Raw genomic sequence first — 58,437 nt, 5'->3', positions numbered from 1 at the left:
TCTGCTGTAGAGCACGTGGAGAGAGGACACCAAAAGCAAGCAGAGGAATCAGGAAGATGTTAGTGAACACAACCTCATGCCAATCAGGAAGTTATTGTGAGCTGTGTAATATGAGGTAATGCATGTTCTTGGTAATTTTGTCCATTGACTGCATTTATTTTTTCCGATTTGAACTATAAAGTGGTGATTTTCTTGAGTTAAACTGAGAGTACCCCTAAACATTTTTTTTAGAAAAAAAGCACTGGCCGTATGGGCAGTTTTTCTATCATCGTGTGTATGAAGGTATGCCTCACGGCTCCATGAGGAGAGAGCTGTGTGTGCATCTTGCTGCTTTGAGAGCCAGGACACTTTCACAACCCACCCTCAGCCGCACACGTTGCCCGTATGTAATCACTGGGCCCAAGGTGGCTGATGGCAAACAACAAATAAAAGCAGAAACTGGGAGGGGGTCCCCTTTGGTGCAAGGCCGGACAGGAGGCTCACTTCCAAAGGCCTGGCAGAACATCTGTCTTGCAGGCCCAGTACAATGATAGTAAATCCCGCAGGCCCAGGTTGTCTCAGACAGAGAGTTCCACCAGGTTGGGGCCAGGACTGAAAAGGTCTGGGCCTTGGTCGAAGCAAGACGAACCTCCTTGGGGCCAGGGACCACCAGCAGATTTTGTCCTACTGAGTGGAATGCTCTACAGGGAATATAAGGTGAGAGGCGGTATGCTGGTCACAGTCCGCTAAGTGCTTTAAAGATCAGAACCAAAACCTTGAACCTGATCTGGAACTCCACTGGAAGGCAGTGCAGCTGGTGCAGAACAGGTGTTACATGTGACTGGAATGGAGTCCCGGTCAAAAGACACGCTGCTGCATTCTGGACCATTTGTAACTTCCTGGGGTAAGTTGCAGTAGTCCAGCCTGGAGGTGACCATTGCGTGGATCACTGTCACTAGGTTGTGGGACAAAAGGTAGGGAGCAAGCTGCCTGACCTGATGAAGATAGTAAAACACCAATCTGGCAACTGATGTGATCTGGGCCAACATTGATAAGGAGGCATCCAGGACCACACCCAGACTTCCCTTACTGATGAAGCAGGCACTAGTGGCAACCCATCAAGGGATGGGAGCCAGATCCCTATACCTGACAGCCCATGAGCCAGATACAGGACCTCTGTCTTCTTTGGATTCAGTTTCAGTCTGCTCTGCTTTAATCATCCAGTCATAGCCTCCAAAACCCTGGCCAAGCTGGTATCTGGCTTCCCGTCCATCAACAGATAAAGTTGGGTGTCATCCACACATTGATGACAACCCAAACTAAAACTCCACATCAGCTGGGCAAGGGGATGCATGTTGATGTTAAATAAAATTGGGAAGAGTATCACCCCCTGAGGTGTGGCTGACGTGACAAAAACTGCTGCCCTAGTTCCACCGCCTGTCCCTAACCATGGAGAAAGGAGACTAGCCACTATAACACCGTAAGAAGTAAAATCATAAATATGCATGAAAGTAACTTTTTGTCATCTAAAAAAGAGCCAGTTTGGTGTAGTGGTTAAGAGCGGCAGAACTCTAATCTGGAGAGCCAGGTTTGATTCCCCACTCCCTCTCATGAAGCCAGCTGGGTGACCTTGGATCAGTCACAGCTTCTCAGAGTTCTCTCAGCCGTACCCAACTCACAGGGTGATTGTCATGAGGATAATAACACACTTAGTAAACTGCTCTGAGTAGGCATTAAGTTGTCCTGAAGGGCAGTATATAAACTGAATGTTATTATTATATTGGTCTCAGGGCTGCAGTGGAATGCCTAAAGCCTAATGGCATGCCTCCTTTGAACCTACTCTCTTGATCCAGTGGTTAGGATGCTAGTCTTGGTTATGGACACTGTGGTTTCCCCCCTCCTGCCTCTGTCTTTTCTTACCTATTTTTTACTTTTTCTGTGGAATGGGGTGTGAGGTTCAGAGGAGGGATGGCTGCATGTGGGTAGCACTTTTGCTACCAGTGAGACCCTTGTTTCAGAAGAGGTGCCCTTTCCCTATATGCTGGGGGAAGAACTCAAGCCATCTGCCTCTGTTGGAGGTGCACTGTTTCTGGACCTTCCACCCCTGTCCACTGGGCTCTCCAGGGGTGTGTGAACAGGTTGTACAAGGACAAGTTCCTCATACCCTGTCAGAGTTTTACCAAAGAGTGGCACCTGCCTTGTAATTCAAGGAGAAGGTGCTTTGCTTTTTCTGTGAGACAACTGAAAAGAGACTCATATGTGTGGATTACTGTTGTTTGGGGAACCCAAGAAATCTGAGCCTATCGACTTCTATAACTATTCTGCCCTGATCAAAATTCAAATTGCCTACCTATCCAGTAATTATGTTAATAGAACCACACAGTGTTAATTTTTCACTATATACCTGGATTTTTGGTGCACCTGTTGGCCTCTAATGGGTCTTATGTGCCAGTTGTATCTATTTTGGCTTGTTTGCTTGCTTGTTGGTTTATACACTATGTTCTTTCCCAGTGGAGACCCAAAGCAGCTTACATTGTTCACCTCTCCTCAATATTATCCTCACAACAACCCTATGAAATAGGTTAGGTTGTGTTTTTGTGAGTGGCTGAAGATCACCCAACAAGCTTTCTTGGCAGAGTGGGGATTGGAACCTGGGTCTCACAGGTCCTAGTCAAACACTCTGACCTCTGCACCACAGTCACACTACTTGCCTTGCTATTGTGTATTTTTCAGAATCTGGACTTTAACAACTCTGTACAGCAAAAAATAAATTACTGGACTGATTAATAGAATTATACATATTTAAGGATGATAATACGAGTGATCTTCTTATGACTACGTATCTGGAAGAGTGTTGTTACCTGACTTGTATATGAACAGGCACTGACAAGTGGTTATATATTCTTTTGGTTTGTTTAAAAGGTTGAACTGGAAGAATGCAAGCAGTTAGATTGTTACGGTGGTGTTTTTCCTTTTTTCACTAAAACATCTAAATGTGGCATATTCATTTTGGCTAGTATGGAATTGTAGCCTGGAGGTAATAGTTCAATTTTTTTTTGAAAGCCTTATAGAAATGAAACCTTATAGAAATGATCAACTCATTGAATTTGCTAAATGCAAACCAGTATAAAGTGGTTCTGTTTAAAGAATACATGTTTACCTCCACAAAATTAAAGGATATATTTGTTGCTTTGGCCCTTTTTAAAATATATATATATATCAGGAAATCCAGTACCATCTAATAGAAATCAAAGTCACAAATACACAAGATTCTTGTGTATAAAGGGAATCGTGTATCACACTGAAATCTCTGATCTTTGGCTCCCCCTTGTGGCTGATTCAAATTTTGCACGAGATTATTTTTATAGGCCCCTCGTCTATGGGCGAAGCTACAAGTGACGAATGACACTTGAACGGGGAAGTGTATTTCTCCCTGTTCACTTGCGCTCCACTCAATCCACTTGCTGTTCAAGTGTCATTTGTCACTTGTAGCTTGGCCCTGAGTTTTTTGTTATCGGGCACTGGATCATACTTTCTACACGTTCTAAGAACTACTCTAGTTCTTTGGGATATGGATTAACTTGCCAGCTGCCTGCAACCATGTTCATGTATCAGATCACAATCTTGTAAACCACATTAATGATCATCCATGATTATGTTAGAACCTCCATTTTTTACCTGTATGTGCCTTTAAAAACTTGTTATAGCATGCTAGATAAAGGAACATAAATAACGAGTAGCTTGATTCCTTATTAAAATAATGTTAACTATTTGATATTTATTTAGATTTATCCCTGTGGTTCAGATTAACATTTCCTTTTGTCATTCATGCTCTCAAGAATACATCATTAATTCCATTGTACAGATGTGGAAGTATGTTCTGTTGTGATTAAATCCAACATTCTGTCCTCTACGGCAGCAGCCACACAAAGCTGCATGTTGTGCTATCATTTCATCTTTTGCAAATGGATTTTTAATGAAAAAAAGACAATTAAGTTGTGAATACTGCCTTAGTGCAGCAATAATGCAATATCCAGTCATGGATGCAACTGGGATTTAGATGTGTTTGTTCCCCCCATTCTGTCATCCTACATTGCCTTGATTTGAAAAGCACCTTGATTTGAAAAGTAGGGTCTCCTGTGATACAAAATTTCTCATAGCAAATTTGGTTATGCTGGATCTGATTTGTCCTACAGGAATCTCATTTGAGGGACTCTCCCATCACTGAAGCGGACAAGTCCTGGATTTGGTCCATTGCACATTCTCTGTACATCAAGCAAGTTCCAATGGAATCTATGGGTTGAACTTAATGATGTTTATCATCATTGTGTGTGCTTTATTCTTTTCAATTAAATACAAGGTGTTCTGTAACTGCTCTGTTTACAATAGCCTTAAAAAGCAACAGAACAAATCCATCTGCTCATAAAATTGCTGTTCACTCACTCGTATCAGGCAAGGAAGCCACATAATCAGTACCACCTGAGACACATGTAGGCATTTTTGAGTGAGTCCTGCTTATTTCTATGGGAAAGTGCATTTATTTATTCATTTATTTAACTGAAGAGTTATGTCCTGCTTTTCAGCCCAGTCATGGCCACCAAGGCATCTAACAACTAAAAACAGTGTTGAATAAAAACACATCATAAAACAAATTTATTTATTTACATTATTTATTTTATTTATTTATATCGTATTTGTATTCCACCCTCCCCGCGAGCAGGCTCAGGGTGGATTAAGAACATTAAGAACATTTAAAACATTCCATATTAAAACATTTAAAAGCATCATACAAAAATATCATAAAAATAGCAACACTCTTTTTCCTGATGGCGGCAATACAATCAATAACAAATAATACAACAGGACAATTGAATATAGCAGCAGCTTAAGAACAGCTTAAGATCTGTGGTAGGCAGATCTGACGGGGGGGGCAGGGTAGATGTTGTATCCTCCAGCCAGCGGAGGCCCAGCCTCAGCCATAAGCCTGGCAGAACAACTCTGTCTTACATGCCCGGCGGAAAGATAGTAGATCTTGCCGGGCCCTGGTCTCGGTAGACAGAGAGTTCCACCAGGTAGGAGCCAGGACTGAGAAAGCTCTGGCTCTAGTCGAAGCCAGGCAGGCCTCCTTGGAGCCAGGGACTGATAACAATTGCTTTCCTCCCAATCAGATGGTCCTCTGGGGAATATACAGGGAGAGATGGTCCCTCAGGTACGCTGGCTTCAGTCCACACAGGGCCTTATAGGCCAATACCAAGACCTTGAACGTGATCCGATACTCCACTGGCAACCAATGCAGCTCACGTAATATTGGTGTAATATGCGCCCTATTTGGTGCTTTCTTAATGATGTGCGCCGCTGCATTTTGCACCAGCTGTAATCTTCGGGTCAGGCTCAAGGGTAGGCCTGCTTACAGCGAGTTACAGTAATCTAACCTAGAGATGACCGTTGCCTGGATCACTGTAGTTAAGTCACAGGTAGACAGGTAAGGGACAAGTTGCCTGATCTGCTGCAGGTGGAAAAAAGAAGACCTGACAACTGCTGTGACCTGTGCCTCCATTTTCAGGGAGGCATCTAGGATCACCCCCAAGCTCTTAACCCTTGGAACTGGCACAAGCTGTGCCCCAACGAGGGCCAGGAGCCCCACCATTGCAAACAACTTTGACAACGCCCGGATCATCCCTGGGGTCTGCATAGTCTTCAGCGGGATGACCTCTGGGAACCGCGTGGCATAGTCCATGATCACCAGGGCAAATCAGTGGCCCCAGGGTGTGCACGGCAGCGGGCCGATAAAGTCCATAGCGATTCGCTGGAAGGGCATCTCCATGATGGGCAGCAGGGAGAGGGGGGCCTTCGGCGGGCGTTGCGCTGCCACCCGCTGGCAAGTGGGGCACAAGCAGCAGTGGGCCTTCATGTCTGCATTCACTGAGGGCCAGAAGAACTGCTCGAGGACCTTCTTCAGGGTCTTGTGGTGCCCCAGGTGCCTGGCCCAAGCATGCTCATGGGCCGTGCGGAGGACTTCTGTCCAGTAGGCTCCTGGCACTAACAGTTGTCAGACCTCTCCTTGACCACTTGGGGCATGGGCCACACAGACCCATACTCCTCCCTGCTTCTCAATGCGGGGGAGATGCTGGGCCCTTCGTTCATTGCACACCTGCTCCTCTTCCTGTGCAGTGGATTCTCGCAAGCGCTGTAGGGACTCATCCGATCCTTGGGCGGTGCGGAACGTGTGGCCTGGAGGGGGTCCCGCTGGGTCCTCAGCCAGGGGCTGTCGCCAGCCCGGCACTGGGCCCTTCACCCGGGTTGGCCTCCTCTTCAACTTGCAGAGCCGTGGTGACTTGTGGGCTTGCCAGCCCCTGCACAGCTTCTCAGAGCAGTCTGGAGAACTCCGGGGCATCCCTTCCCAGCAGCATTGGGTGGGGTAAGTGGTCTACCTTGGCGACTTCCATGCGGTGGGCTACCCCAGGTACTCCACCATGACCCAGACAAGCGGCCACGGCTGGGCGTGGCCTATCACACATACCACTGGGAACCAGAGATGCACTGGGGGGGGGGGGGGGCGGGTGGGACAGGTTGGGCATGGATCATTGAGATTGAGCTTCCCGAGTCCAACAGCACCTGCAGGCTCCACCGGGATACTATCACTGAGGCGCATAGGCTCGGCACCCTGTTGAGAGACGAGGTGGCCAGTGGGTTGACTTCCCATGCCAATGCACACTCCGCCGGCGAGGAGGCTGTGGGTGCCCAGGCTTGCATCCACTGTTCTACCTCCTGCGGCAGCTCCGCCTGAGCCTCTTGGTAGGCAGCCGCCAGCTTCCTCCACATCTTGTCCAGGTGCTCCTCTAGCCACAGTCTGCATTCAGCCTGGCCTGCGGTGCGAGGACACACCCCTACAGCCGGTATCCGCAGCTGAATGAACATCCCCGGAAGGGCCACTAACTTGTCAGAGCTCACCATCGCTGCCGCTGGGCAGGGTGTCGGCCGAGCCAGCCCTGACGTCAGAGGGGTGCCAGGGATGTCACAGGACCCTGTTCCATGGAAGGAGAGGTGGTATACCTCACCCAGACTCCCTCTCAGTCCACTCGCTGGCCTGCTCAACCTGGGCTGCTCGCCCTCTGCGATCTCCACCCTGCCTTCCTCCAAGAACTCTTCTTCAAGCCTCTGCTCTTGCACTGTTCAACTCCACACCATCACTCCTCCTCAAACCCACCACCCCAGAGCTCTTCCCAGCCAACCTTTATAGGGCTTCCTTTCACTGCCCCACCCCCTTTGCAGGCCCTGCCTGCCAGGCCACACCCCTCCTTGGCCTCCCAGCATTGGCCGGGGCTGTCTCAAGCTGCTGCAGCTGGGATAGCTGGCTGGGCTGCCTGGATCAGCAACAGCTGTGTTTTGTTGGCTGGCTGCCAGGCCTCTCTGGCTGAGCTGATTGCTGAAGGCAGGCCCAGCTGTGGCCCCTTGGCTGGCTGCCCAGCCCTTCCCACAGAGTGCCTCCAGCAGCTCCACCTGGAGGGGCTTGGCTCTTAGCATCTCCTGAGCCAGGTTACTGTCCTCTAGCTGGGGCGTGGTTCTGGGCTGCTGTGGCTGCTTCTCCTCCCTGCCAGGTAAGAGCTCTGTTTGGGCTGCTGCTGGGCCCCTATGCCCCCTGCCTTGGCCCTTTTCCTCTGGCCCGCTTATCCCCCTCTCCTCCCCCTGGAGGATGGGACTAGCTGGTCTCTCCTTGCTCCCTCCAGCCCCCTGAGGCTTTGGCCTTTTGCCCCTTCCCCCTGGTGTAGGCAGGTTCTGGCCCTGGTTGCCGGCTGGGGCAGCAGGGCAGCTGTCTCCCGGCTGCCTCTCCTTGCTTCCGGCAAGGCCGGGGGCTGAGGCTCAGACCCTGGACAGTCATTACCATAAAGTTTGGAAGAAATTTGCCAAGAAACTAGCTTATTCTGAGCCTGTTTCTTGGCCAAACTCTTGCTCAGACAAATATGTCTGGTTGGGCCTCAAAGCAGAATTCTGGGAAAGTCGGAGAAAGCAGTTTCCAGAGAAATAAGCTTGGATACGCTTTATGCAGAATCCAGGTGCTAGTGAGATTTTAGGAATATCAAGGCCCAGGGAGGTTCAACCATCTTATTTAGGATCAGAGCTCAGATGAAGGCTAGTTGCTCTAATTGGGAACATATGTCAGCTGCAGAGAACCATGTTCACGTGTCTTAGCAATACCTTGATTGGTTTTTAGAATTGTCCATGTTGCAGGCTGGTATCAGATAAAAATGGAGTTTCCAAGTTAGCTTTTTGTTCTTGGATTAGCAGTTGGATTAGAATACTGAACCTCAGCCACATTTCATTCTGGGACTGGAAAGCTAGCTCTTGGTATTCTGTTCTGTTTGGACTTTGTGATTTGACTTCACACAGTAACATCTGTTTTATCACCAGCCAAATAATTTAGTTTTCAGTTAAGTAGCCTTTATTGTTTTCCTATTCTGTTTTGCACATTTTCTATATATGTAGTCTTTTGCATAATTCTTAATTAGGGATCCCAGATCCCCCAGTGGCGGTGGGGGATCCCCTGCTCTCACCTTCCACCACCACTCGCCTGGCCAGCAAGGGGGGAGGGCAGGGGAACAGGCCTCCTGGGCGCACTCCCAGGGCGGCCCAGTAGGAGGTAAGGGACCAGGCAACCCTGTTCTTAATAAATATATTAATCTTAGTCTTTGTGTGGTGCTTTTGGGTTTGGGGACTTCAATTTGAATCTATTTGGCCTCAGCTACCACAGTAAATTAATTCAATCAATTAATTCTCCCACAGTAAATGAATTCAATAACTATCAGTTAATTACAAAGTCTGTTCCACAAGCGTTCAAAGTGCAAGTACAAACATGTAATAAATACATATATAAATAGTAATAAATAGTTCATACAAATCATTGCAAGTCAATAAATAGATAGTTAAATTCATCACCATTCAAATATACAATTGCTTATTTAAAGATACAGTTCGTATAAATTCCTATGTCTGTTCTTATTGTTCTTCTTAAGCAGGTTCAAGCATACTATTCAGCCAGAGGCTCCCAATGGGTACAAAGGTAAGTAATAGTCTTTTATAAAATGATACACAGCAAATAATTTAAGTCTCTTGTATTTCAGATGTGAAGTCTGCCATTGGAACATCACTGCTTCTTCAGATCATTGGACATCATATGCCTGGCTCAAAAATCTGTTCGCTTGCTCCCTCCGTGTCTCACACTGTCGCCTCAGGCATTAACACCCACCTCGCCTCTGTTGCTTTCCTTCCCCACACCAACATGGAGGTTGCGATGGGCATCATAAGGGAACAGGCAGCGTAGTGTGGGGACGTGAGGGGGGGGCAGCATAAAAATATTACAGATCTGCACAGATTAGACCTTTACTTTTTCCACAAGTGCAAAACCCAACCCAAGCTCATGCTGCTTGGATGCAGAATAGTGTAGTGGTATTAATGTTACCCACTCCGAGTTGGGAAATTCCTAGAGATTTGAGGTTGGAGATTCAGGAGGGCAGAGTTTATTGCGGTGAGAGCAACCCATTGGGGAATAATGCCATAGACGCCCCCTCCAAATATCCCACTGTTGTAAATCAGTCACTAACTCAGGGCATCTTCCCTCAGCCACTCAAACAGGCAATTATCCATCCACTAATTAAAAAACCATCTCTAGACAAAAATGATGAGGCCAATTATCGCCCAGTCTCTAGTCTGCCCTTTCTGGGCAAAGTGATTGAGAGAGCAGTAGCTGACCAACTCCAGATCTTCTTGGAAAACACTAGCGCTCTAGACCCTTTCCAATCTGGGTTCAGACCAGGGCATGGGGCAGAGATAGCAAGTAATAGTAGCCTCCTTACTGCGCCTCCTGGATCTGTCTGCTGCCTTTGACACAGTAGACCATGCTATCCTGTTGAGACGTTTAGAGACAGAAGTGGACATCAAAGGATGTGCCTTGGATTGGTTTAAATAGTTTCTCATGGGACGGACCCAAAGGGGTGCTGTTGGACAGGGCTCATTTTGAGGGGGAACGCGCAGGAACGCAGTTCCGGTAGTTCCCCAAAGAGGTCAAGTGTCAGGTGGCCCCGCCCACCTGACTGTCAGCCAGATTGAGCCTCTGACAGGTGGTGGATCACTCTCCCACTCAGCAGCAACCCAATCCTGACCATTTTGGGCCCGTTTGGGGCCATTTTCAGCCCCTTTTTGCCATTTTGGGCCCAATTTCGGCCCTGAATGGCCAGGATTGGGTCCAAAACAGCCAGGATAGGTGATGTCAGAGTGTGTGGCATATGCAAATCAGTTATGCCAATGACACAGTTCTGGAGATGGCAAGGGGCATGACACATGCTAATGAGTTATGCTAATGAGCTATACAAATTAGTCCCTCCAGCTCTTTTTCTACGAAATGATCCCTGCTGTTGGAGATCAACTGTCTCCAGAATGGGAGCTATCTTGCAGGGTTCCGCAGGGCGCAATCTTATTCCCCATGTTATTCAACCTCTATGTAAAGCCTTTAGGAGAACTCATTTGCAGCTATGGAGTTGGATATCACCAATATGCAGATGACACCCAACTCTGTATCTCACTATCCAGGTCCCTCAGGATACAGTAGAAATCTTGGATTGCTGCCTGACAGCTGTAGTGAAATGGCTAAAAATGAACAAATTGAAATTGAACCCAGACAAAACAGAAGTGATGCTTGCTGCAAGGAAGAGATCTTGAAAGACATTGTACTCCCCACTTTCTACGGAGTTCGTCTGACCCTTGCGATGCGGTTAAGAGCCTAGGGGTTATATGGGATCCAGTGCTACTACTAGAACAACAGCTGCAGCTGCAAAAAGGCAGCTGCAAAAAATGGCAGCTGCAAAAAATGCAGCTGCAAAAAATGCCTTTTGCAACCTCAGCGTAGCCTGGAAGATGGCTTCTTACCTCGATATTGGCTGCCCTGGCCACCTGGACCCATACTATGGTAACATCAAGACTTGACTATTGTAATGCACTATACATAGGTCTCCCATCCAAATCAACTAGGAGACTCCAATGGGTGCAAAACACTGCAGCATGACTGCTATCAGGAGTGAGCAGGAGCATGAACATCACCCCCCTTCTGCAGTCACTCCATTGGCTACCTATCAACTACTGTGCTCAGTTCAAGGTATTGGTTATCACATACAAAGCTCTTCATGGCCTTGGCCCGGCATGCCTATGGGACCACCTCCCTCCCCATGTTCCTCCATGGCAGCTTCACTCATCTGAACAGGGTCTCCTGCAAGTGCCACCCTGCATATGGGCAAAATCAACAGTAGCCCATACACAGGCTTTCTCTGTGGTGACCCCCTACCCTGTGGAACGGCCTGCCTAAGGAGGTCAGGAGAGCCCCCACTCTTCTAGCTTTCCACAAACGATGCAAAACCGAATTATTCAAAAAGGCTTTTGTATTGTAGGGAGGGGCTCTCAGATGTTTCACTAATAAGGACCATAGACTTTACCACTGTGTTACCTTATGTACTACCTGTTGTCTTAAATATGTGGTCCTATGAGCTTCTTGTGCTTCATGTAGTCTAATGTCAGCCCTAGAATTGCTTATGTTGTGTTTCAACATTTCTTCAACTCTGTATTGGATTCTTACTAATGCTATATCTTTGTAAAATTGTGTTTATTTACCCTACAGCATTGTTTATGGAAATGTTCTTGAAATTGCCTGTTCTAATCTCACACTGTGTAATCCACCTTGAGTCTCAGTGAGAAAGGAGGTCTATAAATGACATAAATAAACTTTTTCCAGGGGAATTGTTCTCTGTTGTCTAGAAATCAGTTGTAAATACAAGGAAATCTCCAGGCATCATCTGGTGGTTGGCAATGCTAGCAACAGTGCTGGTCTAGGATCTGGGAGGCCCAAGTTTGAATCTCGCTCCGCCACGGAAGCTTACTGGGTGAACTGAGAGCAATCATGCACTCTGAGTGTAACCAAACACGGGAGAAAGGAAGAATGCTGTAAGCGATTTTGGATCCTTACTATGAAGAACAACGAGCTATAAATGAAGTAAATAAATACGCACTTACTTGGGAGTAAATCCCAAAGAACTCAGGGGGACTTAATTATGGGAAAGATGCAAAGGATCGGGCAGTTACGTTAAAAATAAGACAGCAGTTGCAACGTACAAGTATGCCTTCCCCCGTATTTTCCAGACGAGGGGCTCTACACGCGGGCCGTCAGCTGACTCCGGCAAAAAACAGGCACTCTTGGCTATCGGTAGGCCCGCCTCTAGCGACTCCTCTCCCCGCCGCGTCCTATAGATGCACAATGGGAGACCGAGCCGGAGCCGTAGTCCAGGAAGGCAGGAGGCGGAGCCGGCGCCCGCCCACATTTGCCGGGGCGGCTCTTTCTGCCGCAGCTGGGCTGGTGGGAGGGGAGCGTCTGCCCTGGCGCGGGTCAGCTGAGCGATCGAGCCCACAGGCCGGTCAGGACGTGCGGCGAGGCTGCCAGCGGCGAGCGGGGGGTAAGGCACAAGGAGAAGTGGCTCGGAAGGGGACGGGAGGACGGCGGCGTTTCGGGCCGCCCTTTTCTTCCCGGCTGGTTTGCCTGGCGAGGTTCGGGAGGCCGCCGCCCTGGCGCAGGGTTGCTGCAGCCCCCGGAAGGGCGGGCGCGCGGAGCGCAGGCTCGGGTCGAGGCAGGTGCGGCCCGCGTCCCTTGCAAATCGGGCCGCGAGAGGCGCGGGTTCCCCCCCAGTGCCAAGGTGGTGGCGCCGGCCTGCGGCGATAGTTCCGCATTCCCCAGAGAGGGCGGAATCGCCTTTTGCGCTTGGCATCCTTGCTTCCAGATGGGGCTCCCTCTCCGTCTTGAGCAGGTGGTCCCACGAAGGGAGCGCTGGTTCTCAAAAGCCTACGCCCTGGAAATCTGGCTGGTCTCTGAGGTGCTAGTGGCCCTGAACCTGGCTGCCCACCTGAAACTATGCCCCGTCCTGATACTCTGTCCCTGGCCTTCCTTACTCCGCCTCTTCTTCCCCCCTCTCCTGTTTTCCCTGAGCTCCATTTCCCGACGCCTGGGAATGTGTTCTGCCTTCCTCCCCATGAGGCGGGGGACGAGTAGGCTCGGCCGGGGCGTGTGGTGCAGCAAGCTGGACTCGGGGTGTGCCAGCCGACAGCGTTGTGGGCGGATGCCTGAGACGGTGGAGGCGCATGATAGCGAATGGCAAGCAAGGCGATCAGCATTCCCTGCTCGGCTCCCCTTAGCGCCTCCCTCCTCTGGGTGGAATAATCATGTGAGGGTGATAAGAAGTCAAAGGCTTTCTCGCAACAAAAGTCTTCGGAGGTTTAAGGGGGGAGGGGGGCAACCGGCCTCGATTTAACACCTGCACTTGCAGTACAGTAAAAGCAACGAGGCGCTGTGTGTTGGCAGCTGCAGTTGCACGTTCTTTATGGGACATCTCTGACGGAGACCAAAAGCTGAGTTGCAGTAATGGGCAGGCTTAGTTGCTGTCGCTGCCTTTTGAATAGAGGTGCAAGATTCGAGTCCAGTTGCACATAGAGACCAACCAGTTTTTTTAGGGTATGAGCTTTCCAGGGTCAAAGCTCGATCACTACCTGAGGAAGAGAGTTTTGAGTCTTGAAAGCTGGTACTCCTGAAATCTGGTTGGTCTGTATAAGGTGCAACTGAACTTGAATCTTGCTCTTTTACTGCAGACTAGCACAGCTACCCACCTAAAACTATCTAGATGGGGGTGAGTGTAGCCACCTTCTCGCTAATGCAGAACTAGGCAATATTGGTCAGAGGGAACAAAAAAAAATTCTCACAAACGTTCATATTGAGTCACCTTTTTCCCATTAGGGGGATGGGGTGAGGAGAAGACATTTGGGAGTACTTTGAGCAGAAACATCACAGGAGGGGAAAGGGTTAAGCAGCCTCTCTCTTTAAAGTTATTCTGTTCAAACTTGCAGTCTCCAGATCCTGTCATCTATTTTTTAAAAAATGGGGGAGGGGATTATCTGCATGCATCTCGCCTAGATTTTTTTCACTTACAATTTCATGTGCAGCTTCAGCTTGGGACTGATTTTCATTGTCTGAAGCTACAAACTCTGTGGTCCTTTGGGCTGCATGTGATCAAACAGTTGTCAGAATAAAATGTAAGGGTGGACTTCACACAGTATGTGCCATTGGTGATTATGAGTCTCTAGTGAATAAAAAGGTAAAGGTAGTCCCTGTGCAAGCACCGAGTCACGACGTTTTCTTGGCAGACTTTTTGTTATGGGGTGGTTTGCCATTGCCCTCCCCAGTCATCTACACTTAGTGAATACTAAGGAGTAATTCAAATGTGTTCTGATCAAATTAATTCAACAACTACTTAGCAGGTGCAAGATTCTTGCTAATAAAGAAGTCAGCAGAGTCTACCAATGGATCTGAAACCTGCCAGTTCAGTTATGATCATCTCACTGTTACTTATTATTTAAGAATAAATAAACTGGATCAAACACATCTTGTGACTGTTTTTTTAATTTGAATAATTGGATTCCTGGAGCCAGACATACAATTAATGAAATATTATGACATATACTCTTAAGATGTGTTCTCTAAAACCAGCGTCTGATTTTGTAGCACTTCAGAATGACTGTGTAAGCATGAGATGCCAGAAGCTTTACTCATCTGCCATGTTGTATGATTGCAATTTGGATTAATAGATCCTAAATGTAGTGTAATTAGCTGTATTATAATTGTATTGAAATTCACTTGTTTATCTTGTAGGAGTCGCCCTTGTTTATATGCTGTCCCAGCAAACCTGGAGCCCGGATCAACCAAGTATGGCTGAGCTGGCCCAGAATGCTGTGCTTTGGGCATTAATGCTCATTTTTAGCAGGGCCTATGGGAGAACTTATGTATTCACTGATTTCATTTATAGCCCACTTTTCTCACTAGGACTCAATACAAATTACAAAATGTAAAAACAATTCAAATCTGTCAGACAACATAAGACATCTAGTAAATTGTACCTCTTCCCTGGTTTTGGTGTTGTGTTTGTGTTTACATGTTTCTACTTAATTGTTTTAATTGTTTCTATGTAATCGCTATTTTAATATTCAACTGTTTTCATGTTTGCTGCCTTGGAGACCCAATTTGTGTAGAAAGGTGGCATACAATGTTTTAAATAAATAAAAGTAAACAATGCAATAGGACTGGGCTTACAGAATTATAAAAAATGCAAACAGAAAACTGTCTAAGGCATGACATACCATAATATAGAAAGTAGGTTACAAAAGTTACAATGCAGTAAAAGCAAGGTGATACATATAATAAACATCGCAATAGATTACTGTCCTGTTCCTTTATAAGTGCCCACTTGGTCTGCTCCATTATATTGCAGTTCTCATCCCTTTATAAAAATACCCTCCTGAACGTTTCTGTTTTGCTCTTATCTCTGTTTGAAGTTAGCTGCCTTAGCTCAGCCCTACCCTGATTCTTAAGGTTGCAAACTAGCTCTTGTTTTGAACAGCAGTCTCAAAGTTTGGCACTTCCCATGCTTGCTCATGTCAACAATGGCTGGGTTTTTCACCCTTGAATAGTGAAACGGACTCTACTCTGTAGTTTTGATGACCAAAGCCATTAAAGTAGGGGGACTGGGGTACAATATTCTTGTTTGCCCTGGGGATATCATTATACATGATCGAACTGAGCATATTGTATGCGTTCTCCTGAATGTGAGAGGGGCCACAATGTAGTGTGAGGGAGGAAATCTTCTGAAGAGTCCAATGATGACCACAGTGCATAGCCTCACTGAGCTTTATGTCAAACATCAACTTGCAGAAAATGTTGCAATTGAAAGCATAGAAAGAGGAAGTATCACTAGCTGTCAGAAGGGACTTTTTAGTGAACGGAATTGAAAGAATACTAAAAACAGCATTCAGTTTGCAGCATGAAAACTGCCTTCTGGGAAATGGGACCCTAATTATCATGTATTACCCAGAATGTGATGTTACTTTTGTGACTCTTGCTATAATTTCCTCTAAAGCTGGCTGTCCCTGCATACACAGGTGGAAGACTGCATTGGAAAGACAACCAGGGAGGTCTACCTGTCTTTGTCTAGCTTTGGGATTTGGTTCAATCTTCTTGAGTTTTTTTGGAAAGTGAGGATAGAAGGGGCAACCAGATGAGCATGGTTCCAAAAATGCTGATTACACTCTTGCCTCGGAGCACAAAATTCAGTTACAATGCTGCATATAAGTTCTTGGGAGTAGCTCCCACTTAATTGGTTGGGACTCACTTTGAAGGATTGGGCTGCCTTTGCAGAAGTCCTGTATCCTGAACACTGGAAACTGGCTCTGAGGGCATCCTTCTGGTGTGCAAACCTTTCCTATAAGGAACTGAAGCTATTGCGTAGTAACAGTCTGAATTAATGATACTTCTTCAACTGTGGGTGAAGTGAGAGTCCTCTTCATGCATTTATCGTGTAAAACTGGGGCTGGGGGGTGGGGGGAATGGCACTGTGACATGAAATACTTGTTACTTTTATACTTTGCTGTTTTGCCAGGGAGCCTAAAAAGCTTCAAGGGGTTTTGGAGTCACTCCGTTTTGTTTTGGTGTTTTGTGCAGATTTTAGCCCTAATTCTGAAGTTCAAAACAGTGATGTTGACTCCATGCTGTACAATTATTATTAATAAATTAATAGATATTTTTTAAGTTTTAAAAAACACATACTTATTGATTACACACATCCTCTCATTCCTCCAAGGATCTCAAAGAAATGTCCATTGTTCTCCTTTTATCCTTGCAACAGCCGTGTATGATAGTAACTGGTTCAGCTTAACCATGAGCTGCCATCCTGAATGGGGATTTGGAATCTGGATTTCCTCTCCAACCAATACTACTTACTAAAACTCTTCAAGCACTAGAGCAAATTAAGTTGATAAGAGTCTTGTGACACCTGAGAGACTAACAAGTTTATTATGGTATAAGAATTTGTTAGCCAGAGCCCATCTCATCCGATCTATGAAGTGTTTATGCTCGGGCAATTCCCACATGCCTCTCTGTGCCAACATCCTAATAGAGCCTTCTTGATTTTGTACCCTTATTTATCAGCAATGCTGGTCTAGGTATCCAGTTTCATAAACTCAATTTCCAGAAGCCTTTTGCCATGAGGTGATCGTTGCTGGCCTTACAAACTTGTATTGCTTCTAAGCCTTGTAGAATCAACCAACAAAAACAATGTTAGCTTTTTTTAAAAGATCACATGAATGGTAGTAAAGAGGAAAGATTCTGGAGAATACCTTGCCTTTGAACATAACTGCAGATATCTTTTTTTGCCAATTTCTCGAGAAGAATCAAAGAGTTCCTAGTCACTGAAATTCTTTGACATTTGTTTAACCCTGATAAAATCCAGACTCATATTAGAGATACCTGGGTTGGAGAAAGGACAAAACTGAGTTTTATAGTGTAACTCTTCATACTATGTGTTATTTAAAAAAAACTCTTTTTATATGTATTCAGGTGGTGTTACTGGTGAATCTACTGATCTATGATATATATATATATAGTGAGCATTGTGATCAGCCATGGTGTACAGTGAAGACATCGGTGGGGACCCTGATCAACTAGCACAGCGTATAACTTCCAATATCCAGAAAATCACACAATGCTGTAAGTAACATTTAAACTTAATCCTGAATTTTAAGCTGTAGCACATGTTTCTATACGAGGCTGCAACTGTTATATATCGAGGATCCTTATTTAATTATTTGAGTTCAGTAGCACCTTAAAGACCAACCAGATTTCCAGGGTATGAGAGTTCGAGAGTCAGAGCTTGGCCTTTAAAAGTGTGACTGGACTTGAATCTTGCTCTTCTACTACAGACCACTATGGCTACCTACCTGAAACTATTTTTATTTAAACTTGATTCTTAACATCTTAATATATGCATAGTAGTACAAATTAGGGATGTTGCAAGTTTTGCAGTGAACGTGTTCGACAGCTGAACTTACCATGTTCTGCACTCATGCTTAGATCATGTGCTAGTCCTGACTATGTTCTGCTGGCACTGAACGGCTTGGACAGCTGCTGAGCATGTTTATGGTGCCATACTGTTCAGAAGCCAACTCTCCATTGGTATGGGGATCAGCTGGGAGTTGGCTTCTGATTCTCTCCTACCTTCCCCTACCCCCAACTTTGTGAGAACTTTGCAAGATGCAGAAAAGATTCTTTGTGGGGGAATCAGAAGCTGACTTCCAAGAGATTGGAAGATCAGCTGGGACTGAGCTTCCAATCCGTGTAGATAAGGAAAAGTTGCTGTGTAGGGGGAGGTAAATTAGCTGGGAATGGACTTTTGTCCCCTCCCTTCCCAGTCTTTTCACTATAACTGCGCAAGTCTAGGCAATAGCAAAAACCCTGGGTGGGGAGATCAGATCAGAAGCCCATTCCAGACACAGTGACAGCACTCCTCCCCATGCCAAACATTATCCCTGCCTCCCAGTCTTTTAGGGTCACAGAGAGAAGTTTGAAAGGGCAGAAAGAAGTCTACTTAATGGCATTCTGCTCCCATTTACTGATTTCTCTGTTTACTTAATCTTTTCTCCATCACTGCAAGACTGGAGGAACAGTGGGAAAAGCTGGGGTGGGGGCAGAAATGGCATCTCAGCTGGTCTCCCCTGTCAGCTTCTGTTGTTGGCCCACCCTCCCTTCCTTCTGATTTCCTGTAAGGCTGCGATGTAACAAGAAGTTTCCAGTTCAAGTGAAGCAAGCATGAACAGCATGTCTAATAATCAGTTCTCCGATTGGGGGCTGCTGATCAGAATATGAGCTGAACCAGTGGGCATTTGTGCACCCCTAGTTCTGATGAGAGTGCATCAGTTTTGATTTTAGGCATGTGGAGAGTTTTGGGTACCTTGCCACACTTCATTCCTCCTGGGGTGGGCCAAGAGCAGAAGCTGACAGAGGAGGTCAGCTGAGATATCATTTCTGCTTCCACCCCAGCTTCCCCCAGTGTTCCCACAGCCTTGCAGAAATGTAGAGAAGATTAAGCAAAAGGAGAAATCAGTAACAGGGCGCAGAATAATATATGGAGCCTCTTGTACTTTGGGGGGCAATGAAGGATTGAGTTAATCATAATGGACTCTCCTCACCCAATGTTTTCATACTACTAGGACGGCACTGTGCAAAATTGATTGGAGTGGGAGGATATGCCCTCAAGAATTGGATTTTGTTTCAAACATTATCTTCAAGAGTCCTCTGTCAAGGTTCCCTCTCCTGGAGCACTTTGACAAATGGGCTATGAAAAATGCAATAGTACATTTATGGGGTGGGATCCAAAGTAGCCCTTGTGTGAATGGAAGACACAGTGGAGTCTGCAGTCTGTGGATTCTCCAACCCCCCTCAAACTGAAGCCCATGGTCTTTTCCCAAGAGTCTCCCTAACCCTTGGAATTATTTTTTGCGTGGCATGGAAGGTGGGAGAAAGAAAATGGAGAGTGCAGGAAAGATCCCTTCTGTGAGTGGAGCTCTGGTTGTTGCTGTTTAGATCTAAGTCAGGATACTGATTATTAAAAGAATGGTTGTAAGAAATGTATTCCAAAGAGGTATCCATAATGGTCTGTTGTAGCAAAACCAATGCAATCTTGTGGTACCTATTTAGGACCAGCATTTTAATATGGCATAATATTGTGAGCTAGAGCCAGAAACATTGTGTTGCTCTGTGGAATGCAACCTGCAATATCTGTATTCTAGAAATAAAAAAAACAAGCTAGAGATTATTAGTAGCACACTTTTTGAATGTGCACCTTAAAGCTCAGTTTTGTCATCTGAGCATGTTCTGATTCTGGGTGGCTTTATCAATGCATTACAACTTCTTATCATAGAACTAACAGGATGCCCAAAACTCCATACCTGAAACTCCTTCATAGGTAGTAGGATTGATCGCTGTATGCCTTGAGAAATCTTTTTGGCCTTTCTGTTATATTCCTTTAATACAGCTGAAGTGCAATTAAAAAGCTAATCCGAACTGCATTTTTTAAAATCTAGAGCATCCACTGCCAGTTATCCTGATCTCTAAATAGGCTCCCGTTTGCTGTCCTAGAATTTTCTTTTGGAAGTGGGAATATCTTTGATCCCTGTAGTCAGTAGAGCTAATTCTTCTAGTACTGTTTAATTTGGGGCTTTGAGAGATCAAGCATGAGAAGATGATCGTTTTAGGTACCCACATACTTGTCCTTCCTTTCATTACAGTGTTTAGGCTCACATTCCTCTGCATGTGTGTCTTGTAGTCTTGTGCATTAAGCTACTAATAAAGTGGCATTGACTAAAACTTGGCTTCCTTTCAATGTCCTGTTACAATCGTTTGTTCCTTTAAAATGTTGTGGGGGTCTTCTAATTTAGCCACAGCAGACTTTTAAGAGAGAGAATGGGAAATTCTGCATGATCAACTTTGATCGGACTTTCTGAGCAGTCGTGCTGCAGTGGAGTTGTACGAATCCACCACTCTCCGATTCCACATTAAGGCTTTTGTTTCCCATTGAAATCTCATTTCATCATGCTCAAAGCCCATCATGCTGAATTTGCCAGTATAAAAATCAATTCCTCATTGCTTTTTCCGGGGGAAGTGTTGACAGACGTGCGTCTTCTTCATTTAAATTTTTTTTTCAAAAAAAGTTGCTACGTATAAACGTTGCATCAAACAAACACATCAAATTTTTTCTCAAAACACACGTTGCTACATATAAACATTGCATCAAACAAACACAACAAAAATTTTCTCAAAACACATGTTGCTACGTATAAATGTTGCATCAAATGAACACATCTGATAGGTCAGAGCATTTCCCACCGATATCGTGGAATGAGTATTGGTCATTGACATTTGGAGGGGAAATTGTTACCGATGACCCCGCTTTCCCTCTGCCTCAGAAGCTGTCAGCTGCCAGCAAGCAACAAGTAACAAATTTGGCGCATTGAAAAATGGACCCATTACTGGGCAGCTGTCGTCACGTGACACAGGATATGTTTCTGCATAGACATGTAGAAACGTTGCAATGTTTTTTATAAAAAATTTTTTAAAAAAGAGTGAGAAACGAGGGGAAGGGAAAGAGTAGTGGGTATGGTTTGGAAAACGTGATCAACCAATCGAATTTAGTTGATTCGAAGGGCGGGAGAAAAGGGCAAGGGTGGGGAGAACATCGAATAAAGAATTTCCCATGATTAAAATCCCTAATTTGCAGTGAATGGACAAATAAGTTGGGGGAAAGCAGGAAAGAAAAATACCAGACAAAACCTGCAGTGACTTCGAAGCTGCTGCTAGGATCTCCTTCCCACGCGTGGAAATGCAAAAAAAAATTGAGGTCATTTGGAAGCTGAACCATGGAAAACCACTAGTGGGGAATCACCCAAAGTTTGTTTGGCCATGAGAGTGAAAAGAAGGATATTCTGCCACAGTTGCTGACCAGTTGTTTTACAGTATAAATCATTACCTCGAATGCTCATTTTATGCGTGTTTGTGGCATCTACATGAAAAGTGCTTTAAGATGGTCTGTCACTTTCCCTTTGAAATCACCTGCAGGAAAGGTAGATTGGTACCTGCTGACCTCCCAACTCATCCTTTACTCTTAGAAAGCTATATTCTGACATTGCACACATATGAAAACAGCTGTACATCAGAGCATGGTCCTTGATGTATCACCATTTGGACTGCTGTGTTCTGGTAGAAAGTTGCATCAGAGAGCAGGGCCATTTGTGATATGTTCTGTCACTTTTACCTAAAGTTTTTTGGGGGGTTCTAGGCTTTATACTGAGTTGTATGATTGGAGACAATTTGCAGGAGTTCCATCTGCCATGTACTGAGGACTTGGGCAGTATCTAGAATTGTTGAGGAATGGCAGCCTGGGAAAATGGCGAATTCAGGAATATTTGGTTTCCACATGTTATGTGGCTCAGAGCGTGCCACAGCCTAGATGCATCTAATGCCAAATTTAGATTTGCTGCAGGCTTCTTCTTGTCTTGTATATACGTTTGTATGTATCACAGGAAGCATGCTGGATATGCTAGTCCTTGGAGACAATTCCATTTTTGCCTTTTGGTAGGAGGTGGGGAGAGAGTTTTCCACTTTCTCGCTGATGGTTCAGCTCTTTCTGTAATACCACCTTCGTATGGAGAGTTCTGGGGTCAAGGGACTTGTATGTCTTCTACTGAACTGAGAGATGCAGGCTGCTGGCCTCCTTTGCACAGTCCCTTCTAGAGGGTGTTTGCAGACTCAGACTTACCCCGGAAGTAGTTTTGCAAGGAATTGTAGAAGCAGCAGTCACAGTGATGGCATCTGATCAGCAACGATCCCTCGGAAATGTATTTTTTGACGAATACCTCAGGATGATGATACAGTCTTATGCAATTTGTTGACCTCAATGGAACTTACCTGTCCTATCTGGTCTGTGTGAGGTGCAAATCACCAAGAAAAATCTCTAATATGTATGTAACCCCCAGCCCCCGCAATATGTAGCTAGTTACCCTGATTAAAAGTATTTCTGCTAAGTTCCTGCATTTCAAAGGCTGCCAGGAGGTTGTCATGGGTAACAGCCTCCTGTGTTCTTTGGTACCTATTACCTTTAGATCCTATTTGTTTTAGGCCTGCAGAAAGCATTTTGTAATACGAATACCTGAGAGTAGCGAATTATTTAGAAGAGCACCTGATAGAGCCTTTCTGTGAATATAGAAATGTTCTTCCACCTAAGAATCTTGCATAAAGAAAACAGATTAGGGGCCTTCTTCTTGACAAAATGGCTTTCCCCAAGCATATACCACTTGCATGTTGTGTTCATGCACAGGAGAGATGAACGACAGGTGTAGAAGCCTTGCCACTTAACTAGGCAGGTGTGCGAAGACATACAGGAGCAGGAGCAGCCATGTTGGTGAAAATATAACATAAAGATGGCTCTCAGAGCAGAACCACAAGTGACAAAAGGCACAGATTGGACACTTGTCAGCTTCCCTCAAGTTTTGATGGGAAATGTAGGCAGCTTGGCGGAATGTTGGACAAGTGACAGTTGACAGAGAGCGAAGCTGCGAGACCAAGATGCCTACATTTCCCATCAAAACTTGAGGGAAGCTGACAAGTGTCCAATCTGTGCCTTTTGTCACTTGTGGTTCTGCTCTCAGTGTTCAAGAGCATAGCCTCATAGAATGATGCTGCTGCTGCATCAGAATTTTACCATTCCTGAGTTGATTCTTAATAGTGATGTATTCATCTTCCCACATAAATAAGACTTATAATAGAGCCAACTGTCTAATGGCTAGATTTAGAGACCAAGTGATCCAAACATGAGTAAGTTCAAGGGCTGATGGCAGAGCAAGGAAAGATGGGCTTTTTTAGTTTGGAGCTTGTTACCTGTTTTTCTCACTCCAAACTATTGGAATAGGAGAATTCTCTTGCAGATCTACTCTGTTTTTTTTTTTTTTTGAAAAATTTTTTATTGGGTTAGAACATTATTTTTACATTTACATTCAATTTTCCCCAGTTTTTTCATCTCTAACCCCCTCCCTTTCCCCCCCTTTTTGTTGACTTCCAACAGCTTTCCCACCCTTTGTCCCCTTTCCCTTATTTTTATTAGCTTCCTCTATCTAAAACAAATATATATTCTCCATTATTCTAAGCAGTACATCCTTAACTATTTTTAACATTGTATGCCCAAACTGTAAGTCTTTGCTTCCATCTTAGATAAACAATTTATCCCATTTTTCAATTTCAAATATTTCTATATATCATAAACCATATAAATCATACATTCATTTATCTCAAACAATTTGACTTATTCTCTATATATTACTCATTCTATCTCTTTGTAATGGTTCTATATATCTCTCATCACGTAGTCAATCAATTTGACCCATCTATATCTTCAGACATTCAGTTTGGTACAAAACTTACCAAAAAGAAAAAAAAAATATTGTTAATTAATCAATCCTTATATTTAATCCTTATAGTTAATTATTTTCTCTATTTTCTGTTTATTAACCTATATATATCTATACATATATCAATCTATTAATCTGACTGCTTTGATTCACATTTATCTCTTCTCCTCCCGGTAAAGTCTCCCCCCTCTACTTCAGTGCTTCAGTAGTTCTCAAACTGCCACAGTTTTCCTCCCACCTCCCATTTCTTCTCCAGGTATTGTTTCAGCTTCTCCCAGTCTGTGTTGAACTGCCCTGAGTCCAGATCTCTCAGTTTTCTTGTCATCTTATCCATTTCAGCCATATACAGCAATTTGTAAATCCAATCTTCAATAGTTGGCACTTCTTGTACTTTCCATTTTTGCGCATACAGAAGTCTAGCTGCTGCTGTCATATAAAATATCAACGTCCTGTATTGGGCTGGAATTCCCTCCATTCCCAAGTTCAGTAGCAGGAGTTCTGGGTTCTTATTAATTTGAAATTGTAAAATTTCACTCATTTCTCTTATTATTTCCCCCCAGTACTGCCTAGCTACCTCACACGACCACCACATATGATAGAGGGAGCCCTCATGCTTCTTACATTTCCAGCATTTATTAGAAGTATTCGAATTCCCTAGCGCAATCTTCTTTGGTGTCATGTACCAACGATAGATCATTTTGTAGATGTTCTCTTTGATATTAGTACATGTCGTTGTCTTCATTGTAGTTTTCCACAAGTATTCCCATGCCTCCATTGTTATTTCTTTATTAAAGTTTATAGCCCATTTCACCATTTGTATTTTAACTATCTCATCCTCGGTATACCACTTCAACAGTACTTGGTATACCTTGGATATTCTTTTCTTATCTTCTTTAAGAAGGGTCTGCTCTAGTTCCGAATTCTCTATTCGTATACCTCCCTTTACAGAGTCCGAATTATATAAGTCTCTGATCTGTCTATACTGGAACCAGTCGTAGTTAGGTGATAGTTCCTCTTGTGTCTTTATTCTGAGTTTGGATGCTTCAGTTTTAGTTATTTCTTTGTACGTTAAACATTGTTGTTCATTATCAACAGCTCTCGGGTCTATCACCTCATACGGAACCACCCACAAAGGAGTTCCTTCTTGTAAATAAATTCTGTACTTCTTCCAGATTATGTATAGACTTCTCCGAACAAAGTGATGCAGGAACATCGAGTTGACCTTTACTTTGTCATGCCATAAATATGCGTGCCATCCAAATATTTTTTTATATCCCTCTAGGGCTAGTAGTTTCTTGTTCTTTAATGTCATCCATTCTTTCAACCAAACTAGGCAGATTGCATCATGATAAAGTCTCAGATTGGGCAGTTGCATTCCGCCTCTTTCCTTTGCATCTTGTAAAACTTTCACTTTCACTCGAGGCTTCTTGCCTGCCCAAACAAAATCTGATATTTTCCTCTGCCATTTTTCAAATTGTTTAGAGTCTCTGATGATTGGTATTGTCTGTAGCAAAAACATTACTCTTGGTAACACATTCATCTTAACTGCTGCGATCCTGCCCAACCATGACAAATTCAATCTATTCCATTTAATCAAGTCTCTCTCTATCTGAGTCCATAGTTTTTCATAATTGTTTTTGAATAGATCTATGTTCTTTGCAGTTAATTCAACTCTCAAATATTTCACTTTACTTGTTACTTCACAATCCGTTGTTTCCATTAACAATTGTTGTTTCTGCTTAGTCATGTTTTTGCATAATATCTTTGACTTCTTTTTATTAATGAAGAAACCTGCCAAGTCTCCAAACTCCTTGATCTTATCTATCACTCTTGGCATGTTCTCCAATGGGTCCTCTACAATTAACATTATGTCATCCGCAAATGCTCTAACCTTATATGAATAGTCCTTTATTTTTATTCCACGAATTTCCTCATCTTGACGTATTTGTATCATCAGAATCTCCAATACTAGAATGAACAACAATGGAGATAACGGGCAACCTTGTCTTGTTCCTTTACTTATCGTCAATTTCTTAGTCAATTCATCATTCACCACGATTGCTGCAGTCTGGTCTCTATAAATTTCCTTAATTGCTCTGATGAATCTTTCTCCCAATTGTAGCTTTTCCATAGTGGCAAACATAAAGTCCCAGTTTAAATTATCAAACGCTTTTTCAGCGTCTACAAAGAAGAAACCAACCTCTTTGTCACAACGCTTGTCATAATATTCAATAGCATTGATCACTGTCCTTAAATTGTCTCTTATTTGTCTATCTGGCAAAAAGCCTGCTTGTTCCTCCTCTATGACTTCTGAGAGCCACCCCTTCAATCTCTCCGCCAATATCTTCGCAAAAATTTTATAGTCATTATTAAGTAGCGATATAGGTCTATAATTTTTCACATTAGTCAGGTCTTGGCCCTCTTTTGGGATCAATGATATGTTCGCTTCACTCCAAGTGTCTGGAATCCTTTGATCCCTTAAAACCCCATTTATCACCTCTTTTAGGAATGGTGCCAGTTCATTAGCCATTGTCTTATAAAATTTAGCCGTAAGTCCATCTGGCCCTGGCGCCTTTCCTAGATTTGCAGATTGTATTGCCTTACTTATTTCCTCGTCAGTTACTTCACTGTTCAACTTATTTCTCCAAGCTTCCGAGATTTCTGGAAGTTTGGTTTTCTCCAAATATGACGCTATTGATTCTTTGTTTACTTCTTTTTTATTATACAGCTTAGCGTAGAATTTATAGAAGGCTCTACTAATGGTAGTCTGCTCCAAATACGTTTTGTTGTCTTCACAAATTTTATTTATTATTTTCTTTTCCCTTTTCTTCTTCAATTGCCATGCCAGGTACTTTCCAGGTTTATTAGCACCCTCAAACGCTTTTTGATTCAGTCTTTTAAGATTCCACTCCAATTCTTTATTGCTCATTGCTGTTAGCTGTTCTTGAAGTATTTTAATTTCCTGGTATACCTTCTTTTTCCCTGGTCTCTTTTTTAGCTGTGTTTCTTTGGCTTTTATTTTCTCCTCAATCTCTTGTCTTTTCTCCTCTTTCTTCTTTCTTACTCTACCATTTAAGTCCATTAGTATGCCCCTTACAACCGCCTTGTAAGCATCCCAAACTTTATTGGTTGGTACTTCTTTATTCACGTTGTATTGTATAAAAAACTTTGTCTCTCTTCTCAATATTTCCATATTCTCTCTTTCCTGTAACAAGTCCTCATTTATTCTCCATGCTTTCCTTTTTCTCCTTTTTCCAAATTTCCACATAATTGGGTTGTGATCTGAGCCTACCATCGGCATTATTTCTACCTCCTTAGTCCATAACGCTAAGTCTTTTGAGGCCCAGATCATATCAATTCTTGATAATGTAGAATGCCTTGCAGAATAGAAAGTAAACTGTCTACTTTTAGGATATTCTCTCCTCCATACATCTTCGAGAGTCTCTTGTTGAATCAACTCAAAAAAAAGCTTTGGCAATAGTCCTCTTTTCTTTTGTGCCGTTGTAGTCTTTTTGTCTAGTTCCAAGTCTGTCACTCCATTGAAGTCTCCAGCAAGAATTATCTGGTCATATGCAAGATCGTCTAAATGCTTCCTTAAATCCTCAAAGAAGCTTTCTTTTGCACCGTTAGGTGCGTAAAGTCCGACTACCAACACTCTCTTTAAATTCCAAATGCATTCCACTGCTACAAATCTAGCTTCCACATCTCTCATAACAAGTTTTGGCTGTAGCTCCTCTTTTATGTACAACACCACTCCTCTTTTTTTCTTGTTGGAGGCCGCTACAAATTCTTTGCCCAATTTTCCAGATTTTAAATATTTTACATCCTGTTTTCTAATATGGGTCTCTTGCAAACAAACAATATCACATTTTTGTTTTAGTAGCCAGTGAAAAATATTTTTCCTCTTATTCGGTGAGTTTAGTCCATTTACATTCCAAGATAATACTTTACACTCCATATTCATAGTCTTGATGGTAAGTCTTTTTCATTGTCCTTAATAAATCGCTCCATCTCTCGCTCAGATCTGATGCGTTTTTTTGCCCCTCCAAACTCAAAGGACACACCTTCCGGTAATTCCCATCTGTACCTGATTTTCATGTCCTTCAAAATCTGAATTAGCACTTTATATTTTTTCCGGTCCAATAACACTGATCTGGGCAGTTCCTTCATTATAATAATCGTCTTGCCATCAATCTCCAATGGATCTTGAAACTGTTTTGTCACAATCCTCTCTTTCATATTTCGTGTTGTAAACTGCACAATCACATCTCTTGGTAATTTCCTCTGGGTTGCAATTCTCGAATTCACACGGTATGCCACGTCTAGGATAGCCACAACTTCCTCCTCCTCCTTCCCCAGGTATTCAGCCAACACCTCAGTCATCTGTTCTTGCGCTGACTTCCCTTCCACTTCTGGCAAGCCGCGAAAACGTAGCTGCTTCTCCATATGTTTAGTTTCTGCAACTGACATTCTCCCCTTCACCAATCTCATCTCTGTTTGTTGCGTGTCTGCTAAATTCTCCATCGCGTCTTCTACTGTTTTAACTCTCTGCTGCGTTCCTTGTAATTCACTTCGTATTGTTTCCATGCCTTTTTTCACTTCTGACAGCTCCGATTTTACTGTCTGTGTAACCTCTTTAACCTCTTTTATCAACTCCAATTTCGTGTCCTTAAGTTCTTTAATCATATCTAAAAGTTTTTTATCCAAGTTTTTATCCAGGTTTTCTATTGCCGATTGCCACTCTTTTTTTGACATCGTGGGGCTTGCTTTAGCTCGCTCCCACGAATCCGCTCTCTTCCTTAACTCCGTGGCGTAAAATTTAACGTTTTTCTGTTTTAAATGTCCCAATCTTCTTTTAAAAATTAAATTTTAAAGAGTCCAAAATGTCGGGCGTCTTTTCTCTATGGTTTCTCTATGATTTTGTAATCCAAGATGGCCTACTTCCTCTTCCGCTGAAGCCGCGACCCTTCCCCTTTCAAAAATGGCGATTCCCTACTTCCTGCCCTCCAGCAAGGGCCGCTTCTCTCCAGCCACTCTATTGTTATTACGCACTTCCTGTCTCCCGTCTTCCCACAGCAGATCTCGCGATGGTGTCTTTTTCTCACAGCTCCAAAGCCACAGGTATTCAAAACAATAGTCCGATTTCTTTAATAACTTCTTTAAGCTTAGTCTCTTTTCAAATACAATTCCTGCCGAGTCTTCCCCTCCTTTTCACTAGTCTGTTGCAGTTTAAAAATCTACTTTTTTCCTTCTCTGTTTTTATCAATCTGTCCCGTATCGGAAGATAATGATCTTTACCTTCTCTTCAGTTTTCTCGGGTTGTAATCGCTGTTTCGATTTTAAGTTCTCCTCTCAGCTTCTTCCCCCAATCGAAGCTTGGGTATGTAGGTCTTATGCCAGCCGAATTGGCCCCAAAACTGCCGCAGAGATTATAGCCGACCCGTCGCAAGGTGGGATCTCAAGGATCGGGAGGGGACCCGTTGTGTAGAGCCCCCCCTCGTCCGAGATCTAGCTCACCCTAGGGTCTTGAGCGTTCTTTGCCTGCTCCCCGCCTGAGAGCAGTCGGCCGCGGGCTATTTTCACCCCACCGGCCGATTAAAACGGCAGTCCGGTCAGCTCCGCAAGTGGAGCTGCGTTAGACCTCCATGAATCCCAAACCGGAAGTCCTCTTGCAGATCTACTCTGCATGGGAAAACTCCCCTTTTGTGCATTGCCTCAGAGTCCACTTGCTCTCATGTTGATGTTTGAACTAACTTCATCCACTTCTTCCTCTTTCCTGTGCTTCTCACTCTCCAGCATTCACTGCTCCTTTCACTCTTTCAGACTCTGAGGTTAGCTTCAGAAGGAAAGAAGAGGGCTTTAAATGAAGAGATCAAATGATGACTAGAAATGGAGGTCTGTAGTGGAGATCACTTAGGTCTTAGACTAATCCATGGTCCTCAAACTTCTTCAAGCATAAATTAATTCTAAAGTTACCTTTTAAGGACCAATTTATGAAGTACCTCCATGCTTTCTGTGGACATGTAATCTGTGTATGTAATTACTCTCATGTAATCATGCATTGGTGATAAGATCTTTGGTGATAAACCTTCTATGCACATTGATTTGGATGACTCTGGTCAAGCCAAAGTCAGATATAGGCATACACTCAAGAAGCCCTGGGCATCTAGCTATCTTTCCTATATCATATCATCCATTTCCTGGCAAGAGTTACATCTCAACAACATTTTGAGATGTACACAAGTAATGCTATTAGAGAATCTTTGCTTCCATTTTATCCTTGTATTACGACTTAACTACTTCCATCTTTAACACAGACTAACTCAAAAGAAAATTGTATCATCCGTTATAGCTACATAGATAACCAATGGAGAGCAATTACATGAGTCCGTTAAAATATCTTACACAAGCAAGGAGCCTCTTCTTCAAACTCCTGTATTTATAGGTTTTAAAAATCAACTTCCAACAATAGTTAGCTGTCTCACTTGATAAAGGTCACATTCTTGGCTAACTGATTATCTTATAACCTCAAACTCTGTACAAAGTTATCGATACTTCAATATCTTTAAAGTATATAAAAATGGCTACTTCGTTCTTGCTACTTTTTATAAAGAAGTATATCTAAAAATAGTGATTACAAGTTTCTCATTCACATGTATATCTGGTGGCCCTCAACCAATATTATCTCTGAGCTATATGTTCATTTCAGTGAAGTTAGACATTCTTGCCATTGTCAGACGTTTCTTGCACCTGGGCCCCAGGGCATATTATCCCTTGATATGGGTTGGACTATATCTAATCTGCAAACGGCCATGTCATTGTGTTACTCCTTTGCTTTTTAGCCCTCTCCAAGAATATTCTTTTCCAAGGATAGTCTCTATACTATCCCATTTGGCATGTTTAGCTGAGAGACTAGGTCAACTCTTTTTTGAGCCTGCAGAAACATCCTCCGTGAACATTTTTGTAAAGACTAGCCGTGGTTCTTGACCATGTTCCTGACAATATTTATTGTTGAATGAGTCCCACTGCACACACACTGTAAAACTTATTTCTTGGTAAGACCTGTGCCAAGCAGCCTTATGCTGCTAGAGGGAGCTTGGAGTCAGGTGAAGTGATTCAGACACTTCCAGTACCTAAGTGGCTTGGGGAATGTATCCCCTCCCATATATACATGTGGCATTCTCTTTGGGGGACACTATTTCATATTTCACCAACATCTCCAGTACAGAGGAAGACTCTGATTTGTATTTGAGCAGGATGTGGCGATTACAGTAAACAGCTGTTGCCTGGACAGGTAAAAAGGAAGGAAACTGGCTAAGGCTTCAGATGAGAGAAGAGTGCCATCGCTGTTCAGTTTAAGACCTTTTCTTTTGACAATATATTTGGGTAAGGCAAAAGTGTTTTTTCAAGGAAAAGCCCCCCCCCCCCAACCCCATAGTGCTAGAAACACTCTAGCTATTTCTCCATAGCCATTTTCTCATTGCAGTTTAGGAGTGGCTTATTTCAGCAACCAAACTATGGGTAGGAAGACAAGGACTCATTTGTATCTCACTGCTTTCGTAAAAGAAAAGATCTTTTGAGGCTGGATGTTGTCATTTTCTTGTCTAGAAAAACGACTTACAGCCAACAGGGACAGAGCAACTTCATCCCCCTCAAGATTCTCATCCTGCCTAACCAGCATCCCTCTCAGTATTGTGTTTGTGCCACAGTGGCTCCAACAGACCCATCACCTTATGAGGGAGATGGGGGACAGCAGCCGGTAGCCTAACACAGGCACAGACACATAAGGAGAATAACCCACTGCTTCTCCAGACCATCAGGCCACACAGTCCAAAAAGAGAGGCAATGTGAGCATAGCTGTTAGCAGGCTGTGACGGAATTCACTTTAATGAAAAGTTTCCACAGTGCAGCATTCATTGAGTGAAAGGGAAGGAGTTAATAACTGCCTGGAAGGAAAGATAGAGTGACAGACTGCTCTCCCCTCTCTCTGATTGGCTAGTCAGAATGATAGTTGAGAGCGTGAAGTCTGACTAGGGCTGCTTCCACACACGTTGCATAATGCACTGTCAATGCTCTTTAGTGAACATTTGGAACTGGGTTTTCGTGTTTGGACAAAAAATCCACTTCCGAAGGACGGCTAAAATGCATTGAAAGTGTGTTATCCAACACGCATGGAAATGGCAAAGAAGGGTCAGACTAGTACCCCTCTGAAGTGAGGAAAAAGAGAACCTTTGTCCTAATTATTATGACAACATTGTCTTGAGGACTTTCAGTTGGTAAGTCCAAGTATAAAAGCCAGCACAAATTGAAACCTGTTTACACAGCCAAGATAGAACTGGGTGTGTATTTTTGGCAGAGATTGGGAGTAAGTGGAGAGTCCCATTCAGCCAAGTGAATAGGGTTATGTCTTATGAAGAATAATAATTCCTACCTAGTGTCTAGAAAGGGGTTTTGCAAGAGACCCTGGGTCTCTTGTAAAGGGAAAACAGTGTTGAACATTGAATTAACTGGAAGTGTACTGTAAAGGGAAATCTGTGGAGAAACGTTGCTTTAACCAAAGTATGAAACTACAAACCTCTCACTCTTAAGGATTATAAACATTGAAACTAAGCTGCAAGCCAACTATTGTGCCTATTACTTTTAAACTATTCTGTTCTACCAATAACTTTAACCTCAGTAATTTCATCCTCTGACTACCCATATTCCATCCCTGCCTATCCAATAAAGTTGCTGTTTTCTTTTGTGAGTTACTCAGCCTCCAGTGCCATTTCATATAAAGAAGAAGAGGGCTCTTGCTTTTCCTCTATCAAGTTTCTGGGCTGGGCTAAAAAAGCCAAAAATATGCTTCTCAAGGTGGGACAAAAAGAACTTTAAACTATACACACACGCTACTTGAGGCTGCTCAGCCACAGCGAGCAAACTTTAATTTTGGCAGGGAAATCTGCCTCAGAGTGTAGGAGTAAGGGAGGTCTGTCATACAGGTTGAGTGCCTTTCCTTGACGAGTCTACAGGGCAAAAGGAGGAGGAATCATAGCCTCTGTCCTCACTGTTTGGGTGGGGGGGAGTCCAGTGTAGTTGAGAAAAGGGGGTCAGATGGCTCCCCCTCCTCTTACTTTCCTGTTCTTCTTTTCCCTCTGCGGAAACCTGTGCATATCCCAGCTTTGCCCTGCAACCCAGAAGCTACCTGTGTTTCTGCTTCGCAGTGACTGCAGATGAGCTGTTGGTGAAGGGGAGGGGTTCTGCTACCTCTCCCACTGCTGCTTCCTGTAGCCACAAGGTTGGTATGGGGCATGCAGCCTTACAACCTGCCAGTGAGAGAGCTGTGACCCTGTATTAGGTTGCAACTCACAGATGAGGAACCTCTGGATAGACTGAAATCTCAATAGTGTAATATTTTTGTAAATGTTTGTGGTTCTCCATCTTGAAATATATTGAGATTGATGGTTCATCGTGGATCATAAAAGGGCAAATGAAGTTAAAGGAGTGTGGAAGCAGGTCTTTAAGAGACACTGTTATAGCCAAACTAGGCTTTTGCAATTACATCAGCTTGCTAATGCTTACTCTTCAACAAGACAAACAAGTTCTAATTGTTTAACTTGTTTCCTTTAATTGAGCAACCTATTTATATATGGGTACTCTATGCCTGTATGGCATAGTAAGGGGTGTGTGATAAAGCCATTTTATGTTCAAGTTAGCAAATTTAGTTATTTTGAACATTTTTATGTTGCTTTTCCAGGAACCTTCTAAGGTGGCTTACAAAATACAAATAATAAAAAAAACAAAATATTAAAATCCACATAAAAAAGCCCCAGCCCAGCACAAAAACATAAATAATAAAAACAGACCACAAATGCTGAGTTCATGAGCATATGAATAATGAAGTTCCTACCAATTCTGCAATCAATAACTTGTGTGCTCTCCTGACCTTATTTTTAATTGTTCGTAGCAATCAAGGACATCTGATGTGTTATAATGTTGAACCCGGTACACATGCTTTGAACCTCATGAGTTGATCTATAGACTGCTAGAGTTGGAAGTGCCCTTAAGATCTTTTAGTTCAATGCAAGTTAGAATGTGGCTGGCCAACCTCAGCTTAAAGACTTTCAGTGGGCCAGCTTAGCCTAGCAGTTACTTTGACGTTCTTTGCAGAATCAACAACCAGTTAATGGTTCAAGTCCTGTAGGCACTTCCTGACTTTCAAGATGGAAGTGGAGAGTATATTCCTGAGGCTGTGCAAGTTTATAATTTGAAAGCAGTTCCCTAATTCTTCATGGCTCAGCTGTTTGGATTTAAGTTGTATCTGATAATATTGATCAACTCCTTGCTCAGTTTCTAAGAAAATTGTTAACTGTACCTTGTTGTGTGTCAAATGTTGGAATGGGGGCGGGGGGGGGGGGAGGAATTTGACCAAATGTCTCTGGAAGAAAGAGCATGGCTCTCTGCCCTTAAATTGAGATTGAAACTGTTTTTTGCTGAGGATGGCGAATTGGCTGCCTTGAAACCAGATGCTTTCAAATTAGTATGAGGGACAGGACTGGCTCCACCTCCAGCTCTCCTCAGAACTAACCAATGAGAGGGGGGAGGAATGCTGGGTCAGTATCAGTGAGTGTCCATTAGAAAGAGTGAGAGGAAGAGGAGAGGGCTTTTGGAGCTTCTGAGAGCACGCAGCAGATAGTTGGTAGTTAATTTGTTCTGATACATTGTAACTTTACCTGAGGGGGGGTACCAAAAAAGTTCAGTATCCCTTAAATCTGGGTTAGACACTCTAATCCAGTAGAGAATCCCAAAGTTATCCGGCCATTATTCCCTGTGCAGAAAACTATCCCCATATGGGGAGAACTAACTGTAGTTTGGGGGGGGGGCATTTTTCAAGCAAACTCCACCAAATTTATAGGGAACCTACTCCTGATGGTCCACTAAAGAACCCTCAAATTAAAGGAAGATTGGACCCTGGAGTCCAATTCCTGAACAAGCTACCCCCATCCAATTCTCCATTGTTTTCATAGAATCTGTGGTTTTCTATGGAGGAACATTTCCAAGGCTTTCAAAACAAAGGATAACCTTATGCAAAGGCAACCCCTGGCCAAAAGCCAGTCCCAATGCAAGTCCCACTCCATGCAAGCTGAACCAACAAAGCACAACAGAACTGAAGCAAATCCCAGTGTCAAACCGGAGAATCCCTGATCCAAAATGGTGTGGGTGGGTGTGTGTATGTGAGAGAGAGAGGTTTGCCAGATCTGCGTAATTTAAAAGGTGGCCACTGTTGCAGCTTAAAGGGGTATTTTGGAGGTTGGGCAGGGGTAGAAGGGTGAGATGGGATGGGAATCCACTCTGCCTGTTGTCTCCTCCCCTGCCCTGCCAGCCTCACCCCACTCTCCTGCCACAGTGCGAAACTTGTCTTCATTCATACCACTGCTGCTCCACCTCTGCTGTGGCTGCTTATGGCCACAGGTAATCCACCCAGCAGAGTCTGGCAGCCTGGATCAGATTTGGGGTTCTCCAGTATGAACTAGTGTAGCTGGATTATGCCAGATTGGTATAAAATCCAGCTATTCTTGTAGGTTCATGAACCTGGATTACACACCCCTATTCTAGAACCTTGACCATTGTCCTCTAAAACTTCCCCATTTGTCTACATGTTTGTCAGTGTGGTACCCAGAATTATACACTGCACTCCAGATAATTATAATTCATTTTCCTGGGGTTATAAGGTTAGATCTTGCCAACTAGAGGTGGAAACGAACCAGGAAAAAAATGAACCATGCAGTTCATGGTTCGTCCCATTTCATGAACCACGAACTTTCACAAGCTTGTCCTGGTTCACAAACCTGTTCATGGTTCGTGGGGTTTAAATGCCCCTTTCTACGCTGCTACGAAGCAGCATGGAAAGGGGCATTTCACCCCTGCCAGCTTGGATCAGCTGCTTGTCAGAGAAATCCCCGACAAGCAGCTGATCGAGGGTTGAAATGCCCCTTTCCCTGCTGCTTAGCAGCAGCAGGGAAAGGGGTATTGGGGTTTAACATGAACCAAACAAACCAGCAGACCAGTTCATGGAAGTTCGTGGAAAATGGGCTTCCATGAACCGCTGGTTTGCAAAGCACGAACCAGCCCAGTTTGTGACGAACTTTAGTTTGTCTTGTGGTTCCTGCCCATCTCTATTGCCAACTGCTATCTCCTATTATCAGTTCTCCTTACTGCAGCTCCCATCCAACATGACTAGTAAAAGCTGTAATAATTCATAGTAGTTAAATTGGTGGGCTTTAGTTCCCAATACGTGTCTACTAATAGCTTTGTGGCAAGGAGATGATTGGCCATTGTGACTTCTCATCAGTTCAGTAATCTAAAGGGAATTTTATCTGCTGGGTATCCCCCTTCCATACAGCAGTGTTAAGCTCAGAATCTCTTTTTGGATTAAGAGTGCTCAGTTTAGAACAGCGACCTGTCTTCCAGCCGTTCTGTTCTTTGACTTCCAAATGCTGTTCCAGGTACCCAACCAGTTCAGATTTTTTTCTTTGTTCATGAGATGCTGATAGCATGCTTACCTGTTTCTGTAGCATGGGGCTTATTTTGTATGACCTCAGAAAATCAAACAGCCATAATAAGTGTTACTAAGATCTCTTTAAACCTTTAGAATTGGCTATGTACTGAAAATGTGGCCACAAAAAACAAGCAGGTGGGAATGCTTCCTCTATTTGCCAGATAACTTTCTGCTGTATTTTCAATTTGCATGTTAAACCAGTATACTTATATTGATCTCGTAGATCACCAAACCTGTTGAACTGTACTAGGGAGATTTCCTTATCTAATGGAGTAAAGGCTACAATTATGTTCCAAGCAAACACTTCCTGCGAGTTGTTTTGCTCCTCTCATTTGAGCTCATGTAGTTCACTTGGTCCTATCGAGGGAAATTCTTGCTCTGATTAATATCCAAAGACTTGTATTAAACATTGCTAGGCTCAGCAATATAGAAAACACAAACATTAAGTCAGGAGCAAATCCTTAAATTGTTACATAATGCATGTATCTGATTTGCGGGAAGCTTTTAATCAATAAATCATGTTTATAAATGGTTCTTCACCTGTGACATTAGAACATTCTTCACAAGCAAAGATCTTTTTTGATGGGAAGAGTAGTTCTCTATGGCCATCAGTAGGGCTGTGAATGTCCAACAGTATACTTGGACAATTGAGCTAGAGGGAGCATGTGCTGATAATTTGGGGGACATTTGCTTACCCAGAAGGCAGTTTTGCCCCTAGTTGATTCAGCACAATGGTGTTAAACTAGAATGAGTACTTCATGGGATAGTAAAGAATTGATTGGTTGACACAGAGGAAGAAAATGCTGTCTAGGTGGGGCAAAATGAAGAGTTGCTGTTCTTTGATCATAGATACAATTAACTCTTCATTTTCTCAAATACAAAATAGATTAGATAAACAAGTATGTTTATAGAGGCTGTTGTGCATTGTAAACCACAGATATGTGCAGTTACTTGCTGCATGGATGTGCTATAATACACAAATGAATGCCAAACAGAGTAAAATATTGCTTATTTCCAAAAAACAAGGTTTTAGTAGTAACTAGAATTAGTTTTCTATTGCAGTTAGACTGCACATCATGCAGGTGACAATTTTTTTTAAAAAAATGGAAATACTACCAAAATCTGTTAAATTTGTATTAGAAGCTAGAATGCAAATTAAAAGTGTTATCTGTTGAAATAATTCTAATATCAAGTAAGCATCAGTTATCTGAAATATTAATTGAAAGGGTCAGCCTTAACTGTATTTTTTTAAAGTTAGGCCATAATTATTTAATCAATATATTACAGGATCAAAGAGAAAACTGTAGTTAAAATATCAAAGAGAATCTTTCCATGTGGATTTGCTCAGTATTAAAATTTCCCAATATTCAATTAAATAAAAAAATACTGCTTTCCCTCAAATTGTTATTATCTTAACAACTTTGAGATTCTTCTTTTTGAAAGGGGGTTCTCATATACCTTACACAATTAAAGTTTTTTTAGGGTAAGGTGTGTGTGTGTGTGTGTGTGCTTCTACCCAATTTAAAGTCCTGTCAGCTTCCTTCATTGTCCAGCTTTCACATCCATGCATAGTAATGGGGAATACCATCGCGTGGATTATCTTGATCTTGGTTCCTAGAGAGACATCCTTATCATTAAGGATCTTTTCTAGTTCCTTCATGGCTGCCCTTCCAAGTATCACTCTGCTTCTCATTTCTTGATTGCAGGCTCCGTTTTCATTGATGATTGAACCAAGGAATAGCAAATTTTGAACAATTTCAGTTTCTTCATTGTTGACCTTAAAAAAGTGTAATTCCTCAATAGTCATTACTTTTGTCTTCTGCAATCCTGTTTTGGCATTTTCTCCTTTAACCTTCATCAGTAGTGATTTTTCACTATTTTCTTCCACTAATGTGATGTCCAGGACCGGCATGCTCATTGAGGCAGGTACGGCCCCCACCTCGAGTGCTGAGATGCCAGAGGGGGAGTGTGCTGCAGAGGTCGGGGCAGCAGCACCGGTGGCTGAGCGGGAGGGATGGGAAGCCGCTCGCGCGCCGCCCCAGCCACCTGCCGGGCCTGACCCACAGCTTCTGCAGCCTGCCAGCCCTCCTGTGCCTCCGCCACTGCCAACACACACCCCCAGCCAGGCTCAGCAGCCATGGACCAGGGACGGCAGGCATCTGGGGTGGTGTGCGGAACAACGGAGCAGGAGGGCTGGAAGGATGAACGTGCCCCCCGCCCCAGCCACCCGCCGCGCCTGACTGGGAGTGCGGGCAGCCTCCGTGCGCCATCCCAGCTGCCCGCCGCACCAATGTGGCCGGCTTGCTGCGTGATGATGTCATATGCAGTGACGTCATCACGCAGTCCGGGGCGCGCACGCACGCACACTCTGTGTGTGTGCATAGGGGCAGCCTCAGGTGCCAGAAACCCTGGTGCCGCCTCTGGTGATGTCATCTGCATATCTCAAATTATTAATGTTCCTCCAACCAATTTTCACCCTAGCTTCTAAATCTAATTCAGCTTTCTTTATGTTCCGCACATAGGTTGAACAAATAGAGAGGTAATATGATGATGATGATGATGATTTGATTTATAAACCGCCCATCCTCATGGGCTCTGGGTGGTGAACAACAGTTAAAATCAATTTTAAAAATACATCCTTGTCTGACACCTTTGCCAATAGAAAACCATTCTGTTTCCCCATCCTCTGTCCTAACACTAGCCACTTGCGCATAAAAACAATCAGATGTTGTGGCACACCCATATCTTTTTAAACTATCCATAGCTTTTCATGATCCGCACAGTCAAAAACTTTGTTGTTTTAAATACAGGCTGATTTTCTTCTGAAATTTCCTGGTATGTTCCATTAGCCATCATAAATTTGCAATGTGATCTCTAATGCCTCTTCATTTTCTGAATCCAGCTTGTACATCTGGCATTTCTTGTTCCATGTTTGGTAAGAGTCTTTGTTGTGGAATTTTGATCATGTTGAGGTATTACCCAGTGTATGTATGGTTCACAGTTACGCATATATAAAGATTATCGCAAATTAAAGCAATCATATCCAAATTCTTCATATCTATGTGAGGTTCTGCACAATAATAACAATAAAAACAACATTCGATTTATGTACCGCCCTTCAGGACTACTTAATGCCCGCTCAGGGCAGTTTACAAAGTATGTCATAATTATCCCCACAACAAAACACCCTGTGAGGTGGGTGGGGCTGAGAGAGCCCCAGAGAGCTGTGACTCGCCCAAGGTCACCCAGCTGGCTTCAAGTGGAGGAGTGGGGAATCAAGCCCGGTTCTCCAGATTAGAGTCCCGTGCTCTTAACCACTACACCAAACTGGCTCTCAGTGTGGGTTCAATGTGCCCAACACCTTTCTCAGAGGAGATGGGGTTGGTTCTACTTGAATCACATGGCTGTTTTCAAACAATATGTTTCTGACTTAAGTTAACATTTATACACACCCCTGGATTAACCTCATTAATTCTTCTAGTTAACTGTTGCTCAGGGTGGGTGAGAACTGTTGAGAAAGCACTACTTTATGGTTTTACCCTCCCAATCCTACAGCATTTGGGTTCTTGAGAACTAAACAAATAATTAAATAAAAATATGGTATATAGCCCTTCAAGTTGACACAGGCCCATTTTTCTCTAGTGGCCAAGAATTGTAGGAAAAATTTTGCCCTGACAGTCTACCTCTATACATTAGAATGTCCTAAATACTGCTGAGCTTTTACTTTGGCCGCTTCAAAATGCTACCATCAGCCCTCATTGAAGGAAGAAAATCTCTTATTCCAAACCCCCAGCCTATCTGCCCTGTCAATTGGGCACAATTGAAACAAACATGCCCTTCCACACTATTCATTATACAGTGACGTTCAGAAAATATATATTATCCCAGACTTGTTCAAGTATCCAGGTGGATCTGATAATTTATATACCTCTCTTCTCCTTATTGTTTTGACAAAACCACCCCTTAAGGTGCCAAAATTCTGCACCTTGGCATGTTCAACAAGGAAGCAGTTTGTCCAGAATTTTAACAATTTCTTCATTTAACAGCAATATGATTCCCTTACAGAATGTATTATTCTTTTATGTATTACTTTTTATGTATTATTGACTTGTCTGTAGTGTACGGCTGATTGATGATCACAACAAATAAAACTGAGCTGACTTTTTGATTAATATATAGTTATCTGTAGAATATGGGCCCAGTCCCAGGAACCAAGAACACTGCAGGAGGCTGTGTGCTCCCAGTATTGGGACCAGTCTTTCTGTAAAGCAGCATGGATGGGGGAAGAGAACGCATAGCCAGAGAGGCAGGATCATCCATTAAGTGTAGCCTGTGAATACTGGAGCATAGCTTGTGCACTCCAACTGCTAAATGCGGGGAGCTTTCCGTTGGCTGAGTGTCAAAAATACAGCAGTAGCCACGCAGAACTGTTTAAAGAGTGAGAAAGGGATTATTTAGGAACTACATAGTTGATAGTAAACAGGAAAGATAGAGACAGCATCGAGCTATCTACTTGCCTAGGAGAGAGAGTTCTCGAGAGAGAAGGAGGATATTACCACTGGTAAAGCCCATTTGGAGACAAGTATGTAACACTTAACAGAAAAGAGAGGTGCTGCCCTCACATTCCTATCTGCTAATCCTTGCTGCCCCCTGTAGGGTAGGATCTTCTCTTCATCATTGTACACCAGACATTGCTACTTCCAACAGTTCCTCATTAGACTTCTGCACTCAGAATAGAAGAGATCCACTGTGGAAGTGGGTTTTTTTTTCTGTTTGTGATCCTCTCCAATTAAGTTCAGTCTGTCATTGGAATTTTATTCCTGCTGAGTCTTCTGAACCACTCATTTAAATAGGGTCGCTCCCAAATAAATGGATTGTTCATAGTAAAATACAAGGTTTAACCTCTGATCTATGTAATGACTGTGCTGATGGCTCAGACTCTGTATTTGCATACCCTATAAAACAGTACATTCTTTTTTTAAAAAAAAGTTTCAGCATTGGGTTCCTGACTTCCCTTTCCTGTGGAGTCAGATAAATGATTAATATAAGCAAGGTAAAACAGAAAAGTAAAACTTTTAGCATCGCTGCTGAAATCCAGTTTAAACAAATTTAACTCTGCCAATATAAGCTTGGTGGAACTCACCTTGAGCAAACAATTTGCCACACCTGGAAAGGCTTTGGACAGATGTTTCCTGATAGCAAATGGCTTTTGAAACTTGGGATACATTCAAGAGCACTGTATGATAGGACATTTTAGTTAAATTTCCATAGGAGTATCAAGCTGTTAGGTGTGCATTCTCTAATTCAGCTCCTGAGTTCCACTATGCTGTGTCACTGATAACACTTGCTTGGGTGGCCTCGAGAATATTTATTTTAACATAATCTACTTTTCTTGATGATTTTAAAGCTAAAATAACATCTTGAACTCCTTGGAGAAACAGCAGAAAAATGTGACACGTATAGTACTGGAGGAATGAACCTATATGTTGGGGAGACGGTTGATTTGCAATCATGAATTTTTGGCAGAATAATTTTGATAGGAACTATGGTTATAAGTAGCTCAGCATTAATACTTCTAATTCCAGTGGGATGTTAATTAATCCCTGTAGTTGTTACTCTGCGGGACCCCTTGGCCCACTATTGCACAGTTCTGACTGTGAGTCCAGCAACTCTTAAATACAAAAGACAGGAATCAGAAGGTAGGCTAACTAGCAGGCTAACTCAATGGATTCATGCTAAGCCAGAAAAGGTCGAGGGTATTTGAAGGAAGAGATACCAGCTAGGCTTGGGGATTTCCACCTACCCTCCTGGACTGTGCTATTCCTGATGTACTTCTGGACTACCAAGAGCTCAGTGAGTCTCTATGTGGTGTGCATGCCCCTGTGGGGTGTGAGCAGTTGATAGCTTAAAAAGGATGTTTGGCATCTATCGCTTCTTTGGTTACCCTAAACTAATGTTAAGTTTTGCTAGTATTAAAGGTTACATAACTCTTTATCAATATTTATAACATGTTAAAGTTCCAATATTTAGCTTGTTAGTTTGTTCTATGTTGTTACAATGTTATATTGTTAATAGTTATTCATTTAATTGTTATTCAGTTAATTAAACTAAATATTTTTTTTAAAAAAAGGATATTTGGAATTGCCCTTTGTATATCTAGTCTACTGAAATGATGTATTCTACTTTGGAAGAGCAATGACACTTAAATTGTTTTCCATATTCTTATTGAAACTTTGAAAATCTTGTATGATTCTTTCCTTCTGTTAGCATGGATGCCCACTTATACAGCACTCATTTTTGTAACACTGATGCCACTTTAAACTGTTTAAAATTTGGAACAAAATGCGGCCTGAAAGATTTGGCTTTAGATGGTGGTAGCTGTCCCACTGTCATGTTGGAGGTGGTGGTGCATGTGCCTGTCTTTTCTTTTGAAAGTCCTATAGAGTTTGACCTACCACAGCCTTGTCAACTTGGAATACATTTCTAAACCATCAATTAGAAATGCTTGAAATGGTGTGGAAATGTATCATTAAAAATTTCTCTTCCTCTTTTTTGCAAACAGCTGCAGAAATACAAAGAGTACTGAATCAACTTGGAACACCACAAGACACACATGAATTGCGACAGCAGCTGTAAGTACTTCATGAGGAGACCTTTCATTTAACTACATTGTAAATACATCCTCAATAAGTGTTGATGATGTCTTACCAAAATGCTTTGCATCTTTCAAATGTTTGAGAATAGAAGATGAAGGGGAAAAGCAATACTTATCTGCTTGTTGACTAGTTAACCTGTGACTATTCTTGGCACTATTAAACACCCAGGTGGTGGTTGATGTAGAAAATGCAGACGTGCCAAAAGCTATTGACTGTACTGAGCCATCTCAAAGTTCAGAGAATGTTCATATTTCTTTCCAAATTTCTGGAAATAGAATTTTGAGAGACGTGTAACGTTGAGTTTGATAAGTTAATGCAAATGTATCTTTTGAGGAACGCGGGCCAAAATACTATGGGGGAGGGGAAGAAAACTGAGTGGAAATGGGTTGATTCGGGGGAGAGGCGTGATGTCAGTGTGTCTGCTCTGTCTAATACATGCAGTGGCGGTGCAGTTATGCTTTTAAATTAGGCAGAAGCTTGACTAAGGCACAAAACTATAACCATTGTGGGATGGTATTTAAACACAGTACTGGGTTTCTTGGTATAATGCATTTTGTGCTCTGCTTATGAGCAGTAGAAATTTTTGAATAAAAATTTCCTGGAGGAGGATGGCTTCTGGTATAACATAAAGCTTAATGATTGATGAAAGAAGGGAATACAGACCTAGACCTGATTGCTAGTTTTCACTCTGTCAACTGGTAAATAAAGGCCTTATTTTAATGCATGAAACTTGCACTAGCCTTAATATATGGACCAGATTTCTCTTTGGTAGAAGCAGGAGATGCATCACATATGATCATGATTCTAAATTAGAATATTGTCCATAAACTAATTTAGTGCTCATAATACATGAAATGGATTTCTTTGACTTGCTTTTCTTCTAAAGAGCATCTGTAAACCTATCTAAAGCTCTTGATTTATGTATAATAGGGCATTTTTTCAAATAACAGAATTTGGTCCTCTTACTTTCCCTTCCTCTTTCCACTATCAATATTTTTAATTATGATTGATCATTTCCAAGGAATGTAATAGCCAATTCTTATTCAATAACATAATATATTATGGAACATAATCTGCTATGAAGCAATAATGTAAATATGTTGTAATGAAGTAATCCAGTAGCTGAATTATAAACTTTCCATTTTAGACAACAGAAGCAACAATATACAAATCAGCTTGCCAAAGAGACTGACAAATACATTAAAGAGTTTGGATCTCTGCCTTCAATAAATGAACAGGTATAAAATTGCTTTTAAAAATCAGTCACTGTCAATTTTGCAGTCCCTCACCACCAGGAGTTATTTCTGATGCATATCATGATTAATAAATGGAATTTGGTGATATTTCATGTAATTAGAGACAAAGCATTTTTGAGCAACTAGAATTATAGGATTTATTTTAGTGCAGCCGTGTGACTTATGATCGTTTAATCATGTTGACGGCAGTCCAGTGCACATGATGGTAACGCTGCTTAAATCCCATTGACTTTAGTGGGGTTTAAGCACCTTAACTCAGACTGCAATCTTTTCTTTTGGAAGGGAGAGGCGATAATGTACCTGAATACATATGACTGGACTCACAAACAGAATTAAAGTACCTTTTAAAATGTCCTTAAAATAAATTGTTTTGCTCAAACAAACCAATAGTGCATTTGATCATTTTTTCAGAGGAGAAAAATAGTCGTGTTGGAAGAATATTTGCTCCTGATCTGCCCAGTTGTTCAAGGCCTCTTTGGAGCTCCTTCTGCACCATATAAAAACATATATTGGTAGGGCCTGACATTTACACTGGATATTTGTCATGTCACTACTACTTTATTGGTTGGAAATCAGTGCTAATGACATGAAATTTGGTCCCAGGGATAAAGCTGCAGCAGACCAATGCTGTGTTCTGTATCCTCCCATCTATCGAGTCTATAGAGTCCTGGTAACTAGATTGATGCAAGCTTGTTCTCTTCTATGTTTTCTGAAAATTGGAACAGGAGCTTGTTTATGTCTGCCAGTCACTTCATTCTACAATTTTCAGGTAAAAATAGGAGCCCAAGCACTGAGCAGCAATTCATACTTCATTATGAATTGCTTCCTCGTTTTTCTTACCTTCCTGGAAGTCATGGTGAGGTGGTAGCTAGAGTCTGGCAATGTGGAGTTCCAGTCCTTGCTCACATAATGGCCTTGGGGGAATCACTGATCCGCCTCTCTGCATTATTGTGATCCATCAGTGTGAGTGCCTTCAAAAGGTGTAGGATACAAAGCCACCCCGTTTGGGTTCATCAGCTCTGATGTGGTTCTTCATGGTCATAGCCATGCACTGTTCATGGCCACTGCTTTGATGTGTTAAGAAAGAAGAGTGTCTTTCAGTAATTTGGCATGTAGTGACTGCAGTACTAGAATTTGCCATGATTTAAGTATCTGTTTGTTCATCAAATTGTAAACTTGAAATAGCATTGAGGACTCTGTGTAATTCTGAGAAGATGTTTCATGCACAGTTTTCACTTATGATGCTCAACTTAGTCCTGTGGTCTTTAGTAGAAATGAATGCTATCTATGAAATTGCTGTTACAGCGGGGTGGGGAGAATCCCTGCCCAAAAGCTCCAGTTAAAGAATTATTTACAATTTCTTTTGCTTCAGTAGATTTTTTTTCTCCCCCTCTTGCCACTTAGCGTCAAAGAAAGTTACAAAAAGACCGACTTGTGAATGAGTTCACCACCGCACTTACAAATTTCCAGCGGGTTCAAAGACAAGCTGCTGAGAAAGAGAGGGAATTTGTTGCGAGAGTACGGGCAAGCTCTAGGGTATCAGTAAGTATAAACCCACCTGAAAGGTACCAATAATAGAAAAATATTGGAGAAGCTAGCGCGAGATATTCATGTCGGTTTGAGAGAGCTTTTTTACAACAGCCCTTTTTTGTATATGTGCTGCCGAAGCAAGCAACACAACAGCCATTTACATTTTATGGGGTGTGGGGCATGTGTAATATCGAAACACACATTTTTGTGTTTTGGTATTCACAAGACCAATGGGATTCTTGTCAAATACCAACTGGATAGTTATTGTGTGTGAGCTAGTTTTCTTTTCTGATGTTCAGAAGTATAGCTGAATCGAGGGAGGGAGTGAAAAATAGGTCCTGCCATGTGGCCAGGGATTGTATGACTCAGGGTGGGTCTTAAATGCTAATTGCCATAAGATCCATTTGTATGTTTCTGTGTGTTTAAGCACACTATCCCTGTGGGGAGGTAAGTGACTTATTACAGATGTGTTAGTGATTTAATACTAGGCTGAGAAGGAACGTTGTAAAGGTATTTTCTTCTTAACATTTTAGGGGGGTGCTCCTGAGGAAAGTTACAGAGAAGGAACGCTAGTATCTTGGGAAAGGTAAGATGTGCATATACACACACAAATGGTTAAACTTTGGCATCTGTGTTGCTAGATCTCAAATCAATAGTGTGTGTGAGTGTGCGTGGTCCCCATACTGCTGGGGATTAACCCTTCTCTCCTTGCCATTTCCTGATCCAACCCCACCACAACCCCTTTTAATTGTACTGTTTGGGGAAATGCAGCAGAACCACCTGCTGGTTCCAGTTGATATGGTTTGTCATCTCGCGTGTAAAGTGTCTTAACTTACCTGCTTGGGAGCTGAGTGTCCTGTGTACATACTCACTTACAGCCAACCTCAAAGTCAGGTACTAGATGAAGAAATCACGGAAGATGACCTCCGTCTTATTGAAGAGAGAGAAACTACCATCAGGCAGCTTGAGGTGAGTGTTTCAGCAATGAAGTCAAATAGTAGATTTTTTTCTTCCTTTTTCAAAATGTTTCTAAATTTTAGCTTTGTACTGCAGAATTCTTTTTGTTTGTGCTCCTTGAGAGCCAGTGTGGTGTATTGGTTAGTGTGTTGGATTAGGATCTGGGAGAACCAGGCCTGAATCCCCGCTCTGCCATGGAAACTTGCTGGGTGACCTTGGGCCAGTCACACACTCTCAGTCTACTTCACAGAGCTGTTTTGAGGAGAATGAGATAAGCTGTTTCAGGTCCCTGCTGGGGAGAAGGGTAGAGTATAAATAAATGAAGAAAATTATCTTCCCTACAGCTCATTTTGGACAGCAGGTGGCGCTGCTTCCATTTTACAAAGAGGAGAATTGAGAGAGCTGCTTCAGTGTGTCAAGGCTGTTTAAAAATGTCTGGTAGCCTATATGTTTCCCCCTCAAGCAGGCATTCGGTGTGTGTGTGTGTGTGTGTGTGTTCGTGTTCGTGTTCGTGTTCGTGTTCGTGTTCCAATCTGGAAATATAAAACTGAGGAGAGAGATTTAGATCGTCTGTAGTGAAGAATCCATAGCCTTACATGGTTGGTTCAGTTTCACATGGTACACATCAGTAAACCCCGGGGATACATCCAAAGTGTGTGCAGAACAGGAATCTGCAGGCACTTTTAAAATGTATCTGCATGATATAAATGTCTTCCAAAATATGTTGGTCAAAATCTTCATTATAAATGTATGCCAAAAAATGTAACGTGAAGAGGTCCTATGCTTTGTTTCTCTCTCTCTCTCTCTCTCTCTATGTGTATATATGTGCAAGAGGAAGGCAGAAGTGGAAATCTCACCAGCCCCGGCTTCCTCCTCTCTTGTTCTCCCAGGGAAGAGCTGATGGGTCCAGTCAGCTCTCCCGTGCTTGCCAGGATATGCATCATGTTAGTTGTGATGTGCTCATACCCAGACTTCGTGATGGCAGTCTCTGTGTTCTGTGGCTCTATAGGCGGTCATCCATCTTCCTGTTTCCGTGGGTCCTATCTCCTTCCTCCATTCAATGACTTGGATAGAAAAATAGCATTCAATCATGGAAATAACGGCTTGGTTTTGTATAAAACACATATTCTGTATTTACAGGCAGATATTATGGACATCAATGAAATATTTAAAGATCTGGGGATGATGATTCATGAACAAGGAGATATAATAGGTAAGCAATGATCAATGCTTGTTTATCAAATATGTATCTAATAGCTGAAGATGCACTGATTTTACAGCAGCTGTCTGGTTACCTAACAGTCTAATGAGATTACATTTGAGTGCTGCTGTAGCATAGTGGCTAAGTGGTTGGGCTGCAAATCAGCACCCTGCTGGTTAGAATCCTACTTCTGCCATGAGCTCAGCTGGTGGCCTTGGGTAAGCCACTCCTCTCAGCCCCAGCTCCCTAGCTGTATTGTGGGGATAATGGCCCTATCCCCATGTCTTAAAATAGCTCCCCACTCACAGAACACTGGCAGCTCTTTCACGCGGTTTCTGGCACCACAAAACAGAATCATAACTGCTTGCTTCTGCTTTGGAAATGGTGATGTCAGAAATCACACGAAAGAGCCACCAGTGTTCCATGAGTGGGGCACTATTTTTAAGACGTGGGGAAATGGCCAATAACCACACTGACTTTGTTCACCGCTCTGAGTGTGACACTAATCTGACTAGTATATAAGCACACTGTTTTTATTATTATTGAGAATCTGAATGCCATTTGTATATGTCTTCTAGGTTTTATCAGTTGAACTTCAGGCCAGCAAAGAAACATTAATAAAATACTTCCCCCTTTTGTGCATACTTTTCTAAAATGTAAATTGTATTGCCCAAGCCAGTCTGTGGGGTGGGGTTTTCATTTAGGGTACAACTAGACATTACGGCATCCATGAGCCCAACCTGTAGCTTCCACTCCCATTTTACAGCTGAACTCTGTTGAACTCAAGTTCAGCTGTAAAATGGGGTCATTCACAGGTCAGACCCATGGACACTGTAATGTCTAGTTGTGCCTTAAATTTTCCAGCAAGTGTTCTGTCATTTAGAATTGCAGAATAATAAACATGATTCAAAACATGTTCAGTTAAAGGTGGAACTGCACTCTGTGAAGGAAACTAGGCTGCTTCTGAAAACAGTTGTCCTGTGTTGATCTCCAACAACCATGATGTCTAATTTGTCTTATATCATGTTTTGATGCCTCTGTGATGTGCTTTTCATGGCCTTGCCCATCAGTTATAGGCTGGGGGCCTGTACCTCCTCACATACTCTGTCTCTTCCAGAGAGAAGTTCAGAGATAGTCTTCTTATTCTCGGGCACTGGGCAAAAAATTAAAGATGGGGACCCCTCATCCCCCTTTAGTCCTACCATCATATATCTCAGAGCCAAGCTACAAGTGACGAATTACACTTGCCTGGCAAGTGAACAGACTCACATGGAGTGCAAGTGAATGGCAAGGGAACAGGGAGGAATACACGTGAGTCTGTTCACTTGCCAGGCAAGTGTAATTCGTCACTTGTAGTTTGGCTCTCAGTCATCTGTGAATTCTTCACTGTGGCAGTTGTGGGTGGAATGTAACGTAAGGACAGCTGCTGTGCAAACCATGAATAAGAAAGAGGAACACATGATGCACTCATGCACTTTACTGCCTTCTTGCCATTCAGCTGAACCTTGGCATACCAGCTGGTTATATGGCAAGGGCAGCTGGCTGCACTCTCTGCCATCAATGAAGCAAGACTGGGACATGGAAAAAAAGGGGGCATTGTATACCACCCACTCTGTCCCTTGCCTCACCACAGGGCATCTGCAGGGTGGTCAGAGGGCCCCTAGCACATGGCAGGTGGGGGGGGGCAGCCTCTGCCTCTTGAGTTGTGGCTGTGGCAGAGAGGGCAGTGGCAGCTACAGCAGCTGCATGGCAGTCAAGGCCTTCCCTATTGTGGGGCCTTTGGCGGCTGCCCCAGTTCCTCCATATCTAAGGCTGCCATATTTTCAGCAGGAACAGCCCCATATTTTTTGTACTTCTGTCTTGGTTTGCATTGGTTTTAGTGCTTTTGAATTAATCTTCTTGGACTTACTGTATAAATATTTCCTGTGGTATTGTCATAAAACACATCTAAAAATGTGCAGTTTGTTTCTGTTACTGAGGATTATCATACGACTTCAGAAGCAGATTTTAACTTTTTCTCCCTCCCAAAGATAGTATAGAAGCCAATGTAGAAACAACTGAAGTCCATGTCCAGCAAGCAAATCAGCAGTTGTCCAGAGCAGCAGACTACCAGGTAAATATTGTTGCAAATAGCAAAACCATATTGTAGCATATATTTAAAAGTTGAAGCTCATTCTGTTTCAGATTTTGAGGGCTAAGTTTCAGGATCCTGTCCTTCTAACTTTTAGTACATGCAGTACAAATCTAGTACTTAGGAAATCTGTCAAAAGTCAACAAATCATCCCATTAGTAGTAGTCTGCCATTTCATTTTCATTTATCAAGCTCCATGTTTGTTCTTAGCTACGTTTGGGGTTTGTTGCATTCATTTTTGTTTCCATTGGTGTGAGTGGAAACAAGTTCTTTTATGTTCCATCCAATTCGGATGAAATTTTCAGGTATTGTATTATTCCAGGTAGGAGTTGAGCAAAGCCTAATTCATGAAATCAGCACTGGACCCTAATTAATGACAATAGTTAATCACATTATTTAAAGAAAGCCCTTGTTTGCTTGACTTAAGGTAGCAGCTCCAAAGATTAATATATCTAGTTCACTTTAAATGTCAGACTTTCAAATTTAAATCCCATCTATTTAAAAAATGAAATTCCCAAAACTCACTTGATTTAGTAAACAAGACCACTATTTGTATCATAAACATCATTCATTAGAAGTATATGTACAACATGATTTAATTGAGCTTTATTGTAAGGTAACTTGGATTAAGATCAAGAGATGCATGCTGGGTAAAGTACCAGCTTGCTTGCCTGGTTTGGGCTCAGTGTTTTACATACTGATTTTAGGAATATCATGGATAGCTCATAAAACCTGTTTAAAATAGGTTTCCTGAAAGTAAATCTGATGGTTTCTAAGCACAATCGACCTTTCATGTTTATCTTGTACCAATTAATATCCTGCATATAACACTAACTGAGTGCTAATTTTTATTGTTGTTAATTCCTGATTTCCCAGCAGGGAGATTATTGCATGATGGAGTGGGGAAAGTGAAGACTAGGATTTAAATAATTGTGTGTGTGTTAAGTGCTGTCAAGTCACCTTCGACCTATAGCAACCCTATAAATGAAAGATCTCCAAAATGTCCTATCATTAACAGACTTGCTGAAATATTGCAAACTGGAGGACTTTGGGTTTTTTTATTGAGTCAAGCCATCTCACTTTAGGTCTTCCTCTTTTCCTACTGCCTTCTACTTTTCCTAGCATTCATGACTTTTCCAGAGAATCTTGTCTTCTCATAATATGACCAAAGTATAATAGCCTCAGTTTTGTCATTTTAGCTTCTAGGGAGAATTCAGGCTTGATTTGATCTGGTATCCACTTTGTTGTCTTTTTGGCCATCCAATGTATCCACAAAACTCTCCTCTGTCACATTTCAAATGAATCAATTTTCTTCCTGTTAACTTTCTTCACCATCCTACTTTCACATCCATACATAGTAATGGGGAACACCATAGTATGGGTTATCTTGATCTTAGTTCCCAGAGAGACATCTTTATCTTTAAGGATCTTATCTAGCTCCCTCACAGCTGCTTTTCCCAATCTCAGTCTTCTTCTGATTTCTTCATTGCAGTGTCCCTTTTGGTTGATGATTGAACCAAGGAATAGAAAATCTTGGATAATTTCAGTTTCCCCATTATCAACTTTGAAATTGTGTAATTCCTTAGTAGTCTTTACTTTTGTCTTCTTGATGTTCAGATGTAATCCTGCTTTGGTGCTTTCGTCTTTAACCTTCACCAGTAGTTGTTTCAAGTCTTCACTATTATCTGCCAGTAACATGGTGTCATCTACATATCTCAAATTGTTAATGTTCCTTCTGCCAATTTTTACTCCAGTGGCTTCTAGATCTAATCCAGCTTTCTTGTATGATATGTTTTACATAGAGGTTGAACAGGTAGGGAGATAATATGCATCCTTGTCTGACACCCTTGTCAATTGTAAACCATTCTGTTTCCCCATATTCTGTCCTAACCATAGCCTCTTGTCCAGTGTACAGGTTGCACATCAAAACAATCAGATGTTGTGGTACCCCCATTTCTTTCAACACTATCCATAGCTTTTCATGATCCGCACAATCAAAAGCTTTGCTGTTATCTATAAAACACAGGCTGATTGTCTTCTGAAATTCCCTGGTGCGTTCCATTAGCCATCATAAATTTGTGATGTGATCTCTAGTGCCTCTTCCTTTCCTGAATCCAGCTTGAACATCTGGCATATCTTGTTCCATATATGGTAAGAGTCTTTGCTGTAGAATTTTGAGCATCACTTTGCTCGCATGAAAAATTAACACAATAGTCCAATAGTTGCTGCACTCTTTGGCATCCCCTTTTTTTGTAATTGGAATGTAGACTGAGTGTTTCCAGTCTGTGGGCCACTGTTTTGTTTTCCATATTTGTTGACAGATTCTTGTTAAGATTTTGATGGACTCCATTTCTGTGGCTTGAAATAGCTCTGTTGGTATTCCATCTACTTCAGATGCTTTGTTTCTCCCAATTGCTTTGAGTGCAGCTTTTACTTCACATTCTAAGAATTCTGGTTCTTCATCAAAGAACTCTTCAAAAATATGTCATCCTTCCATCTCTTCTGTATAGTTCTTCAGTGTATTGTTTCCATCTTTCCTTTATTTTGTCCTGATCAGACACTGTATTTCTGTGTTGATCTTTCAGCATCCCAAACTGTGGCGTGAATTTCCCTTTGATTTCCTGGATTTTGTGGAACAGATCTTTTGTTCTTCTTTTTCTTGTTCTATTTCTTTGCACTGGTTATTATAATAGATTTCTTTGTCTCTGCATGTAAATCGCTGAAAAGCTGCATTTAGAATGCTGACTTTATTTCTGTCATCTTTTGCTTTTTGCTTCCTGTATGTCTACCAATTCTAAGAGTTTCCTCAGTCATCCATTTAGGCGTCTCCTTTCTTTTGGCTACAGGAATAGTCTTTGCACATCCTTCCTTGATAATATCTCTGGTTTCAGTCCATAGTTCTTCTGGTTCATGATCAATTAAGCTTAGTATTGCAAATCTATTACTTACATGGACTTTAATTTCTTCAGGAATATCCTCTAGATGGTATTTTGGCACTATGATTCTTTTTAGTATTTGTCTTCAACTTTATTCTAATTTTTTATATTAGCAACTCATGATATGTACTACACTCAGCACCTGGTCTTGTTTTAGCAAACAGAATAGAGCTTCTCCATCTTCTGCTTACAACTATGTAATCTATTTGGTTCCTGTATTGGTTACCTGGTGATTTCCATGTGCACAATCGTATTTTCTGTTGCCTGAAGCATGTGTTAGCAACTAACTGGTTGTTGGCTTCACAAAATTCAGAAAACTTTAAATAATTATGGATAGCTTTAACTTCCTAAAATACCATAATCTCAAATAACTTTCCCATTCCTGACCTTCAAGTAAAATTATTAAACAAGTTTATCTTTTCAGTCTTTCCAATCAATTTAAGCTATGGCTGATTCTGCACACCTTGGATAATGCACTTTCAATGCACTTTATCAATCGTTTAAGGTGGATTTTTTGTTTCGCATACAAAAAAATCCGTTCCAAATTATCTATAAAGAGGATTGGAAGTGCATTATCCAATATGTGCACAATCACTCTATGACTTAAAGGGCTTTTTAACAGAAGAAAATTGTATTTGCATATTATTCCACTTTTCAGCTGAGGATGTGTAGACATGTGTCAGATCCTCCTTGTATTGGTGGTCAGTGCATGCATAGCTACACTGTGGCCTGGTCTGTGTTGTGTATCTGCTGCCTCTTCTTCCCAAACTACAACCGTTTGTACTTTCTCCTGACTTTAAAAAAAGGATTCATTTCTTTACTAATTTGTAGTCTGTCTTTCTTGTTGACAGTCAAAGTGGATTACAAAATGAGAAAGCAACAACTTGGAGATATATCTTCCCATACTAGCCCTTACTTCTCTTTCTTCCCATTTTCTTCTCTTCCCAGTTTTTCCTTTACTTTGCCACCCTCTTCACTCACTATTTATGTTCCTCCCGCAGCCACTGCAGTTTTTCTCCCAGTTGTCTTTCATGCCAGGGTTACCTAGGTCTAGGTTCCAATGCGTTGATTGCTAGACAGCCCCACCAACATGAGTGATTGTGATCTTGTGAGATTTTACACGATGTAATTTAAGTTGGGTTTTTTTTTCACATTTTGGATTTTTCTGCAAATCAGGATTCCCCAGGTCTGTATAAAAATCCCTTGTCTATAAATTACAGGTTTGGGGCAGATATTTATATCTGCATTTTGAGGCTGTGTTGAGAAAATTCATAGAGGTAATAGAAGCAGTGTAATACATACAGTATGCAGTGCAATGGCAAGGGTGATTTCCTAAAATTTTCCACGGACATTAAAAATGTAACCCTACTCCCTTTATATAAAATGTCCTCTTGAACAATTGTGCAGTAGCTAAATGGCAGGGAAACAGTGATGGGAAATGCATGTGCCTGGTTTTTCATATTTTCTCTCTCTCAAGTAATGGAGCAACATCCAGAGGAGGAGAGGAAGAGGAGTGTGCATGTTTTTTCCTTTTCTCCATTTTTCTGTTCCTTCATCACCCCCTCCCCGTTTCCTTGTTAGAGGGAGCAGTAAAAACCAAGTAAAACCCAAAGGGGTGTGTCAGTCCTCTTGTAGAAAATATCGTGTTGACAAGCTGTCAGTGCAATGAAACATCATCTTTATGGTATATTAGCCATTTTGTATCTGATGTTGTAAACCTAGATCTTATCAACAGCAACCAGTCTCTGGACTGTAGCAGTTAAAACTGCAGGGTGTGGGCTCATGACTGAAAGTTAATCCTTGCCTCAAAACCGCTTTCTTTTCTCCCACCCCAGGTGGAAACTAGAGGTCAGGGGAAAATAATAGTAGATGATAAGCTAGAATCCTATGTGAGCCCTCATCTCCAGTCACAAATTTATCACCCCATATGCTTATTGTGAGAACTATGGAACAACTCAAGTCCGGGAATATACATACAATACAACAGTGCATAAATATTCAAACTTATATTTGTGTAAAGTGCCAAGTGCAAGTGAATAAGTAAATAATCAATAAATACAATTTCATAAATAAATAAATATGTAAACGAGATTCTGTCCGAGTCCGAGTCCGAGTCTTATTTTACAGAAATCCTTTATCAATCATAAAGTTCACAAGCATATGAGCGAGGGTCAAGAGGGTGACTTCCAGTCCAAAGCAGATGGTAACTGGGCGTGCCGACAGGCTTATGCGTGCATGTTAAACATTCCCGTTTTGCATCTTCTTCCAGGGCACAATTTATTGGAAAGTCACCAATAGCATGAATCTCCTCTGTTCTTCCTCAAACCACATGCATTTGAATTTTCAAAACGGACAGTGAGAACTAAGCTGTGGTTGTTAAGTGAAGGTATGTTTAGTGTCCAAGTGTTCCATGCTAACAGCTTCCCCTTTTTCTTGCCTCCGCAGCACAAGTCCCGTAAGAAGATGTGTATCCTCATTCTTGTACTCATTATAGGAATAGCCATCCTTGTCTTAATCATATGGGCAGCATCAAAATCGTGATGTGCTAAATCAAGCAGAAGAATTTCCACAGTCATGTCTCATTATTAAGATGTTCAGTAAATGATGGATCCATCTTTGTCACTTCTGCTTTTCTATAGAATGCATTTTTAAATCCAGGAGTGCTCCCCGCTCCCTTCAGCTTGCATAGTACAATTCACTGAATTTATTGCAGCATTGAATGCAGCACTGTAACTTAACCTGAGGGAAGGCTACTTCTTGTCTGTGCCTGCCATTCTGTCATCTTCTCCTTTTGCCTCCAGGCCAAATTACAGTGGTTATGCGATACCCACCTAGTATGGTGCAATGATGACCTTTTGCTCAAGTGTAGACTAGTTTGAATACACAGATATGTGGAGTCTTGCAAACTCTTAGGGGTACAAACAAGGTCATTCATTTGTGCCCTTTGAAGGTCTCGCTGGGGAGCTTAAGTGCAGAGTAATAATGGTCAAAATTCAGTTTATCCAGTCAATTTCTAACATACGGTTTCATTGGGACAACTTGATTTTTTGTAACAAATCATGAATTTCTCTGTGTCCCTCTGCTCCAATAATTCCTTTCATAAACAAGCAGACTGGTCTGTCCATGGCTCTTCATGTACACAGTTCAAATCTAAAAGGTTGCTGGCAGCTATATTGTTTATATCCAATATTTCTGAAACTTTTGAATTAATCCAGTTGTTTTTTGTTTTGCTTAAGAACACTTTTTCACATTTTGATATAAACCAGGTTATGGGTATTAGCAAACTTGGCAAAGTCTAATCTGATAAAGGGGGTTTGATTGATGTGCTTACCTTAAAGACTTTGGTACACATTTAAAGTTAACAAATATTTGTATATTTAATTTATGCATTCATCAGTTGTTTGAAGTCTGTGAGCAAAACTAACACAGAAAATGGCTAATAACACATTTGACTTTACAAGACTCTTTGATTTGAGCTGCCAAGTAATACACATGTCTAACTGTTTTAGGTAATTCTGTCACATCTTGGTACATGGTGATGGTTAACAAACATGCTAAACTTAATTCTGATTTAACTTCAGTAAGCTCTAAACTGTATAAATAGTAAAACCTGTGGGTGTGGGGTTTTTTTAAGCGCTTAATTCTTTCCCTTGATGTATAACTATGAAATTCTAAACAACTTTTGGAAAGTTCTGTCTTCTAAACAATTACATTCAGTTTAATTGTCTCAAATCTTACTAGTTTTAAGAACTGAGTTTTGTGTCATTTTGTAGCAGCACATGTTGGAAAAGTAATACAAATTTATTTGCCAGATAATCTGTTTTGCCTTTTTAAAAAAAGCAATGTTATTGAATTAATATTTACTGTATAAATATTACTTATGTCTTATGAATTTTGTACAGCATTTGATAGAGAAGCAGCATTTATGTGATATGCTCTGAGACTTGTGATTTGGGTAGGACTAAAGATCTGCAGCCTGATTTGGATTGCACAATCTAAATAAACATAGTTTTGAAGGGGAATGCTTTTTCTATTTTCATTACTTTATTTGAAGCTCATGCTTTGAGCATTCAAGGAGATGAACTTACAGACCGCAATGCTGAAACCTAATCTAATAAAAAAGACACACTGGCTTGCGGTCGTGCACCATGTACGTTCAGAGACCTTTCAGCCCTCTCACTTTCCCTTGGCCTTTAGTGCACAGGCTGCTCAAGATGAGCCTGGAGGTGGGCAGCATCAACTGCAGGGTGGCAAAAAAAAAGTTAACTGATGCCTCCATTTCTTTTATGTCCTGAAATGCCCATCCTACCCATCATGATCCCTGCTCTTGAGTTTGCTGCTGATTTACCTGGTCTCTTGTTTGAGGTTTGTTGATTATATATATTTACTCTCTGGTGAGCCCACCGACCCCTCCAAATGTTCTTTTGATTGCAGATGTATATGGAAAGAAGTAGCACTGATTATTTTTTCTGTGTGATCATTTTTCACTGTCCTGAGAATAACAAATAGTGTCAGTTGTAATATGGGGAAAGGAGGTCTAATTCTTTACTCTGTCTCTGTGGAACAATTACTTATACACATGAAGAAGGTAAGGGGAAGATACGAAAACCAATGAGTGGGTTTGTCTCCTTTCTCCCCCTCTCCCAGGTATACATTTCTAGAGGAAAACAAAGTGCAGGTAATTTTTGTGATGAGTTGTAATCACTTCTTAAAAGTCTGTGTTCTTATCAAGCCAAAGGTGTTTTTTTTAATTAATTCTAGATTGCTCTTACTGGCTAATCCAAGTATGCCTGATGGGCATCTGTGGTTATTGAGATAGTAGCCATCGTTCACATAGAACTATCTCCATCAGTTGGGTGTAGGGACTGGGAAATGTGGTTTAAGGAAAGAAGGCTCTTTATCCAGCCTTTTCCTAGAGTGGTCAGTCTTTACTGTGTGTATTTATGTGCCATCAAGTTGCTTCCAATTTAAGGTGACTAATGCAAGTCATGTGGTATCTAGTTGCTTGGTGGTTACTATTTTGGGATGGTCTGTTAGAAATTACCTGGAGTCTTCTGACGGATCTCTTCCACATGCTTCAACCTCTTCAGCTCAACCTCCACAAGGCAATCATAGAAGCATGGCTCCCCCCAGAATTCTTCTTATATCTGTTGCTGGTATGATGGTCAGGCTTCTGAAAAGGTATGGAAGATGCTTCTGTAAGGGGAGAAAGACTTTTACACAAAGTGATGCATTCTGTAATAGTACATTTCCCCCAACTCATTCAGCACTGCTGTCGACAATAGAAAATCATTTTCTTGAACTAGCCTCCATTTTGGAAAGCTGGAGTGCATGTACAATTTACCACATGTCCTTTTGGGCCACTGGGCACAGCATGCTGCTGTAATG

At 42.1% G+C, this 58,437-nt stretch overlaps 1 protein-coding gene across 1 annotated transcript; it reads left to right on the top strand.

The window, feature by feature from the left end:
• The first annotated feature begins 12,356 nt into the window (after positions 1-12,356).
• Positions 12,357-57,065, top strand: STX7 (syntaxin 7). The gene is made up of 10 exons (XM_054990210.1): positions 12,357-12,470; positions 17,447-17,596; positions 42,945-43,014; positions 44,186-44,276; positions 45,699-45,836; positions 46,358-46,410; positions 46,703-46,793; positions 47,922-47,994; positions 50,013-50,095; positions 55,495-57,065. Exons 2-10 carry the CDS (start codon positions 17,512-17,514, stop codon positions 55,588-55,590), a joined length of 780 nt encoding a protein of 259 aa, XP_054846185.1. The 5' UTR covers positions 12,357-12,470; positions 17,447-17,511; the 3' UTR covers positions 55,591-57,065.
• Positions 57,066-58,437: the final 1,372 nt, after the last annotated feature.

Source organism: Eublepharis macularius, chromosome 1, assembly GCF_028583425.1.
Source record: "Eublepharis macularius isolate TG4126 chromosome 1, MPM_Emac_v1.0, whole genome shotgun sequence".
Taxonomy (NCBI): Eukaryota; Metazoa; Chordata; class Lepidosauria; order Squamata; family Eublepharidae; genus Eublepharis; species Eublepharis macularius.
The sequence above is the reverse complement of the archived record's forward strand: the minus strand, read 5'-3'. Positions and strand labels throughout refer to the sequence as shown.

What these genes read in the sequence shown, in the direction of transcription:
- STX7 (XM_054990210.1), top strand. Translation starts at nt 17,512, where the DNA reads ATGGTGTACAGTGAAGACATCGGTGGGGACCCTGATCAACTAGCACAG. An exon ending in CCAGAAAATCACACAATGCT is followed by an intron (nt 17,597 to 42,944) that starts GTAAGTAACATT and finishes TTTTGCAAACAG; the next exon opens with CTGCAGAAATACAAAGAGTA. An exon ending in CCAGAGCAGCAGACTACCAG is followed by an intron (nt 50,096 to 55,494) that starts GTAAATATTGTT and finishes TTGCCTCCGCAG; the next exon opens with CACAAGTCCCGTAAGAAGAT.